The 68,074-nt window shown below is 43.3% G+C and overlaps 2 protein-coding genes across 2 annotated transcripts in view; both read right to left on the bottom strand.

Annotated features, from left to right (window-relative positions):
* KCNB1 (potassium voltage-gated channel subfamily B member 1) overlaps positions 1 to 11,177 on the bottom strand; it is a 209,066-nt gene extending 197,889 nt beyond the window's left edge. Inside the window, exon 1 of the mRNA XM_019539559.1 lies at positions 10,376 to 11,177. Within this exon, the coding sequence (XP_019395104.1) occupies positions 10,376 to 10,942 (567 nt within the window). The 5' untranslated portion in view covers positions 10,943 to 11,177. The remainder of the gene's footprint in view (positions 1 to 10,375) is intronic.
* A 20,710-nt stretch (positions 11,178 to 31,887) lies between these two features.
* On the bottom strand, positions 31,888 to 61,032 carry PTGIS (prostaglandin I2 synthase). The gene is made up of 10 exons (XM_019539558.1): positions 60,888 to 61,032; positions 58,492 to 58,615; positions 57,579 to 57,757; positions 48,976 to 49,110; positions 47,932 to 48,086; positions 45,577 to 45,758; positions 39,435 to 39,603; positions 38,362 to 38,543; positions 34,584 to 34,735; positions 31,888 to 33,743 (listed from the first exon to the last, which is right to left on the bottom strand). Exons 1-10 carry the CDS (start codon positions 60,971 to 60,973, stop codon positions 33,596 to 33,598), a joined length of 1,512 nt encoding a protein of 503 aa, XP_019395103.1. The 5' UTR covers positions 60,974 to 61,032; the 3' UTR covers positions 31,888 to 33,595.
* Positions 61,033 to 68,074: the final 7,042 nt, after the last annotated feature.

Here is a 68,074-nt window from a genome sequence, read left to right as displayed (position 1 = left end):
ATCCTATTCTTGTCCGCCCACCCTTGTAACTTGTCTAGGTCTGATTGTAGCCTGTTGCATCCTTCCAATGTGCCCACGTCCCCCCACATCTTAGTGTCATCAGCAAATTTGAACGGGGTGCTTTTTACCCCCTCATCCAAATCACTGTTGAACAGTGCGGGCCCGAGGACCAAGCCCTGCGGAACCCCACTGCCCACGTCCTTCCAGGTTGAGAAGGACCCGTCCCCCCACATCTTAGTGTCATCAGCAAATTTGAACAGGGTGCTTTTTACCCCCTCATCCAAATCACTGATGAAGATGTTGAACATATATAATTCTACAATTCATATCCATGTTTCAAAAGCCCTTGTAGAGAGGCTTACCTAAACTTTGCTCAGTTCTTCAATTTATTCTTTTAGGCAAATGATCCATTGTACCAAGTATCTTCACTATAGCGACCAAAACTTAATTTAGGAGTTAGAACTTTGAAACGTCTTCACTGATTAATACCCGGGAGAGAGATTGCATTAGTCTTTATTCTGTTTACCCAAAACAAATTTAAAAATCCAAGCAGTTAGTAAATGGGCCCCAGCAAATGGAATCAGATCAAATAAAACCAATGTGGATTTTGGACTAGAAATTCACTTTGGATTCACAGGTTTGATAGATTCAGTTTGTGATAACTAGAGCTGCATCTGTACTACAAAAGACCTTCCTTGAGCTTTTGAATGAATTGCAGATTTCCATCTGATTTCATACCACTTTGTGCTGGAATGAATGAGGGGGGAGCACTGTGCTTCACAAAAGGTTCTTCAAAAAGCATTCAGAAAACGACAAAGAGCATTTGCTATTTGTTCTTAGCTATTACTTTCTCTAGTGTCAAATTTGAGTTTCAGTCATCTAATCAAGAAGTAGAAGGCATTGACAAGCCCGTCATGTGACCTCTCATACCTGCTGAAGAGTTAATATCTGAAGTGGAAATTCACAGCCAATCACAGCCTGCAGACTGTGCACACTGAGAATCAACAAAGACCATTCACCAAGATCAGGGAAAAAACTTGTGAACAGATGGGAAAAGGGCTAAATCCGAAAATAAATCCTCACAATGCATCTAATGCTAGTATTTATTTTTCTACACACTGTTTCATATCTGGACAGCATAAGGAATCAGACCTTGAAAAAACCCCAGATGCAACACCACTGATTGTGTTCAAAATGTCAAGCCACACAGACTTCGGTTCCTAATTCATGTGAAAAAGGGTCTGTCCAAATGAAGAGTCTTACTGACTGTCGTGGAATGCTGTTCTTACTAAGAGACAGGACGACTTACTGAAAAGACCTTTTGCTAATGGTATCATTACCAGGCTTCATTTGCAGAATTTTAACATGAAATTATATAAAACAGATTAATTCAGAGTGAAGCTGTCCTCCAAGTGATTTAGGTTATTTTTTATTTTACTGTTTTTGCAGAAGACGCTATGGGGGAAATCAGCTAATAAAATATGATATGCTTTTAATTAAATGTCATTACCTTTCTTGTATAGATTAATGATTTAGTACTTGGTAAGAGAGACCTTTAGAATCAATTTAATTCCATCTAATTTACTACAGTGTAAAAATATTTCAGAAAAATGTAGCTGTTCCATAGAGCATAATACAGAATTAAACCCTATTGTAGATTTCCATAGGATAATTCTGAAAACTCTATCAGTATAGAAAGGATTTAATTCTATACTGAGAGCTACACATTTTGGGGGATAACTTATGTGAAATCCTATTCTCTCTCTATGCAGGCTTTCATTCTGTGCCGAGTTCTCCAGGATTTTGCCGTAAGGGTTGGGATTTTACAAATATGACTCCCTGTGTTACAGATGGGTTTAACTTTTTACCTCCACAATCCCAAATGAAGAATACTCAGAAAGTAGCCATTTAGTGTCATCTTGTAGTGCCTCCAGTATTGTCTCAGGATACTAGAGCACATATTAGGATAGTTTTGGTACCTGGAAAGCTTGGCAAAGTGAAGCAAACAGAATCATGTTAAGTGCAGTATGCTGTAGTGGTTAGAGCAGGAAGTCATGTCAGTTGTCTGGTGTTTCCTCCTGACTGCCACTGACTTGCTGAGTGACCCTGGGAAAACTATTTAGCTTCTATTAAGAGGGGGAATAATACTTATATTGTATCCCCGGGGTGTTTCAAGACTTAAGCAAGCCACCTTGTCAAAACACTTTGAGAGCTTCTCTCAGTAGGTGCAGGTATTACAATAAGAATATGTTCCCATTGAACTCAGAAGAGTTTTACCTTCAAAGGATTCAGAACAAAATCCTTCACTACTTCTGTGAAAAATTGGAAACTATCAGTCTATTAGTATTTCTATGCTAGTGCTTACTATGGGCCTGTAATAAGGAAACAGATTCAAAAGACCCTTGTACAGCAACTCCTGCCTCTCCTGAAGAGTCACTCTAGACTTCAGGTACTAAATCACTGCCTTAAGGCATGTTACTGCCAAGTCATGACCATTTACATCCAGCCTGATTTTAAGGAAGCAGGGAAAGCCAGAACAGAGGTCTTGGAGGGAAGCTGTAGAAGAGCCAAGCTGCAGGAGGACATTTAGGCTAAATTCTAGGTTATGCGATTGAACTGAGTAACTAAAGACACCAAACTATGCGAAGGGGCGAATTTGGATACTACCTCAGTGCTCTGTGGTCCCCTAAGGGTAAGGAAAGGACTCAGCCAATTTACCTGGTGACCAAGGTGAAGATGCTTGCAATGTTGAAGTCTTCTTAGGTGCATGCTGACAGACACTAGCTTCCTGAACCCTGGGGTAACAGTCCGCTGAGTTTAGAAGAAGTGAAGCAGGCCCTCACTTCTCTGGGTGAGACTAATATTAATGTGTTTGCCTCTTCTGTTACTGCCAGATACCTCCATAGAGTAAATCATATTGACTGTGTTTATTACAAGAACTAAGTGATCAGCAGGGAACATTTGGTGATCTAAATATTTTGCCATTAGAAATGACAAATAGCAATACTCACATTGTAGAAGTAACATTAAATTATTCTGCTACCTCTGGGGCTTTGTGGAAGAGAGAAATTCAAAGGGAATTTTGGCTGCCCTGATTAAAAGGGGCAAACAACAAAAAGAATTGATGACTAAGTGTCATGCTTACTCTGAAAATTAGGCTGAATTAAAATCAAAGATTTCATTTGAAAAAAAATCAAAAGGAAGCAGCTTTCAAACCATTTAAGGGTTCTACCACATGCTTTGCTTTTTAATGCAGCTACAACATGCATGTACCAATCCAGTAATAACACATTCTGCTGACCATAATTAGCAGTCAGTGTACACACTGCTTCTGTGCATGACAGCATGCCTAGACTCTTTGAAAACCAGACCCAGAGCTTTTTCCTCCCCTGCCCATGAACATCAGCAGCAAGAATCACCTGCACTGAGAATACAGAGAAAGGTAAAGTTTTCGTTCTGTAGAAAATGAGCACGTTTTGACATATCTTTTAATCCCAAACCAGAATGAAAAGTTGAAAGGCTGAAATTTTGTTAGAATGGAAATTAAACAAGAAAAAAAATCTGAAAACATAAAAGGATTTCATTTCAACCCAAAATACTTTCACTGAGTAAGTTCAGCATTTAACTAAATTTTCCCACTAATGTGCATTGCCTCATGTTATGAGACATCTAGCTCGAGAGCTCGAAAGCCCCCATTTCCCCACTATGGGCCAAGCTTTCTGCCCAGACTACAACTCCCATGATTCTCTGAGCCATGCAATTCCCTAATGCAGCACACACAGTAGGTGGTCAGAGGTAATTTCACATCGCATTGTGGGAGATGTCGTCCTCCATAGCGCTTGTCCTGTAGGAGAGAGCCTGGCAGCTTCTGTAACACACTGTGCCATTTAACTCTTATCAAGCTGATCCAAAAGCAAGTGCTGTGCAGCAGTTCAGCACAATGAAGTATTCAAATGTGGTTCAAACAGCCCTGAAACAAGATCCACTAGATTTCCAATGGAAAATGGAAACATTTCAGCAAAACTGAAATTATCCTAGAGCTAATTTTGATTTTACAGAAACTGCATTTTCTGTTGGGGGGGAGGGGGAGAGGGAGGGGGAATTCCCAAACATCTATGATCTTTTTCAGTTAGTAGCATAAATAGGGAGGAGTGAGTGGGATGCCAGCCTCAGCTGCCAACTTGGAGGAGATGCCAGAATTGCCCCCTGAGAGGTCTTTGCCATGGCAAAGAGGTCCCCCCCACCACAACAAACCTTGCATTAAAACTGCAGAATACTGGCTCTAATTCCATCCTTATAAAAGTAGCGTGACTCCACACAAGTCACCAGCCCTGAATTAGCCTAAGTAAGTTCAAGATACCATATCTTCCTGCATACAACATGCCCCCAAATAACACACGCCCTTTGTTTTTGGAAGGCAGAACATAGTGGGGGAAAGATTTTTCCAGAGTCTTGGCCAACTGTACCATGGGAAGTGAAAGACTAGGAAGTAATTGTGCTAGTTTCTTTTGGAAAAGTAGAATTCCAAAGTGGCAAGTACAGCTCAGACTATTATTATTAATAGTAATAAAATAAAATAAAATAAAAGGATTTGTAGAGGAGCCTCTTTAATCCCAAAGTAATGCATCCAAAGATTAACAGCATAGAGAAATGGGCAGCCAAGAAAGAAAAGCTGTTGTGCAGATGTAGAGGCATGCATAATAAGATTACTGAATTGAAGTTGCATGTTTTCAAGGATAAATGTGATAAAGCTGCAACAGCAGAGACATGGCAGAAACAGGAGACTGAATGGGAATTTGGCACACCAGAATTGAGGGATTATGGCAGTTATACTCCTAATAATGCAGGGAGGGATGGCAGCATAAAGAAGGCAGAAGGAGTGCACCTGCAGGAGGAAAAAAAGGGTACCGGGATTTCACTTGTTTGGCAAGATGAGGAGAAGCTTTTCAGGGACAGGTAATGTGGGTGATTTTGACATGCTGCTTTTGGTCCTCTGGACTGGAAGAAAAAGTATATAGGGTCTGCTCCTACTGGGAAGCTGTAAGATCAGAGTTTTTTCCCCAAGGGACAGTTTAATTTCTTCAATATGGAGCAGGATAAGAATCTGTGAAAACTAGAGGATTTTTCCCTTAAGAGGCAAGACAATAGTTTCCTTGCAGACTTGTCTGAAAGGCCTAGAAGTTTCAAGGCCACAATTCTAGTAAATGAGCCAAATATGCAAATTGAAGAGCTTAGCTGACTTCTTTTGTAATTTATTTTTACAGGAAAACTTGGCCCAAATGCAGCCTGGGGTTCCCAGGGAATCCCTGGTCATGAGCCAGCTTTACAGCTGACAGCAACACAAAGAGAGTTAATGCCTGGCCAGAGATCACTGGGGCCGGGTCTCTACTAGGAATGCCTAACTGGTATAGGACCACTAGTATATTCTTTGGGCATAGTGCTTCCAATGTGGCTCCAGTACTTCTGACCTCAGTGCTGGTTTAGAAGAACAAGCTTCTGTGAGCAAAACAAGCAATACTGGCCAATCAGCCCTTTTTACTGGTATAACCATCTACATGAGGGCCTTCTGCCAGCACAGCAGGCAAGAAAGCTACTAGTAGAACTGCTAGTATTGGTATGTCTTCCATGAATGAATGGCATGGTTGAGATTTAAGTCACCAAAGAACTTGCAGCCTCTGTTGATCCTGGCATTGCTGGAAGAAGAGTACAGACCTTCTACTTATGACAACTGGAAAGGATGCTTCGGAGGGAAGTGCAAGGGAAGCGTACCTGCAAAAAAAAGCTGTTTAAGAAAGGATCTTCACATTGTTGGGGTTTTTTTAATCTTAGTTAAATCCAAACAGAAGCAAGCGCAACAGAGGCCTATGTGGTTAAGCACAGAGCTATTGAGCAATCCAGTCACAAAGGAGAGAGCATTAAAAGTATTATATATGAACAAGCTCCAAGAAAGACTGCGACATGTATAAAAATAAAAAGAGAATGGATGGGTAATCACAGGAGCACAAGGTAGCACTGACTATAATTATGGTGAGTAATTCAGGTAGCAAAGGGTAAGACAGCCACAGTAGATGTAAGAAACTGATCTAGTAAAGGAGCCCATTAGAATTAGAGCTAGGTGATAGAAAGTAAATGGAAGGTTTTATTAAACAGACTTATTTATATGATGGAGAGCAGCCTATGGCTCTAGTCCTACAAGCTTTTGCAATGAGCAAATAATTTTATGCACATAAATATTTCCATAGAATACAATTGGGTTGACCATAGTTCAGTGGAACTACTACTGTATAAAAATAAACCCAGGGAAAATTCTTTGCATTATGCAGTAGTGGAGGTCAGGAGTGTAATTGTGTGCATGAAAGAATGGAAATAGGAATTATTATACATCTCTGTAGCACCTATCACTAAGGATCTGGGTGCTTTGAGTATGATAGTGTGAGGAAACCAGGCAGGAAAAGGGTTAAGAAAAAAAATCTGGCATATTCCTCAAGTCTTAAAAGAAATATCATCAACAGCAAGACAGTAATTTCTATTTTTTTAGAAGTTCTCCAGAGCAGGTCTTAAATATCTGAAGTCTCTCAGGGGACTGGATATTATGAAATCTGTTTAACAACACTATTCCTGTGTTTGAGGCACTAATGATGTGCTCAGCATGGCATGGGATATAAATAAGACACTATTTGCCCTAAGGAGGTTAGTCTAAAAGCCAGACAAATTAGGGGGGGAAAGTATATGGGGAAGCCCAGAAGAGGTGTTGTTTAGTGTGGGTATTTTTTTTTATTTCCTTCATTTCTGCCTCTCTCTCCTTTTTTTTTCTTTTAAATTCCCTTCCTCCCATGATATACATTGTATGATCCATCTCTGTCTATAATGACTGTGTTAGGTTAGAACTGGCTCCAGTTACCTAGCAGGTGTCCTACAATAACACTATTATACAGTAGTTGAGTTAAACATTGCTGAGAAAAATATTAGAATAGCCACAATGACATGGGAGATATTAAGGGTCGGAACAGTATACACTGAAAGTCTTTTTGCATCATTAGATGGTGAGACTAAGGCAAGATATTGAAGGTTGATGGCTTTAATCACTGGCTTATGTAAGAATAAGCATAACAGTCCTTTGCTGAATTTTTAAAACCCACTTAACAAGAGGAAGCAGCAAACACCCATATCTGTGACTTTTCTAGGAACGTCAGACTGGAAGGGACCTCCTGAACCATGCAATCATGCAACAGACATCTATCCAAAAGGGTTCACAGGAGGTCCACTCTGTCTCCTTCAGCATACTATAAATACAAAAGCACCCCAAAAAAACCTCTACACAGGAAGACATGAGGGTGCCGCTAGTGTGTTGGTGGCTGCAGTGGCAGGGCACGTGTTAAGTACAACATTCTCAGAGGGATCCTAGGAAGTAGACCATATGCCATGCTAAAGAGGAAAGCAAAAAATCAGGGGTCCTTGCCCAAGGGAAAATTCCTTCCTGACCTCCACTCTGGCAACCTGTTTAACCTTTAGGGCATGCACAAGGCCCCGTAGAATGGGCTGATCTTTACCTAGAAACATCTTTCCTGGGAAAGCCCAGAGGTAGCTTGCTTAACCTGTATAGCTAGGTCAGAAGAGTGACTTGCACGTCACAACCAATATGGACTTCTAAAAGAGTTCCCCCTGGCTTTGCCCTGCCTAAGCATAGTTCACCATCACTGGGGTCCTAGCACAGATGTTCCCAGTCCACCTTTAGCCATGCAAAACAGGCTAAGGCAGCCCTGGAGACAGTGGATGGGAAAAGAAAGAGATGAGGGTTCCACTGACCAAGGTAGAAATTTGGAAGTGCGTGAAAGATTTTGTCAAGTATTTCAGTCTGGACCGACTGTAAAAATAAAACATAGGTGTATAAGAAACCAGTTAGAGATGATTAACTGAACCTCAGCTTCAGGAGTTCATTTGTATTCCCTCTCCATAAGAGAGGTATGTATGCTGTGGAGAGTAAATAATGCTAGCAAACCAGAATCCTTTCGGTTCTAAGATGAAAACTGAATGAGGCTAAACTAGCAGGAAATTACCTAGAGGTTGCTAACTCCGACAGGACTCACAACAAGCCTGGCAGTAAGATCAACTTTAAAAAAACACAACTGATCACTGAGTGTAATTGTTTGGCCAAATAATGGGCCAGACCCCTTAAATCCTTAGCATAGTCAAGCTTCCAGTGATTTAGGTCAGGTCTTTGCCTGTGTAAATACTTCCTGATTGGGCCCAGTCAGTACAATGTATGGAATGAGCTCTCAAGGGAAAGTTAGCCACACAAACAATACACGATGTATGAGCTCAAGCACAGAGTTTAGTATGAAAGGGGAGGTATTCAGGAGCAGGGAAAGAAAGGAATAAAGTATAGGTTTACAAGGCTTTTCTCTGACTAGCAAACTAACAATTAATCATGCCCAGTTTCCTTGCTACAGTTAAAATGTCCAGAATCTGTATTTGAGAATTCCTGACATACTTGAAGACTGACATCTTACAGTACCATCTCTATCATTATAATAACTGAACCTCAAAGTGGTAGCTAACCTGGGAAAAACACTAATGCATTGGTAGTTCACTCTAACTTAGTTCAAGGTGAGCAATGGTGAATGCACTCATTCTGAGAATTTTCTCAGAAGACAAACCTGGAGTGGTTTTCACTGATAAATCACAAAAGGTACTTAGCCAGCAAGAGTGACCCCTGCTCATATACAGTAAATCACAAACATCAACAGTCTAATGGATTTTGATTTGGTGCCACAGCCAACTAAGCCTGAGGCCTGCGTTTCAGGATTCCAGAACTGTGCCAAAATATCCTTATAAATTATTAATGTGTTCAGCACACCGTCATCTGTGCCATTTAAAATCAAAAGACATTTGGTGGCTCCTTCTGCCATTAAAAAAAAAAGTAATAAGCCGTTCAAAGTAACACACCTTTCCTTTTCCCTTCCAAAGTAAATCATTAATCCATGTTTCCCTCTCCCCCTCAACACTGTAAAATGTCTTCCCTGAACTCTAAAAGATACTTTTGTTTCTACCTGCAGTGTTACAACGAAAAAAGCCCATTTTAGAAAGAATATAATCCATGCTGCAGGGACAATGCTGCAATTTGCATACAGGAACATATGATAAGATGATGACATAGACAGAAATAGCTCAGGCTTCCTTTTGTTTTATAGAAGTTTAGTGGAAGTATTGATCCCAGAATTTTCAAGTTTTCAATCCTTCCTGCTGCATTTTTCGACCTCCTAGTCTTCATTTTTGTCCCTACAGTTACCAGATCTCTGCACTTGGTTGCTGATGTTTCATCACCAACAGAAATGTTCAACTGCAAGGGTGCTCCTTAAGTGAAGCACCTAATTAGCTGTCAACTATGACACCAGTTTCTCAGCACTGTGATCTTTGAAAGTATACAAATACAAGTACTGAATTCAAAGTGTAACAAATTCAAACCCAGACTTCAACTACTGGACCATCAATAGTATTATACAGAGGCAGGAAGTGAAATATGCTGGAAGCAGGTAAAAGACAGTGCCAGATCATAGTTTTTAGAAGATCTGAAGAGTGAAAGTTTGCAAGAGACTCTCAGAAGTCATATTTTACCTTGAAATGTTAAGATAAGCCTTAGACGACAGATTTTATTAGTGCAGCATCACTACTTAAGACGAGGTAGTTAGAAATGATTTCTAATAACTGTACCCTGCGAGACTTGCTTTCATTTCTATTAGTTCAATTAAACCTACCATAACTCACAGTAAACTTCACGGAGAACATGAACATTTTGAGCCCCAGATGGACATCTGTTCATCTGGTCTTGTTGTAAGGCATTGTCATAGCAGCATGCACATTTTAAACTCAGGAAAAAATGGCAAAAGTTGGGTAAAACAAGCCATGTGAAGGTTAAATTAACATGGTTGCAATTCTGGTGTTCATCATTTCACGTACTCCAGCATTAGAATCCATTCAATCATTTTTTGCTCTTCCTCAGCTCTTGAATCTATTATTAAAATATATAGAGATGTGCGTGTGAGTGTGTGCATGCATGCATGTTCCTTACCCTGTTCCATATGAGCAACGTAGAAGTGTGTGGAGTACAGAGTAACATTTACACATGAAGTGGGGGATCAAACCCAGAGAGGGAGAAGAGCTAGGGACCCAATGAAGGCCACAAAGAACTGCTCTATCACTAATCAATTTTACATGGAAAGCCCCCAGACACTTGGGTGAGGGGCAGTAGTACCAGACTGAAAAATAGGTATGTCTGCACAGTGCCCCCCAGTTTGCTTGAGAGCCTCTTGCAGCTAACTACCTCTTCTACAACACCTGTGACCAGCAAAAACAGAACAGTGACTCAGAAGGTTACCTTGGCCGCTACTGAAGAGTTGGGTTTCTCTAGAAGATCCCAGAGTTTTTTCCTTTTGTCGGCGCAGCAGGTGTTATCAAACTCCTCTCCTTCCCTTTCCCTCAGTGTCTCAGCTTCTCTCTTCAGCTCCTCATTCATTTGCTCTTTCTTCTGGTGGTATCTTGCCTGGCAGCATGACTCCAGATAGATCTCATCGATCCCCCAATAGTCCAGTTCTTGGCTGAAGGACAAAGCGCACATCTCCTCCATCATGTGCAACTTGCCCGTGCGGTAGAAGTTCAAGATTGAAGTAAATGCCCCAGGGTGCCTGTCAAAGAAATACTCGTTCTCCTCCAGGTTATAGTCATCACATATTTCCATGAGGGATTCATGAGTGTTGCAGTCTCTGAGCTTACCCAGTCTGGTCCGTGGTAACCTGTCCAGGGTTCTCCATAAAACTTCATGTGCCAGACCCCCCACATTCAGCTTGACCCTGCGGGAGCAGGCCTTGCTCCGAACGATCTCCATGGGGTCTGGAGGCAAAGAGGTAGTAGACCGAGATCCATGCTTATTCATCCCCGCAGGCATTTCTGTCTCCCTAAGGCTCTACAGGGGCAGGTTTCGAGGGGCGGCTGGGCAGGGTGCTCACTCTTCAGAGCCGGGTCGCTTCACCTGTTCTCCTTCCCCTCCATGCTGAAGAGCTGCAAGAGAGAAACCAAGCCATGGGTCATTTTCCTGCTCCTGCTGCTGTGCGTGGGGCCGCGGGTGACCTACACAGTAAGCAGAGCCTCCTTCAGGCCGAGCCGGCGGCTTTATCCATTAATCAGACGAACAAATAGCTCGTGTAATCTGCTTTGCGCCCGGCTGCGGGAGAGCGTCGGGCGCTGTCCGGCCTCCTGGTGCTGAAGCGGGCCCGGCCCACGGGAGCCGCTCGCTGCCGGCCGCTCCCCGGCGGAGGGCCCCGGCGCTGTCCACGCCGGGGGTGCTGAACACGTGCTCGCGGGCCCTGGGCTCCGCGGAGCGGGGCCGCTGGCGCTGCCTTAGCCCGGGCTGGCCGGCTCCATGGCTGCTCCCATTGCAACGCGAGGGCTTCGCGATCTAGAGGCTTGAAGGGAGGGAGAAAGCAGCCTGTTAGGGAAGCGCGGGAGGGCAGGCTCCCCGAGGGGACGGGGCTGGCGTCCAGAGGTGCTAGATCCTCACGCCTCCCTTCCCTGCTCGATGCACACGGGCGCTGGCCTCTGCCCAGACCCCAAGAGCCAGGGCATGCCCAGTGCCACTGGCATGCTCGCTGGATGCGCACCCACGGGACTACGTGCTGCCGAAGACACCGTAGCAGGCAGCAGCCGCGGTTCACATCCGGAGCGCGGCTCCCCGGGCTGGAGGCGGCCTTGGCGCCACGATGGCCTCTCCCCTCCGGCCCGGACCGTTTTGCTTTGGCTGGAAAAGGGCTAAGACGCCGGGAGCCGGCGGGGGCGGGGGCAGACTGTGCGGGGCTTAGCACGGATCTGCCCCGCAGGGACCAGCCGAGCTGCACTCACCCCTTCTTAACCGTTACCTCCTTCTAAATGTAACGCCAAGACGTCAGGGCCGGCCAGGACTGACGCGGTGCCACGCCACTTGCCCCGTCCTGCACGAGATCGCCGGGAGAGCCGGCTGCGAGCAGGCCCCGGGGGGAAGCCCCCCCCATTCCCGCCCCCCGGGGCAGAGCAGCCGCTGCACTCAGGCAGCATCTCTCCTGCGGCTGCTTCTTGTCACTGGGGGGGGGGGCCGTGAAGTTCCCCGCGGGCATGGCTGCGGGGGATCGGCCGTGTTTCCGGGCACTTTCCCCGCGCGTTCAACACGTCCGGGCTCCTCTGGCTCCCGGGCCCATTGCCTTCCCCGCCGGCAGGACCGGCTCGCAGCGGGCCCCGGCACTGTTGCTTGCACAAGATGGCTTAGGATCCGGGCCGGCGCGCACGGGGAGCGGCTTACTCCGTGCCCGGCCCCGCGCCATCTGCGGGGAAGGGAGGGATCAAGATCTCCCCATGTAGGGACACCCCACCCCGCAGCTCGGGGCTGTGCCTGCGAGCAGACGCCGGAGCCGCCGCGATCGTGGCTGGAGCCCTGCCCTGCCCTGCCCTGCCCTGCCCTCCGGGAAGCCGAGGCCCCGCGGCTGGCTCCGCTACCTACCTCCCTCCTCCTCCGGGATCGCGGCGGACGCAGAGCCGGGCCCTCAGCGCCAAGCCGGGGGCCGCATCATGCATCGGCCGGCGGGGCGAGCGCCGGGGAGCCGCCGCCGTGCATCTCGCCGGTGAAGCCTTATGCGGAAAGCTCGCAATCAAATCCCAGGCTGTCCAAGACCCCCGGAGACAGGGGCGGGCGGAGGAGGAAGGGAAGCGAAGCCGACCCGGGCCCCGGCGCCTGGAAGCTGCACAATTTTCCCGGCGCCCTTTAGCAAGAAGCTCCCCGCGGCCTTCGTCAGCCCGGCTCGCTCCTCCGCCCCCGGCTACACGGGAGCACTGAGCCACAGCTGGTTTTTTCCTCCCCCCTCCCCCCGGCACGAAGGTGAGCTCCGGGACTTCCCTCGGCCGCCTTGTACCGGCGATCAACAAGTCTGGTGCGAAGCTCCAGCTTCCCCCTGCAATCCCGTCCCGGAGTTGTTGCAAGTTGGGGGCTGAAGAGAGGGGGCAGCTCCACCGTGAGCCGGGCTGCGGCACTGCAGGGGGAGTTCCCGGCGGGGGAGGGGACTGGCCTGGCAGGAGGAGCCTGGCAGCCTCTCTCTCTAGGCCTGTCCCCCCACCCCTCGACTCCCACGGAGCTACCCGCGCCAGGGAGGCGCTGTCACGCCGAGGAGCAGACGGCAGCGACTCGCGTGGCCTTTGCTCGTCTCCCAGCTGAGCCAGGAGCTGCAGGGCTAAGAGGGTTGTTGCACAGGCACCATCTAGATGATCTCCTTGCCTGGCATCTAGCCCTTTGCTGCAGTGGCACATGCAGTCAGGACTGCAGGATTTGCCCCCTGGTCCCTAGCCCCCTGCCTTTGTTCCATCCCCATCACTGCAATCGCTTGTGGATACTTAAAGATGAGAAGAGGAGGCAGATCCGAGGTGTAGATCAGGATTATAAGTGTCATTAAGTGCCACAAGGAGAAACAAGGCTTGGGACTTGGGGTCATAAGGAACAAACCAGCTAGCCAAACACTGAGTCTCTTTGCACCTCTCCATCAACCTTGCTTTGCTCATTGCTTGCTTCTTTTCTCACTCTGGGGCTGTACAGTGGCAATTAATACTGGAGGCTGAGGCTCTTAAGTGTGTGGGATGCTTGGTCAGTTCTGGGGCACTATATCAACAATCAAGGGATTCTTCATGCTAATCGTTGTCCCGGTTGCTACTATCCTTATTTCACCCTCCAGGCCAGGGTTCTCACCATCATTTAATACTCATATGTTAATCTATTGTCCTTGAACCTACAAAATCACCCTCACCTGGAATTCCCAGTGAAATCCAAGCCTGCACAAAGACACAATGCTTGCATGGTCAGGTTCTCGTATCTAAACATGTAATAGATAGTTCTTGTACAGGCAATACCATCAGTAGATCTCAAGCACTTAATTCAAGTAGGCATCATTATATTCATTTTACAGGTAAAGAAACTGAGGCACAGAGAACTGATTTGCCCAATGTTTACCAGCAGAGCTGGCAATAAAACTCGAAATTTAAAGAGCTCCAATCAGTGCTCTGTCCACTAGGCCACTCTTCCTTGGAGGTGGATGGGCTTGTCATTAAAGCACATGATCAGCAGTGGGAACATCTGGGTCCTATCCTTGCTTCCACAAATCATTTCCTGGCTGTCCCTCCACTTCCTTATATAAGGCATAACAACATTTAAGTACTGTTCAGTGGATTTTGAGGCTACATGTACTAACATTATCTAACTTGGTAAAGTGCTTTACCTGAGCAGGTGCTGAATGAAATCTAATGGCTGTTTGTTTGCAGTAGTGTCTTAGGTGCATCATCTTACAGTCCAACAGGGGAAACAAGAAAACAAGTAACCCAATACAAGACAATGAATCAGTTGACAGATAAATCACTAAGAAAGAGACAAGTCTGGTTTTACTCACCAGAGCATTTGTAACCTATGTTGATCTCGTTACAGTTCCAATAGCATTCACATACTACTGCACCAGACTGAAGACTAGTTAGTTAGAACAGCCCACTGTAATGATGAGAGGGCCACAATGTAATAGCCCAAGAGCAAGTTGGCAACACAGTGGTGCTTGTTCACATTAAACCACCAATTCCAGCTCCAGTGAATAGCCAAAACAACTTCTTGTCTACAAACTGCAAGACTGGGCCTTCAGTAAAGAAAAGATCAGCAATGGATTGCACCTTAAATGAGCAAGCCATCTATTCTTCTAGTACACACCTACTCTTTGAAGTAAATGAGTTTTTATTTCTCTGACTTTGATTCTCCCAAAACTTCTCTCTATTTCAGCACAGAGTTTGTCAGCAAGGGGCAGTATAGGCATGAGAACGAAACGATGCAATACATGATGTACCTTCTGGCAAGGTTATCTAACCCAATAGCACATTGTCTCTTCAGATAATCTCTCACATTTGATATCTTCATGCCCCAGGCTTCTCAAATCTTCATTTGTGGCTTTGTGTAAATGTGATTCCTTTTATTTAATAAAAGATCTAATCTTTTTATCTAATTTTTTATTGGATAAATGATATTACATTACCCAAAGAACCTTGTCTGCCTATGGCCTTAGACCAACACAGCTACAACCAACAACCCTCATTTGTGGCTTATTTTCAAGACCTCTGGAGTCATCCAAACACTTGAATACAGTGAGTGGCAGATCTTGTTCCTTTCCAAGTGGTTACGGAGTTATTGATAAGCAAATACTTTAAACCTCAAGTACTTCAGAGGAAAACATATGGCTCAATATATTTTCCTGGGCTCACTAACTACATTTACATATCTATATATCTGGATTTCACCTCACATGCTGCCAAGGAGAGTGAAGCAGCCTCTTCAGCATTTATCCAAGGGCTATAAACACAAGAGTTAAACATCCTGAGGTGAACTGTGAGAATGCCCTGTCACTCATCCATGCCCGAGAGTGCTGCTACAGAATTAAAAACAAACCCATAAAATACTGGGCTCACTTCCAAAAACCCTTCCTCACCAATGACTGACCTTCCATCTGGCCACTCTTCTTTGATTAAAGTCTTATCATACTGGTTTCAATTGCAGCTGCAGCCTTATGCTGCCCCACAGCCTGCAGAGCAATTGATCATGGACCTTTACATCTCCCCCTCAGGGAACAAATGAAGAACTTGGGTTAGATGGCCTACTGCACTGGATCTTTTCATGTAAGGCACAGAGCAGGAGAAAGACTTAGGACTGGAGCGGGGAACAGAGGGCAACAGATGGGAGAAGGATCAGCCATAGGGCAATTTCACTTGTCTGAAGAATAATCTCAGATGTAAAAAGGAGATGGGTGGTTACAAGAAGAATGCTATAAGGAAGAGAAGCTGCTGCAGAGAATCATGTTTATAACAGCATGGGGTAATGCCTATTCAACAAGGACTGAAGGACAGGTAATGACAGAGAAATTCTTCTGAAAGTCCAGGATCTAGTCAGTCTGGATAAAGCTGGAGTTTATTTGAACCTTTATGAAGTTTTTTCCAGCACAAACTTCCAGCATCATCACATGCTGGGGTGGGGGGAGTCTGTACATCAACACTGACACTATAATCCTCAATTTCAGGCAAAAGACTGCACTTTCCTTATGAATGGTGCAGTTCAGGAGAAGGTGCACTGTTGCAGAGCTTCATTCTATTCATTTGGAAAGGTCTTCACTGGACTTACTGTTGGTTATTTATCACGGTTGGCTCCCTTAGTCTGATTCAATTCTTAACGAAGTTCTCTCTCAAATTACCAGAAAGCACATTAAAAGCTGTCCCGCTTGACTCTAGCTTTACACATTGCACTGAAGGAGTCTTCCCTCGCATACATTAAATAGCATTTCAGCACTTACTGACCGTACACAAACATTACTGTCTCTCTTCCTAAGAATGATTCCATCAGCCCCAATGTTCTCAGTGTGGTTAATGAAGATGAATCTAGAGAACTGATAGCTCTTAAGTGTTGCAGAAACACTGGTATATTCCCTATGGTGGTTGCATGTGTAAATCTACATTACCTACAGCCACATTAGTCTTGATAATGTTGGATTTGAGACAGAATATAAATACTTACAGAAGGAAAAAACACTTTAAACCCATCTTCCATGATGAAGCACAGAGAAAGAGAGGAAATTGCAAGGCATATGGCCCATGGGGCCACATTCTACACTGGCTAAAGCCAAAAGCCATGTCCGTCCCTTGCTTGACCAGCGGGTTACATTTTATTCTCACTACTCCACACCCTTAAGAGCATCCTAGATCCTATTATCTAATACTCACCTTTAAATTTTACTGTTTACAGTATTGTGTGGTCATGAATGAGTAGGCTGAAATATACAAGGCCTTTAACACTAGACCCTGCACCTGTGAAGCAAATTGCATATCAGGAACAAAAGAATCAATAAAGTTGCTCCATCTTTGCACCAGCGTAACTGAGAGCAGGGACTGCTAGCCAGGATAGGACAGTGCAGTGCCATGTAGCAGTATGAGAACTAGACTAGTCTTTTAAGAAAAAGGGCATCTTAGACTGTCAGGGGATCATGCTTAGATAGTGTTACTGCTTCCAATAGGCAAGATAGTTCATGCAGAGATAGCTCAGACCAGTCTGTACAGCATTGCCTTGTACACACTTATAGGGTTTACCATGGTCCATTAGAACTAGAACCTTTTCCTGATGATAAGCAACCTGGCACTGTCTGGTTCTACAGGCATATAAGCAGTTATGAGCCAGGTCAAGAGTCACAGATTCACACAAGTTTAGGGCCTGAAGGGACCTTGTGAGATCATTAACCTCCATATTAACCAATCCCTTGTTACCACAGTCCGAACCTGCAGGACCTCTGTTCCTCAGCCAACATGAAGGCAGTAACTTGAGCTTCAAAGGAAAACAAAAATCCATCAACCCCACTCCCAGCAAGGCACTTTGCCAACTGTTCAGGGCTCATAGGAAAAAAATATAATTTATTTCCTGACCAGTTTATGCTGTGAAAGCTGAGACTGACTTTCCCTCATCTTAGCAAGCAAGGTTACAAGCATTAGACTTGACCCTGACTGGTGAGGAGCATCTGCAACTGCCTATCAGTGTAAACAGGACTTTCAGTTTCCCATCACTTCCCCTGTTGCTATTGATCTTCAGGTGATGATGCAGTGTCCAGTTCTGTTTGATCTCCAGCTGTGGCATTTCAGCCTACAGGTATCTCTGCTGTAGCTTCAGTCTAAATCTTGTGGAGCAAAGTAGATGTCCCTAAACTAGCTTTAAGCTAGCTAGCCTGGTATCTACTGGTATGAGGATAGGATGTGCCAAGTGTGTGTCAAAACCAGAGGTGGATTAAGTTTCAATGGGTCCCTGCGCTCAGCCCTCCCCCACCTGCACCCGCAGCTGCAGGCTCCGTCCCTAGCCGGCACAGCAGGAGCAGCAACCAGAGCAGGACATGCTGCCCTCCAGGCCCAGGGCACTAGCTGTGGCTGCCCCCACCTGCCGGTTACACAGGACCCCACACAACATCAGCCCATGGCCAGGTGGCACCGGGGGTGCAAAGCCACTGCCTACCAGGCACATGTAGCATGGACCAAGCTCCCTCACCCTGTTGCAGCTTAGTCTGACCGCAGTGGCACCCAGCAAATTGCAGCAGATTGCAGCCCTGCTGAGCTGGGACCTGGCTGCACTGCAGCCGCCCCATCGCCAGCAGGTTCTGGCAAGGCATTGTGCCCGGCTCTGCTCCTTACCGCCAGCAGCTCCAGCTGTTCCCAGGGCTCCAGTGCAGTTGTGCCCTGCACCCCACCCAGTACCCTGCAGCCATGGCCTGCCATGTTGCGCACAGCCGCTCATCCACGCCAAGCTGCTCCCTTTCCCCTGTGCCCACCCTACAGGCATCCAGGAACCACTGTTTGGCAGGGGCTTCTGGGCCCAGGCCCAGCTGGCCCATGTGGTAATCCACCTATAGTCAAAACTCATGTCTCTCTCTGCCTGATGGCAGCTACTGGGCACTGCAAGGGCCAGGCTTTTGGTACTTGTGCTAGTCATGAGAAAAATAGAAGTGAGGTTCAGTGGAATGCCCTCATTAGCCACAGCACTTGCTGACTGCTGCAGTATGCAAAGCAACCATCCTCCATCCGCATACCAGGGTCAAGGTGGCAAATATTTTCAATCTGGGGAATAGCCCAAACAATGAACATAGGGGTATGGTTGGGGTCATTGTATACATCAGTATGGACATAGCCAACACTGAATGCATGTTAATCTGCTGCTATTCAGCAATATGAGAGCAGAAGTGCCCTTACAGGGGTAGGCACATACTTCCCGAAGCTGTTCCAGTGCTGGGAAAAGGACAGGTAGGTCAGGTTACTTTCAGGCTGCTGCTCCTGAGAAGAAAAGAGTACTCGGGAGGGTAAGGGGGAAGCAGAGGAAGAATAGTATTTTTAAAGGCTGTCACTACTGCAAAGTAAGTGAAGATGAATTGGAGCAGGATTAACAGCATTTATGAATCTCAAATGCTACTAATGCATGTTTGATACTAGGGCAAACTCAGAAGACAAAGACTGCTTTTCATTGCACACTTATGATGGTGTTTTGTTCAACAAAAGCAGAGTGAAGCCACATCACAGTACTGCAAATACCAAGTATAACATGGAAACAGCCCATGTCCTCTTCAAAGTATTTAAACCCTATTAAAATCTAAGGAAGTTAGGTGTCTGTTAACTGTGCTGAGGATTTGGCCAGCTACATAAAGAAATACATTTCTCTCTCTGTAGGGTGGAATCACATTCTTTAAAATACAGTATAGAAATTAATAATTGCGAGCTATTTCTATATGAGCTTTCTGGCTTAAGCACTTTTGATACCATCATTGTGGGATCAAGGGCCCAACGAAGAAGAAAGAGACTCCCACTCTCCCCCTCTGATCTAGCTCAAAATAATTCATCAGGAGCAGCTTATTTCATCCCTACCCACCTAGGTAGGCATAATCTGCTCCACACCCCCATCCAACTCTTTCCTGGGGAGTGGTTACTCAAAAAACTGCTAAATGATTAAGCTATTTGTAAGAAAATATCTACAGCTGGGAGTGGAAACATGCAGGTACAGAAATGGGGTAGCCACTGATTTTAGGCAACATTAGCAAACTTCAGTTGTTTGCTATGGAATATAAATAGTAAAGGAGTTATTACAAGATACAGATTGTGGAGCCAACTATGTTTGTGGGAAGCACTGCATTATGCATAATTCTGATTCAGAGGCTGTGAATGATATTTCTGGGTTGGAAGAACCCCTGCTCGCCTACCAGGCTTTAGAAAACCTGTAGCCCTACAGCAGGTGTTGTGAGACCAGTTCTGGTGACTGACTGGCATAACTGCTGAGAAAGAGCAAATCATTCCAACTTGAATGATGTGGGGGGCAGAAATAAACACTCCCAGTTCAGATGAGAGAGATCTGCTTGAAAGTTCCAGGATAGGATCTTTTACGGAAGGCTTTAGACAGCCAAGCCCTACACTGGTAGAGCTAGCAACCTGCTAGAGAGTTCCAGCCTGTTTATCTGTACATATTCCATACTAGTGGATATAAAATGAAACTCTGTTGCAACTAATCTGAGCATTTTAAGTCTCTGGGCGTTGCTGCACTGTGCAACAAGGCTAGACAGAACTTCCCTGTGATACCAGGAAACCAAATTTGTTTAGATCCTCCTCCCCACAGAAGCTGCCATTTGAACACAAGGATAACTGGATAAATACGTTAGGGTAGGTAAGCAGTATAGAGGTTATGATGACATACAGTAGAGCAGTTCTGAATCCATCCAGCAAAAAATAGACCCAGGAAGGGCCTCAAAGGCCAAAGAATACACCTCTGCCTCTGCCCAGAACAGGACTGGCCCTGTCTAAAGTATCTAAGACAAGTGTTTCTCTAACATGCTCTTAAAAACTTCCAGTGATGGAGATCCCGCAGCCTCTCTTTGCACTCTGTTCCAGTGCTTAAGTGTCCTCCTCAATAGAAAATTCTTCCCAATTTCTAACCCAATTCTCCCTTGTTGCAATTTAAGCCCCTACTCCTGTGGTCAGAGAGAACAACTGATCACCATCCTTTCCGTAACAACCCTTTTTGTATTTAACCTTTTGTTATCCACTCCCTCTCCCTCAGCCTATAACTAAATAATTTCAGTTCTTCCAATCTTCAGATACCATGTTTTCTAATGCTCCAATCATTTCTGTTGCTTTCCTCTGGACCCTACAGACATCACCATTACTTATGTCCTCCACCCCTTCAGCAATGCACAGCAGGGAGGTAATAACTATAAACCTTATTTTGCTTAAGGGACACAGCCACTCTACAGAGATTCAGAGGTGGCTACTCACCAAGGGAGAATGAAACACAGTACTTTAAACTGCTCGGTCATCTTGACCTAATTGGATGCACTACAATTGAATATGAAGCACTCTCAGTCAAGCAATATTGAGGACAACCAGATGTGAAGTACTAAGCCCGTTGCCATCCACTTGTCACTTACCATGAAACAGCTATTTACATACACATCAATACACATAACTGCACAGTCTATCCAGGGAACCAGCTTCATGGACTGCAAGGGTAGAATCTGAAGTGATGCTATTACAGCTAGCAAGTTCCTCACCATTTAAAAGAAAAAGAACTAGAACCTAGTCTGCATTCATGTTCACACATTTAAGAAAACGTTCATTAACTAAGGAAGCTTGAATAATCCGTGTCAATTTTACTCTGAAGTCTGTCTGCTCTATGTGTGCTCTTCAGGTAGGAACTGACTGGCTTCCTGTCTAGTTCTTAAGCTTGTCAGACAGGCGGCAATAAAAAGGGACTCCTTATTTTCCAGAGTTCCAGCTTTATACACAGCACCACTGGGGCGGGGGAGGGTAGATTGGGAGTGAGCATATGCACCAGAGTCAGACTTTCATCATATCACCTCAATCTTATCTCCCAGCTGGGACCCTTCTTTCTTGCATCACATTCCTGTTTCTTGACTGCCACTAACTCATCCTCTGATCTGAAGCTCCTCTTCCCAGCTCCCTCGTCATGGCTTCTTAATTGATATGGGGCAGGGGCAGAGACTTACAGATAATATGAAACACACAACTAGTCCCATACAACAAGCACCACAATAAATCCCAGAGTAGGAGCCGATCCTGGCAAACCCACCACTTTAACCAGGCTTGAACTGTTCCTTTCAGGCTATTGACAGAAATAAGATCCTGTCCTTTCTTATGATGCTCTCCAAGGTCTTTGTAAACATTTATTCATTTCAAAAGCAATTCCCGTGAGGGAGGTACTATTTGCCCCTTTTCCAGATAAGGAAACTGAAGCAAGGGAAGGTTAAATGACCTCCCCAAAGTTGCAAAGGGAATAACCAAACTGGTTATAAATCTCAGGAGGCTTCTTTTAGAAGTGATTCTACTACTATTATATAACCTTGTTATATGCTCGTCCCGATACCTGGGGACTGTATATTTCAGCCATTACCAGCATAAATAAAAGATGCTTTTATGGGATTAGTTACTGATGCACATATTTTTAGTGAGGATAAATTAGCTACTGTTTCTATGCATTTCAGTTTAACTTCTGTCTAAATATACGTTACACCTAAACAACATGAAATATAATGGCTTGGAAGAGTAAAGACCACTGGTGACATTGTACCCTCGCTTATCTGTCCATCCTGTACTCCTTTACTTGCCTTCTCATATTAATAAATGGCCCTGTTAATTTTCCCTGCCTTTAATGTAGTTTAATAACAAAAGTTACAGCTGTTTTGCAGTTTGTAATGTTGTAAGTCAACCACTGCAAAGTAATAAATGAAAAAAAAAAGTAATTTTAAGTAAATATTTAATGAAATTAGCTGTAAGTTCCTGAAGAAATGCTATCCAGGGGCATGTCCATATGTGCCTAGATTAACTGGATGCAGAGAAAGCACAGTAGCAACCCTGCAAAAGGCATTTGTCAGTAATTAGTTACCCTCATGCCAAGCCATGCTCTCCAAGGCAATAAGAAATCCTTGCTCTGACATTGTCCAACAGAAGACAGACAGTAAACAACTCCAGCACCCATTTTGCAGATTGAAGATTTTCCAGGAGCCATGAATTGGAACTATTGCCATCACCTCTGTACAGCTGTTCTGCGGCTGAGCTACAAAGAAACCTCCAGAATCCCCATGTCATAAAGAGACTCATTTTGAAATGCTGTAGAAAGGCCAGGAATAGATTAAGGCAGACCATTGGGACATCCTGCTCCAGGCCTTGAGTATGGATTTGAGACCATGGAACTCCAAACATCCGCTGTCTAGGGGTTGGGAGCAAAAGGGGTCTGATTCTCCCTATGGAGCATGTTTTGGTCAGTGGTAGACTCACTCTGCTAGAGAACAAACACAAGATCCTAAGAGCTGGTGGTAACCTGGCACTGATTAGCTCTCTCTGGCATAGTAGGAATAATGCAGGAGGGAGGCCAGGGACTTTTGGTACCTTTAAATCCCATTTGGGTTTTGGATCCAATTTCCTGCAAACTGCAGTAACAAGGCTGGCTCATTGCTCCCAGATCAAGTTCTGGGCTGTAGTGAGCCTTCATAGCCGATGACTTGAACACATCCCGTTTGCTATCACACTTGAATGTACTAGACACCCTTTTCAATTCTTTTTTATTATTACTTTGTCCTGTGGTGGTACTTATGAACCCTATTCACGGACTAAGTCCCCAATTTTCCGTACATAGAAACAGAAGACAAAGAGATGATCCCCTGGTATGGAAACATGCCAGCTATATATATACCAAAAACCAAGCCAAAAGGCAGATCATGTATAAAGTGTTTGATGTGTCCATTGTTGGGCTGAGAGAGATTAAGGGATTATAAGGTTTAGTGAAAAGATTAATCCACTGAAGCCACTTGTATTGAATTATTTCATTGTTGCTAGCACTTGTGGCCATGGACTGAACATTGCAGCCACAGAGTAAGTCTTATCACCTAGGTTCAAGTGCTCACTGGGATACTGGAGAGGAGGCTCACAATAAACCGAGTTGTCACACATCACTGATTTTATTGGCTAGGCAAACCCAGCATTGTGTGCATGCAAGAAGGCTCTTTAATGGCTTTGTTATTTTGAAACAGTGACCCCACAGTAAAAAAGCTGGCAAGTAAAATGCATTACCCAACAGGAGCTCCCAAGCCAGGAGAGGCTAGGCATGCTGAAGGAGCTGCATTTAACTCCTGGATGGGAAAAGAGCATTTTGATTTGCTACAGGCTGACTGTGGCAAGAGGAACACAGATGGTTGCTGGCGGAGCCAGTTACACACTTCCTTTACCAGACGGTTGCTAGTCTCTCTCTCAAGGCGACTGTCACCTTTCACCTGTCAGGAACTTGATGGGGATTGTCTTTACAGCAAGTCACCACCACTCTTTCAGCATTTCCCAGGAACCCACTGAGTAAAGATTCCCTTCTTCCCTAGAGGCGAGTGTGCTACTTTCTTGATTGAATTCACATAACGTTCCTTCACCAATTGCGTATATTTTATTAAAGCCATTTTTATTCATAGTTGGGAGGATTGGAAGGGATCTAAGCAGATCATCAAGTCTGACCCCTTGCCATGGGCAGGAAGGGATGCTGGGGTCAAATGACACTAGCTAGGTGGCTGTCTAGCCTCCTTAGGCTTAAGAAGATTATTTTAAAGAAGCCTATCTAATTCTGTTTATTTTCAATGTCTTTCTATTTCCCCCTAAAATGCCTGTAGCGGTCAGGTTGAGGACTTAAACCCCCCCCCACAAAAACTATCCTTCCTAAGGTTGTCAGGGTTTAAGCCACTTCACATGGGACAACAACATTCCCCGTGAATGCTAATGCTCTCTTTTACAATGTGGAAGAATTGGCTGATGGCAGAGCTCTTGTTCATCTGAATACATGTCACTGACAATCCAGAAGAACTGGATTGTAAGTTGGATATAGTCTTTTGAAATGAAAACATTGCCATAGTCTGCCTGAGATCCACTCATGCAAGATACTGATCACACTCCTTTAGGGGTAATTGAGGATGCTCAGAACTTCACAGGAGTTCTTCCAGTGCCCAATTCCAGGGTGCCCCCATAACAGACTTCAAAACTATTGAGTTTGGCACTTAGCCTTCTTCTGAGAACAGCTAGGCAAGCGAATGGGCTCTGAGACAGCCAGCATGATCTAGGCACTGCCACCGAGAGCCAGCTGACAGGAAATGCTGAGGACAGGGGTGACTTAAATCCCACCAGTGTCTGAACTTAAGTGGTTCCTTCAGGACTGCAGGTAAGTACCTCCATCCACTAAATCCACAGCTTGGAATGCTTTTGTGAAAGTAGGCACCCATGACCTCTCAAAGAACTATAGCTCATACTAGTCTTGTGAAGCACAGCCAAGGGCAGGTACAGGCAGCCCTGTTTTATATAATAGCCTAAGGGCTCAGGAAATGAGACCCAGATTTGATTCCCTGTTCAGTCTGAGCAAACTCAAATTGACATTCCCCTCCTCTTAAGAGAAAGCCCTAACCACTAGGATCTATGTTATTTTAAGTATGTAAGTATGTGCAGGGGGAAGGCATTCTCTAACTCCTGTTGAAACTCTGCCACTCTGAAGTAAAGGGTGCTCTGGACTCTCTAGCCCTGAGAAGAGCAGGTACAAAAAGGACCATGGTTTTCTAGCTTGGTGACTAAAGTATTCACCTGGGAAAGGGGAGTCGGTAGTTTCTGTTCCTATTCCCAATGTGGCTTATGCATTTTACATTAAACTATCAGTTGGTAACATTCAGAAGCAGCCCTTGAAAAAAAAGGGCTGGAACACAGGACCTCCTTCCTTAGGTTATTGCCCTAATCACACTCTGGCCCTGGAATCAAGCTGCACCCTCTGAAGAAAAGCAGCCTACAATTGGGAGGGAGACTATCCCCACCCAATGGGAACTGAACGTGGGCAAGTTGTGAGAATGCCTATTAGACTGAGATCCTTGTGGGGATTTAGATGGAGGAATGCCTAGTTTCTTTACCCAGTCATATTTAAGCATGAGCTCAGTGTCCAGCTGGACAGTTGTAGAACAGCATCTCTGTGCATGCCTAGATGTCCAGGGAACCATGAAGTCAAGCAAGTGAGATGCCTATGGAGATAGGCACATCCAAGGTCAGACAGTGATTGAGCAAGGCTTTCAATATAGTAATTAAAGTGATTCCGAAATCCCAATTTTAGGGCCCTATGTTTCCTTTTGAACCAGGCTCAATTATCTTTAATCAATTTGGATTGTTGAATTCCAGTGCAAGTGATTGTATGAAATGACTTGAGAAACAGTGTTAAATCTCCATCTCCATGGCATTGATAGGACAGGTATACACTTAAACCATTTTTAAGAGGAAGGGGACTTACTGCTCAAGAGCACATCAGCTGATTCTGTGCAATTTTTAAATCTAATTTGCAGTAAATGAAGCTCAACCACAGTAAACTTGCCCCTGCATGAAAGAGGGTAAGTAAGTTACTGTAGTTTGGCTTCACTTACCATGGACTAAAAGGAGACAGACAGACAAAACAATGCGATGCATATGATTCAATACAAGTCATCCAGGGTGTATTTACATGCAAGGGTTTCACCTGTTCACACCTTATATTTCCAACTGTAAAATATGTTGCGAAATCATTTTCCCTGTTGGAAGTAATATAGGTGATGTGGAGTCAAGCATTTCAGGAAATCTTTTCTTTTTGAACAGGAGCAATTATAGTGCAAATTCCTCAGCTAAATGCATCAGTCCACTACTTCTGTTAGACGATTTCATAGACATTAGGGCTGGAAGGGACCTTGGAAGATCACCGAGTCCAGTCCCCTGCCCCAGAGGCAGGAAGTCAGCTGGGGTCAAAGGATCCCAGCAAAATAGATGTCCAAATGGTTCTTAAAACAATCCAGAGTAGGTGCTTGCACCACCCCTGAAAGCAGTCTGTTCCAGGCCTTGGGGACTCAGAAAGTAGAAAAGATTTTCCTTATGTCCAGCCTGAAAGAGTCTTGGAGGAGTTTGTGACTGTTTGACCTTGTCATCGCTTGGGGCGCTCTGGTGAATAGGTGTTCCCCCAGATCCTGATGTATACCTCTTATATACTTATAGGCAGCCACCAGGTCCCCCCTGAGCCTGTGTTTTTCAAGGCTGAAGAGTCCCATGGCTCTCAGCCTCGCTTCATAGGGCCTGTTCTCCTGCCCTCTGATCATACGCATGCCTCTCCTCTGGACTCTGTCATATATATATATATAATTGATTGAATAATCAAAAACAAAGAGAAACTCTTAATGGATCACTATCAAAATGGCATGACATCTCAAGTGAGGTTCAGCAGGAATCTTTGTTGAATAGTGTTGTCCAATATTTATATTAATGACCTGATGCAGGGATAATTAGTTAAATGTGTAGATGGCTCAAAACTGGAAGAGGTTTCAAACACTTTGGAGGATAGAGTTAAAATTGAAACTGCAGAACTAGTCTACAAACAAAAAGAAATTCAACAAAGTCAAATGCAGGGTATAACCCTCCCCCCCAAAGTTATTGCAAAAGCTCCTACTGAGTGCATGATCTTTGCATCAAGCCCTAAGCAGTCAGCACAATACCTGCAGTATTCTATTTTCATATACCAGCTTTAAATTCAGAGGGATCTTCATCAAAGCTCAGATGCATTCTGGCCATACGCATGAAAGCTCAGAGGAAGGCAGCAGCATTACAAAGTGTTCTGTGCTTGAAACAAGGAGCAAAGGTCTCCCTACATTTAATCTTAGCTCCACCACAACTTCCCATGAGGCCTTGGTCAGGTAACTTCCTCTCTGTGCTCCACTTTCTCTGATATTTGAAGTAATCCATGAATCTTTGGTTCATTAGGATTTGTTACCAGATGAAAAGCAGCCCAAAGACACATGACACTGTTCAACAAAAGTATTACTATTTTTTTCCCCTCTGGTGGTATGGAGTCTACCAACCTCATACAGCATGCATTCTGACATGGTAAATAAACCACAGTCAAAATTCAGAAGTATATTTCCTACTTTGAAAACATACATTTTTGCCTTCCTTCCCCACTTTTTAGGGAGGAAGGCAGGCAAAAATGTATATATATATTTTCAAAGTAGGAAAAAGCCCAGGGTTTAAAATATACCGGGGGGGTGGGGGGGGGAGAGAGAGAATCATTTTAACTAATGAGGCAAGGGTTAAATAAACATAATTAAAAAAGGTAAGACCCTTTACACAAATTGGCAAGCCTCCACTGTTAGCAGTTATTCCATTAGTTTCAGGCCAGCTACTCTTAGGAATAACTGCTTGCTACTGGGAACACAGCCCACAAATCAAATGATATGGGATAAAAGACAAAAATAAAACTTCAAAAAGCAACCACATGGGCCAAATTCAAACAGTCTTATCTAGAGTTTCTAGCACTGCAGTTCACTGATGTCACCAGGACCACTTTTGGAGGAAAAGTGCTATCCATCAGAAGAAAGAATTTGACTTGTTTTGTTACCTCTGGCCAGGCTAGTCTATAGTAGCTAGCGATGAAGTTCAATAATGAAGTGAGGATTCACTGCACAGGTGTTATTAATTGGGACTTAATCCCAATCACCAGGGGGAGTACTTGTGCCACAGCTGTTTTCCCTGGCTCACCAGCTTTTTTTTCCCCTTTTTTCTTTCCCATTCCCATTCAGGATGTAAACTCTCCAGAACAAAGCTCTATTCTCTTGATGTTTGTACAGTGCCCCGGCACAATGGGACTCCAATCCTAATTGCCACAACCTAAACAAAGCAACTGAACAAAGAAAAATTCAGAAGGAGCTACTATTATGAATACTTTTTCAAGAAATTGGCATCTGTCTGCTTCTTATCTTCCCTGCACATTAAATATTGACAATAAAGCAGGTTGTCATAAAGAAAGAGTCACATTTAGGAGGCCCTAAATTTATGTATTTCCCTCAAATAGACTGGGAATATTGTTTCTAACAAACCCAGTGGCTCCTGATACACCTTTCTGTAAGGGGCAGCCATTTGTATAACTTACTATTGTCCTCTAAAGTACTTTAGAGGCCTTCACCCTGTGAGACTTGCCCAGGTTTTTGCACCATGTCTTAATAGAATTTGCAATAAAGCAAGTTGTTTGGCCATAAGCTAGCCATCTGGCTCTGTAGGTTTGTGTGACTTTTTTAAAAGTGAATAAGTCAACCTTTTAGATGCCTTGCTAATAAAGGATCACAGCAATAGAAGTCCCTAATAAAATCTTTCACAACACATAGCATAGTTCTTTTTCCCACGCCCAGCTACTGTTAACCTGTGCTAATAGCAGTTTTCTTTCCCTTCCCTACCAGCTCAGTTGTGCTAAATGGAGAGAGTCAGGGGAAAAGCAAAATTCCCTCTATTCCTTTCCATTTTTCTCTCTGGAAGAGGGTTAATAACTGCTCTCCTTCACTTTTCCACTCCCCCACTTAATACTCCAATACTTCCCTGCACAGCCATGAAACGTAAATCACAATCCAGCTCTTAATAACAAGGGGGGAAGGTAACCCTCTCCCATTTAAGTGCTCTGACTAATTTAATGCACAGCAGCTTGCCCGTCTTGCAAATTACCATCATTTAGGTTGGGGGGGTTTTCTACTAAAAAAAAGATGGTTTAGTTGAGTGTGAAAATCTAAAGCTAATGTTAATGAAATGCATCTGTTCATCATCACATCACATCTGCTCTGAGGAGCTCTGCGTGCCTCAGCCCTGCACTAAGTGCCCTTACGAACAATCTCTCACAGTTTGCAAAAATAACCTTTCAGAGGCAGGGTAAGGCCTGTTCAGCATAATTTGTTCCTAGAAACAAGATTTAGGCTGGCCTAACAGCTGTAATCCTCTTTAGTATTAGGGTGGAACAGAAGTATCATTTCAATGGATTTTTTTAAGCTTCATTATATAATTATCATTTATTTATAAATCAACCAATTATGATGTATATAGGGGAGGGGGGTTCCTGAAGAAAAGCACATGGTATAATGTTTGTTAGTGCTGGGGGTATTAGACGTGGTTGCACCCTTTTGCCAAAGATCAGTTCTTTGCCACGCACCCATTATGATTTGCCCTCTTCTCTTCCAAATACGAAAGAGCTTCAAAAAGCTTGTGTCATATTGCAAGCTCATTCTACCTTCTCTCATCTGTTAGCCTATATTTCAGAGCACAAGCTTACACTCAGAGATGAACACACAATCAGAATCTTAACTCTTTCTAGTTAAAGTGGCAAAAATTAATAAGTTGAAGTTATTTATTGCTTGATGCTACAAGTTGCTGAGCAATTTTTTTAGCTCTCATGATCTTCAATGGATTGGTGGGTTGTGACTACTAAGCACTTTGCGAAAGTCACTCTACACCTCTCATGACTGAGCCATTGATGTTGATTGCAAAGGACATACATTTTTTTTTAAATATCTTGCTTTCTTTTTATGCCTGTGATTCACCTCTTTTTCACAATGTGATATTTTTCAGTAGGACATTCCAATAATTTGAAGTAGCATTCATTTAAAAAATGAAAAAAATTATTCTCTTTGCCTACAGCAGTGATAGCTAGCCTTTGCCCCACAAACCAGATGGACAGCGCTCAGTGAGTCTGTGGGCCACTTGGTGGGCCTGATCTGGTGCATGGGGCAGGGTCCTGATCTAGCCATTCCAGGGGAGTGAGTAAAGCCAAAAATGCTGGTCTCAGGTATCCCTGGCCTTTGGGATGGGTAGAAAGGAGGGTCTTAGTGTTACAGACAATAGCTTAGGGCTTAGAGATCTGTGTTCAGTTCCTGACTCACTATTACTTTTGTGTGTGATCTTTTTGTGACTTTAATCTTTGCAGGACACCAGTTCCCATTTGTTAAATGGGGATAATGGCATTGCTACACTTTGTTTGGCTATTGCAAGATAATTTCATCATCTTGGCAGTGCTTAGGCATTAGGATAATGAGGAGCATATAAAGGATCCAGCAAGAGCTGCCACCTGGTCTAGTGCAGCTCAGACTCTTAGTTCTCCCTGTAAGCTGTCCATATAGCATATTCACTGATATGCCAAAAGCTCTCATGGTACCAGGTGGGAGTTGGTCCATGTTCTGGCCCTGCATCACTGTAGACATACTGCAGTTGGCAGCATACACTAACTGCATACTGTTTCTCCAGTACAATAGTAAAGAATACCTAATCATCTGTTCCCTCCCAATGCAACTGGCCATCTTCAGTCATTCTTCCTAGGCTGCAAACATGACTTTGCTGTACCCACCCAGTATGTCCAGAAACCCCTACAAACACTTCCACTGATGTTGCTTTAAAGGTGAAGAACAACATTCAGCATCCTCTTGGTCTCACTGCTGAAGGTGCACAACTGAAGTTGCTGTGGCTTCACACAAAGCCAAGAACATATCAGGTACTGTAGTTAGGCCCTAAACTAGTGGTTTATAACCTGGTACCCAAGTACCCCAAATGTACCCTTTTGTACATTTATTTGTGGTCCTGTTTCACTTTTTAGAAGTACATATGCCACAGCTCCCTTGTAGCAGGCTGTGGTTACAAGGGGTGCCAGTCCTGGGATATAGGGTTCAGCACAGATCTCTTTCTTATAAAAAATCTAAAGTATACTAATAACTTTTTGGAAAAAATAACAGAACTATTGAAATGCCTTTCCCAGCTGTACCTTAAATGCTTATTTCTTCAGTTACCAGAAGTAAGTAGAAATGTGCATTTAAAGAAATTGCCATAGAGAGGCAAAGGGCAGTAGCTAATAGGGCTATTACCAGACTAGTTATGAAAGATGGGAGATGGAATGTATATTGCAAATACAGATCAGTCTAAAGAAAAGCATCCCAACTATGATAATGTGTTATTTTAGTTGAAGTGGTAAATAGCCCCAAGACACACAGAAGCAGAGTGTTTTAAATAAGCCTCTATTGTAAAAGTGAGATTTTAAGGCTATTTTTTGTTTCAAAGCAATAAAAAACAAGAGTGGCATTTTGTAATGAAAAGTTTGGTTTCAACTTCAGTCACAATGACTTGAGGGGAACACTTAGTTTTAAATAATATGTGAACATGTAAATTATAAACTGTATCCTAATGCACTGCATATGTGTAAATGGGCTGAATCAAGCTAGCATAGGATACTGTCATTCTGGCATTTTCAAACCTTGAATGCAAGGCACTGTGACTTTAACATTCTTGTACCACAGTTTCTTTGTCTAACTAAAAGACTACCTTGAACATGCTGTGTGGATCGTGTGCCTTCCTGGAGAGGTGTGTAAACATCTCTCTTCCTCCTGGTAAAATACACAAATCAATAATATCTGGTTTCTGAACTGAAAAATTTTATCACTGGCACAACATTCTGAAACCAGTCAAACAATGTCCATGTATTTTTATTTAACAAACAAAATTTAATCAAGTTTAATTTAAAATCAACCCAAAGAAAGGTTTCTTCTTTATTCTTTTACACAAATATTTTGGGAGAGGAACAGATGCAAATTAAGCAGATCCTATTTAGAAAATATCCCACAAATTCTATCATTATGCTCCAAATGTTCAAGACTGTAATTTGAGACTGAAGCTTCTAGTTGCTTAAATCACAAGTACTCTAACCCAGGCATCTTCTACTGGAATATGGATAACAGAACACGGCCAAATTCTCCGGTATGGGGCAGCAGCTTTGCACCAATGTGACAGAATGCAGCACAACCAACACCCACAGTGGGGAATCCTTTGTTGGCGCTGAGCCACTGTATAGACTCCTATATCAGCCCTCTCCCAAATCTCTCTTGCTTCTCCCTGCTGCCAGCATAAATGGAAGAAAGGCAGCACGGAACAACAGTCTCTTGACAGCCTCAGTATCCACCAGCCTAAAGGCTGTTCTCATTGTATGCCTGATGGCCTAGCTACATACAATAACTGCAGAACTGGAGAGCTAAATGTAATGACACCTTTCAATACCCTCCCACTACTCTTCTCCTACCTACCTTCTAGGCCCTCCATCATCTGGGCTATAAATCTAGAATCTGGAATAGCTCTTTTCCTCCAGCAGCTCAGTTGATCAGTTAAAGTACCTTCTATTTAGTGATGCTGAGTCACTCAAAAGTATCTTCCTCTAGTTCTCTCTCATTATGTGGCTGTCAAGGAATACCAACCCTCTGCATGGACACCAGGGCTCAGCTACTCAGGAATAAAATCTAGGTCTCTGTAAACTTGAGCTCATATTTCTGCTGCCTATATTTAGTCACCCAGTACCCAAGGATTTGAATGAATGTACCAAGTTAATTGAGAGTTACACACTATAGAGTCTGACAGCTAGATTTTCCCTTAAAATTTGCTAAAAGTTCACTAAGAGTATCTAGTGTTTAATTACTAAAAATACTTTGCGGAGTGTTGTAGCTCTATTAGCTACAATCATGTGGCATTAAAGCTGTAGCCTCACAGCTACAAAGCCAGCAAAATGGAAGGTGCTAAATTTTATGTCATCATCCTAGTTCAGGGGTGGGCAATTATTTTGGCTAGCAGGCCACTTAATGAGTTTTGGTGAGCTGTTGAGGGCTGGGGGTGGTGGGAAGATGCCAACTGATCCTATCTGGCCCACCAGCCATTGCTGAGACCCTTAGGAGGAAGGGCTACACCCTGTTCTACTCATTCTGTTGCAGTCAGGACCAGGCTGGGCCATACAGTGTGCAGACTACCCCATCTCCCAGCATCCATTCCCCTAACCCAGCTTCATGTTGGTGCTGTGTACTTGTGTCACTGCAGCCTCCGGCACCTGGGCCCGCATGGGAAGTCTGCAAGCTGCGCTGTCTGGCTCAGCCCCAGCTGCAGTGAAGAGATGCTGGGCACAGCCCTCCCGCCTCAGGCTCCCCGTGGCAGCCAGTGGGCCACATAGGATCATTTGGTTGGCTGGATATGGCCCACAGGCTGTATTTTACCCACCCTTGTCCTAGTTGCTACTATCCCCCCAGTCAAGTCTAAAGCTGAGATATAGAATTGGTTCAGTGGTAAGACAAAAGATACAGTTAAACACAGATGAGAACAACCGGATGACAGAAGAGAAGCCATTGCTCTTTCATGAAGCTTTCAACTTGTATCGAACCATGATATCACCTTCTGGCTGTAATATTCCAAAGCCATATCTTTCCTTGTCAAACTCTGGGATCCCTGAATTGGAATGTTTCAGTTCCACGTCAAAACAGGATAACAGGAGGAAAACAAACCTTAAAAAAAGATTAAATGGTCAGATCAGCATCAGAGTATCCTTTGGTTTCTGTTCTAGAGGTCACAGTCTAAACTGCTTTTCAAGGCAGGATGATGTCTGGCTAAATAATCCCAGAAAAACTGTTCATCTAACACATCAAAGCCTCCAATGAAAGGAATTTTGTAACTTCTCTAGGCTGTATGATCCAGTGCCAAATTCTAACTGTGCAGTCTGATATAGTTCATGCCAAATGTGTCTCAGGCTGAAGTTTTTGGAAAACTTCAGGAAAAATGGTTCAAGCTGCTACTGAGAATCAGAGTAGGGAAAAATAGCACGTAATCCTGTGATTCAAGATTACATCACAAAGCCTGAGGGGACTGAATTAAAGTTGTACAGACAGTCTTATTTCTGGGATTTCCTAATTTTTGGATGCCTGACTCTGCAAACCTAACTAGTTTTTTTCATGCATTTTGTATGTGTAATGTAGATATATGAAATTGCAGCAATGACTATACAGCAGTCATGAGCTTGGGAGCATTTTCACTATGGCACTATGTGACATAAATAACCTATTTACATAGTCTGGAGATCTGTCATCTTAGATGTTAAAAATACTACTTAAGTTAAAAATTAATTTCTAAAACAGTTTTGACTTACTGAAGGGTAGACACCAATTTTATGAATGGGTCTCAACATATTAACACAAACAAAATTCTACAGTCCGCAGGTAAATATTGCATGTGGTGATTTTTAATGCAAAACAAATTTTAATTTTCTATAATCTTCTAGGAGTTTATCATCATTAAAATTACAAATGGCCACGATAAAAACCATACTGTAGGCATTCTATGTTACTTACTGTTTGATGCTATTAATTGCATGGAACTTTCCAATACATGTATTAATTCCTGCTCCCCATGGCAAGTTATAATGTTTGAGTCTAGTCCCTCTTTTATAGAACTCTTTTTTCTCTGTGCCATCTGGATTGAGGAATCTGTCATATTTGAATTTCTGAAAAAGAATAAAGCAAATCCCCACCTACTGGTTATTGGACATGTTGCTAGAGCAGGTAGCTGTTTTTTAACACAGAAATGATTATTTGCTGTATATCTGTATTCTCCTGATATTAGCTAAACTTCTAGTTTAGAAAGAACATTGCAGACTCCTTATGTGCCTGTACGAAGATATTCTGAAGGGAGGTGGAGCCCAAAGTGTACACTATGGACATACTTCCTGAACAAGGATTGGAGAATATGGGTCAACATGGTTATATGCCATGGGAAAGAACAGAGAGGAATTTCTCTCATCTAGGGAGTCTTTTAGGAGGTTGAGGGGGCTCTCGTATTTTAAGGAAGCCTGCTATAGACAACAAAGGAAAAAGGAGAAGGGGTGTTGGCATGGAAGGTTACTATTATGAATCTTTAACCTCAAAATGTGTGCTCTCTGCCTTCAGCAATACAGTTTTAAGAGGCTATATTAACACAGTAAGAAATGGTTTGCTTTGTTTTCTCTCTTAATAAGTTAGACTCTGTATATCTTTGAATATAACGCAATTTGACCATTAATATTGAAGGGAACTAACATCAACTGTCCATCCATGAAGCCTCTGGAGGCCTGTTTTCCTAGTTAGTCTACTAAGTTGGCACAGCCAGGACATAAATTGGAGCTCCAAGGGACTTGAGCCTTCTTCCCTAAAAACAGCAAAATTTCATGACAGCATGTAGGAGAAGCCAAGACCCTAGGAACGTGGTTGCCTATCAAATAGACATACTCAAGAGTGTCCTCCATGCACCAGAAGAGAGTTAGCCATTATGAACCATGCAAAGAAACAGACAGCCATCAGTGACCTCATCCAATAGTGAATATGAGGCTCTGTTTCCTACAGCAAGCACGCATTCCCCACTTCTTGCATTTGAAGTCATGCACATATCTGTCCTGCTCCAATGGTTGATTGCCTGCAGACAACTGTGAATACTGAGTATTTTCTAGGTCATTGGATAAAATACATATAGGGTGTATCTACACAAGATGCTTACTGCACAATAGCCTAATAACACTGCATGGTAGCCACCCGTAGTGCATTGTGCTTTAGTACTTCCAAAGGTAACTTCCATAGTACTTCCCTAACAACATTGCTGTAGATGCGCCCATACATTCATAGAGTTTAAGGCCAGGAGAGATCAGTTTAATCATTTATTCTATACAACACAGAGCACAGATCCTCTCCCACTAATTTCTTACATCAAGTCAATACAGGAAATCTTCACCTGATATAAACATTGGCTCCTGTTGACACTGGCTCCAACGGGACTGTGACAGCATTCACCAGCTGAGGATTTGCACTCTGGTTGAGCTAAACATCGCTTTTAAATACTTGCCTGGCATTCATTTATTATATTTCTAACTTGGATTTGTCTAGTTCAACTTTGAACCACTGGATTTCACTGCAGCCTTCAGAGCTACCCACAATCGCAAATCTCTTCCTCCTGGAGGCACTTGTAAGCTCTGATCAAGTACAAAGCAACAACAAATCTGTGCAACCTGGGAAACATTCTTCAGCACCACCCACTTCATCAAAAGAAAAGCAGTTTCATTTTAGAATAAGGAAGGAACTATTGGTTAATGGGCCTAAACATTAAAAAAAACCATGCACAACTAACAGCTTGCCTTGCATAGTGCTGAGACGTCTTTGAACTGACAGTTCTGCAGACTGAAATCTTCAGTTTATCCACAAAACAAAAACTGCACTACAGCAACAGAGCAAATTTCCCTCCACTGCTCTAGCAAATGTACCTGTGCTGTCTATAAAGGAGACAGGCTTTGTTCGGTGCAGACAGTATATTTAATTTGTTTGTAGATGCAGGTGGCTCTACCAAACAACCAGTAAACTAACTCCACTGATATTTTTCATCAACTCCTTCCTTGGCATAATGGCCTTGGGTACACTCTTGCCTGCAATAATCTTAACCTCAGATTTCAATAAGCATGACCTCAAGATATCAAGATTTGTCCATTACCTACCCCAACTTTGAATCTCTTCTAGTTGTAAAACTATAGCACTAGGAACTGCACAATTTGTCAAAGAGCCAGTTATGACAAAAGGTGTTGAGTTGTTGTTGTCATCAAGAAAGGAGTTGTGACTAGTGTGAAAAATGAGTCAATTTTCTCTCTTTTTGCTTGAGGATTTTTTTCTTTTAAAACTAACCTGTTATCAGGTTTTGCTGAGTTAAACTAACATTTAGATTCTGCATAAACCATCTCTGACTGGAGCACAGTAATTTAACCAGTTATTACTGAGTCTCTTGGCTTATAAACTGAATTTATCAGAATTTACGTTATTTCAAGGCTGGTATCATTTCTGGCATTTTGGCCCGTGGCAGGTTCCATGGAGAGGAAGCAAAACCAGCTTGTTTCTTTGTTACAAAATTAGCAGGGGGGACTACAGGGGTAACAGATGTTTCTATATTTAAGCACTATATCAAGTTGTTATAGCAACTGAAAAATGGAATTCCAGTCACCATAACAAGTTAGTGTTCCTCCTCACATACCATTGTTTCCACATTTTCATGTTTAGAGCTCAAGTTTGCATATGTTCCCAGCTTTTCCCAAAACACTGATTCTGGAGGACAAAAAGAGAAAAAGCGCCTCTCGTTAGAAAAGTGTTCCTTGAAAAATATCACTTAACAAGGAGAAGCAGATGAAAGGAACATGGGATAAAATGTTCTCATAAATCAAAGCTGTGTTTACTAAAAGAGAATCCACAAAATCCTTCACACTGCTCCAAACATTGGATGCTAATTCCAGCTGGGGGAAACCATGTGCTGTTAATATCTGGTGGCCACTCGGTGACCAGCTGCTTAGCCCCACTGCACAGAAGACACAGGAACCACTATAGCAGATGCAGCTCGCTGGCTGCCACAGCAGAGAGGCTACTGCCTCAACAGCTCATGGGGAGTGAACTCCCTAGGCTTCATCATGCCTATTAGTGGGCCTTAGGATGTCAACCCTAAGTCACATTTGCAGGATATAAAGTCAGCCTACTGCTGCCAATGCTACATTTGTCCCATTTGACTGGTAGATCATGGATTTCTATCTATTTAGCTCTCTTCACAGTAACCCAGGCTATAGATTTGTCCAGACAAAACCTCACATGAAAATTTGAAGATTCATAGCTTGCTTCTGGTTATATAAAAAAATTCCAAGTTTCCAAACTTATGGTTGTTTGAAGAGTCCACCTAATTTAAGCAATCTATATGCTCACTTAATATTTTGTTTTAATTCTTAAGTGTCTAACATGAAGGTAGTGTTCTCTCTTTTCCTGATATGAGTGCACCTCTTGGATAAATATTCATGCAGGTGTCTGGAGCCTTTCATGGGAACAGACTAGAAGGGACCAGCTGTGTGGGGTCAAGTCCAGTCCCCTGCCATCATCATCAACCAGATTATACCAGGACAAGCTTGAAGCAGCATCAGCTGTAACTGGCATGTGAAAGAAGCCAAATCTAGGTTCAAGAATAGTTAATACAGTATCATATTTTCTATTCAATAGTTTTAAATAAACCAGCACAGTATGCACTATGAGGAGGAAGAGCAAGGAAGGGTGTCATGAGAATTAAGACTCAGAAAGAAAACATTACCTCAGGGTCTTCATAGATATCTGCATCCATCTGGGGGCTTACATATGGAAAAAGGCAGAGCCTATCTCCCTTTCTCAGACTGTACTCCCTGCCATCTGCCAATCTCAGAGATGCATCTTCAAGGACTTCTCTGGTGATAAAAGGGGCTGCTGTCAAACGCAGGGTTTCTTTCAATACACTGTCTGCGCAAAAGGAAAACCAAGCAGAGAATTACTGCATCCAGTGAACAGAAGTGAGCAATCTGCAAACTGTTCACTTTGCACTGGTGCATAATGGATGTAACTGTTCCCTTCCAGACAAAGTAAATTGCTAAGCAGAGTTCTACCATGTAACATGCTATCAAATGGTATTTACACCTTGGAGGGCTTCACATTTCCTGCGTTTCCAGGCACCCTGGACTAGGAGAGACAATGCAAGCTGTAGCCATGTCTTCAAGGATTTTCCCTGATATTCTCCTCCAAGAATGAGTGAAAGGGGCAAGTAATTTGTTACTGAAGAGTGAGATTTCTAATGACAGGTCAACTGCATAGGTCAACTGCATATGATCAAACTTAAAAAAAAATCCTTTTCATCATATTCAAAATCCAAGTTCAGCTATGTAGCAGTCCCAGACAATACACGTTATGGCACAGGAGAAAATAGTCCAATTGCCATAACTGTGTGTTGTGCCAGCCTTGATTCTGACCCCCTGCCTCTGGAAACCCCAGCTTCACTCTAGGAAGCCAACAGTTTCTCATGATGTACACAATGCACAGGAAGTTCGCAATTGCTGGGTGCTGCCAGGGCAGAGAGTCCCCTCAGGTACAGAACTCCCAGGCCCGGTTGTGCATGGGAGCCCAGACAGCTGATGTGTAGAGAGAGCTCATGAGTAAACACAGTTGTTGCCCAGGCAAATTAGGGGTGTGACTGGAGGTACATTTTGCATGTACAATCATTGCCTTAAAAAAACCTCATAGATAGGAAAAAAAACTACGTTACCAAAGATTTTTAACTGTTATGTACAGTTATGTGATGGTAAGTGCTGTAAGTCAAATGCTGTAGTCCATCGACATCCACAAAAGAAGAGCACTAACCAAAAACAGGGGTGTTGTCCAGCATCTCTTGGCTAATGCCATGCATCTGTTTCACTGTTTGTCCTCTGTGTCCAAGTACTTTTTCAAATTCACCTTGAACTGCTGCCATGGCTGCAGGATGGTTTAGAAGAAATAGGAGAAGCCAGAAAACCGCAGGGCCTGCATTCCCCTAAAAATAAAGCACCCAAAAGGAATCAGAGTTATTAAAATTGTAAAGCAGGTGAATTTGAACCAACAGGACTTCCATTATATTGCAAAAGGCAAAAGTCAATGTCAATTCAATTTTCATTACAAATTCCTTTCAGTCAATAAATGAAAAGTTTAGGCTGGCAGCTCAGTCTATTAACACAAAACCGTTCTTGAAGGACTGACTTTAAAGGACAATAAATATCTTTCAGGCATCCTGTGCATTATTAATGGTAGTATTCCCAGAACTAAGTGGCAGAAACTTGAAAGATCTGACAACTCTGCCGTTAACAAGGGCAAGAAAAGAAGAAGCCTAGAAAGCTAAGAAAAGAAGTTTGGCAGGTCTTCTGCCGTCATCTAGGAAGCTCACTCAAGCAGGAACAGAAAGCTGAGGCACACAATGTAGAAATCCAGTGCTAGTTTCAAAACAACGGCACACTTTTGCAAACAGTAACAGGCAAACCTTAATCAATAATGTTTAAGTTACTTCATAGAAAAAAATTGCATACTACTTTTATGAGCATGCAATCCATGTGGGAAAAATTTACCTCCACCTGGGAAAATTCTGTGATGAAGATCCTGTCTCATCAGTAGTAATACTATAGTATATACAGTATACCGAAATGGCTCACTTCAGCCCTCTACAGAGAGTCTGCCCAAAGCTTACACACCAGTTAAACTCTAATCACACAAGCTCTTTTGGTTAGAGTTACTGCCATTGCCAGTCTGGTGCATACCTCAGTAAGTTTTACTGGATATAAATCCACCTGATTCAAAAAAGTTGTCATTAGAAGAGGACTGTGATTTGGTCAGATACTATTTTTATTTGCCAACCCTTAAACTACCAGCATACACAAATTATATTACCTGCCAAACACGTTATAAGCATGCAGCCCTCTCCAGCACAGCCAACTTATGTGGCTGAACCATGAATTTTACAATACTGAGTGCTTATCTTCGAATGCCAGATCTTGGAGTCACGTGGTTAAATAAAACAGCTTACACTTTCTAAAAGTAAGTATCTAGTTTTCATGGCAAATAAAAAGGACTAAAAATTCCCATGATTTTAAAAACAAACTCACAATTTAGTGGCTGGATGATTTTTGAATGCTTAAGGTTCGTAATACTGCTTTTTCTGTCCCCTAGATTGTAAAGTACACATTTCTTGGGGTAAAGAATGGCTTTTTGTTGTGTTTGTCCAGCACAGGCATCTTAGCCTATGACTTATCTTTCTATGCAATACCACAATACAAACAATAATAATAATAACAATATAGCCACTGTTAAGTGAGAGCTCATTTGTAGTGACATAATAGTCCCAGAGTATGGGAGGAAATGTGCCCCCATGTCAAACTAGTAGAGAGAAATATTTGATGGGCCAGCACTGTATATTTTTGTTCTTGTTAAAAAAAAAAATTGTGATGATTAAGTAAAAAGCAAAGGTGCATTTCTGTCAATACAGAGTGCCTCTACAGTACATTAAATCTAAGTAATTTAAAGGGTAAAGTGTATCACATAAATAATTCATTCCCTTTTTGGTAAGCATGATACCATTTTTGCTGCCTAAATTTTCAAGGAGGGTTGCTTTTTAATTAAAATACAGGCATTTATAAATGCACATGAACATTTAATTATTCATGTTGGAACTAAACAGAATTAGACACACATTAGAAAGAATAAAGTATCTTTCATCCTCCTGTAGATTACATTCCAGAAAACTACAGTAGCTGTGAATGACCTAAGTTTGCCTTGTGATGAAAGAGGGTTTCAGTCCACTGCACAGTGCAGTGTCATTGGAGGAAGATTCATTTGCTGGTGTCAGACCAAAAAAGAACAAAGCACTGAAAAATCAAGTCAATGTTGAACCTTTTGCAGTTCCTGTCTTAATGCAAATGCCTTTGCAGCAATTATATATACTACTGAGGCAGATAATAACAGTTCAAATATATTTCAAAAGGTTACAAGCAACTGTTCTCTTCCTAACACACTGGCAATACCACCACAGAGGGTCCTCACCCCAACCGCCCTGATGTCAATGGGCTTCTCTCCACAGGCTCCATCGGGGTTGGGATGTGGCTCTAATGGGTATAATATCAGTGTACTAGGCAGTGAAACTGAATATTGCAAAGTAAAGAAAACCAGAATTACCTATTTGTGCTTTTGAAGATTTCACCCCTCAAGCTGTTTTTCTTAAAGACTGAGCCCTGCTTTATCTCTCAGATAAACTATGCAGTTCAGAATGAAAACCTAGGCTTCTTTCAGGATAAATATTATATTTACTCGAATATAAGCTGAACCTAAATATAAGATACTTACAGCACAGTAAATTTAAGCCAGTATAAATGCACATGTAGACACTCCCACGATGCATTTTTTTTTATTTGTAAATATATTGCATTATTTCTACCAAAACTGTTCTGTGGCCACTATGTCTCACTGACAGTCCAAGTCACATCACTGGCATTATATCATACACTTTCCCAACACAATATCTGCACTGCACACCTGTGTTCCCATGCAACCATCACCCTCAGCCTTGCCTTCTCACAAAGACATGCAATCTTTCCATATACCCTTAACTTATCCCATGCCCCCTCTATACATGATATTAGTCCAAAGCCACAAGGTTCACAATTTGCCATGTATTTCACTGGGCTGGGCCCAGCAGAGTCAATAGTGTTCCAAGTTATAGTAACCCTGTAGATTGGCACTGATCAGTATCTGTGTACATTCCAGATATCCCCCACAAAGGATCCATGTGCTAGTTAACCACACACTCACAACTGGAACTGGATGGTCTTGTCATGAGTCCTGGGATCCTCCAAAAATTTATATGCAGGTGAAGTGTAGGACAACCCGGCCCACCTCCACCTCGATTAGGGTGGGGGCCACACTAGTCATATACAACAGGCCAAAGAGAGGATAACAGAGGGATTCTGAGTGAATTGTTCGGGGCCCTGTTTGGTGATATTTGCCAGACATTTAAGACTGGTGAAGAAACAGAAATCATTTGAAACAGGAAAGATACAACTCAGCTGTGGGAGTGAAGAGGAAGTTGAAATGTATCCAATGTAGTGGTTCACCATGACTTGAAAGAGCCAGCACTGAGAAGGACAGAACACAATAGGCATTACATCTTATCAAGACAGCCTGCATTGGCCTATGCCTTTTGGCTAGATCAAGCACTTCTGGCCCCCAAAGGGAGAATGTAAAGGCTAATTATAGTCTTCCTGGTACCAGCCTGGCATTGTAGTACCTCCATGCTCGATGCTGCTTCCTGTGGAGGGTACCATCTGCACATTTTTTTAAGGGGCAATTGGGGGAAGGTTTCCATCAGCATCTTGGCCTTTTGGCTAAGATAAAGCATTTTTGGCTGGAAGGAGAGGGTGTCAGGGCTGACTCTGGCCCCCCTGCGGCCAGCCTGATATTCCAGTACCTCCAAGCCCAATGCTAGGTCTCTGTGCAGAGAACACCTACCTGCCTTTTTTTTCCAAAAAGGTCCCTCAAAAGAAAGAGGTTCCCATCAGTATGTTTGTCTAATATTGGCCACGTGTTTTATAGTCATGCTCACTGTTGGTTGTATTTAATCAACTTCATAGTTAGCTTCTCTTACAGAGCCCATGCTGCTTTTGGCAACAGTTTAATGATAAATGACGTGTTTAATGAGATTTCCTTGTATGCAAATGTAAGATGATAGGCTTTAGGAAAAGCTTGGTCAGTATTAAGCAATAAAGCTGCAATAACCAGAAATAAAAGAGAAGCAATGTTGTAATGGATTTTTGTAGCCACAGATTATCCAATATACAAATATAGAGCCTGATCCAAGGAGGCTTTCATGGACTTCAATGGGTTTTTGATGATACCCCATACAATAAACCAGTTCAATAAGCTGAGATAGTTGAGGACTGTATATACCATAGAATATTAACAACATCTAGTTCTTATATAGTGCTTTTCCACAGTAAAAACAAAGCAGGGCTACAGACAGAAGAGGTGACTCACTGAAGGGCCAGGTCAGTGACAGAGCCAGGAACAGAACCCAGTGGGCAAGTCTACATGTGCAAGTAATGCACATTAAACAGAGCCCCCGCATATATCTGAACATGCACCTGTCAGAAGCAAATTTGCTCCTGACAGAAGCAGTTCAGTCTGGGGCTGATGCCCCACGCAGCAGCTAGGGGGAGCTCCAGCTTTGGGCTGGCAGAGAGCACAGAGGCTGGTCTCGATCTCCACAGGGCTGGGAATTACCAGTCAGCTGCCTCCCAGCCCCATGGAGTTGAAGACTGCCTCAATCTCCACAGGACTGGGAGGCAATGTCCTCCAAAGCTGGGACAATTCACCCCACCGTATGGCCCCCTGCTGCGTAGGCTGACCAGGAGCAATTTGCTCCCAGTCAGCATCTACACATGCACTTTGATACATTAGTTTAATGTGCTGATTTCTAGTACCTGTACCTACAAGTACTAGAAAATGGCACATTAGACTAATCTACCAGGCAGTAATTGCTGCACATGTATAGATGGTGATGCTGTATTGCACATTAGATTAGTCTACTGCACAGTAAAGCATCTCATGTACACCCAGTCTGATTAAGTCCCAGGCCAGTACTCTCACTTACTGCTTACAGACAATGGGTCTGACCCTCCACTTTCCATCAATTTTGCACCACTATAATTGCACTGATGTCAACATTTTTAAAAAAAACAGTCTCTTATTTTGAATGCTCAGCTTAAAGAAAACATTAGTCCAGTGCCTGTAAAATTAGATGACTGCTTTCAAGTACTTACCTGTGCCTGTTTTGATATAACTTCTTGTTAAGAACAGTGAGAGTTTTACTCATCATTCTTCCATTTGTTTTGAAGCCAGGCTCCTATCTATAGGGTTTTTTTGCTTATGTCACAGACAAGAAACTGACTTTCTAGAAGGCCTGAAACTACAGCTGTTTAGAAAATGTCTCTGCTCAGGATGTCAAATGTGATAAAATGCAAACTGAAAACACCTGGAGACAGACTGTCATCTGTGATCTGTGCCAGAGACTACATGTTACTTCTCCTGGGAGAGTAGCACCTTGGGCAAGGACATAAATGCTTTCAAAAGTAAGTCAAACACCACCCCCCAGTGGTAATTACATTTGTGTATCTGACTAGTTAGGTGCATAAGAAAAGGTTTACATATATAGCCAAGGGGAACCTTTGCTCCTACATGTGAACAATGACTAGAGTTGCCAACTCTGAAAATTTTGTTGTGCATTTCACAATATTTGACTGATTTCTAGAAGTTCCAGCTTCAGGATGCAGTGCATTATGTAAGAACTTCCACTTTCCCTTTAAGAGAAGCAAATTTCCTAGCCTTATGCCCGAAGAGAAAAACTTGAAAATGTGACCTCTAAAGGCTCAAATCAGGTACCCAACATTATATTATTATTTGTTCATTATTTTACAACAATCTTTTGATTTCAGAACTGTGACTCAACATTTTGGGATATTTGGGCTATGGTTGTGAGTATTGGGTATGTACATACATACGTACACATTTTGAATGCTATTGCTTACACATAGCGAGAGACAGCAGCTCAGCTACTTAAAACTGACATAGCTCTACTGGCTTCAAATTTATACCAAGTGAGGAACTACTCCAACAAATTCACTTTCACAGAATGACCTATGACTGATTTGTATCGCTTGTCTCAGTTCACACCAATTATAATATCCAAAAATCCTTTAAAAAAACCAAGAAAATTCAAAGTTTTTGCATTGCTTTCTTGCATTGTTATGTTAAGTCAATGTTATTTTTCCCATGCTGGTACAAATTGTTTCTTATTTTCCAATAGTATCATAATTTCTCCAGTGGATTCAGGATATATTGATTCTATATTGATTCTAATGGAGCTCTGCTTTTTCCACCCTCCTCTCTTGCCAAAAGATTTCTCTCACCAAAAGACCCAATGCAGTTTTACCTGTGTGACCCAGAGTTGCAGCAGCATGGCTCTGGACTGCATATCCTCATCTACTCCAAGTTCCTCTAGGTGCTTCTTGTAGCTCTCTAGCCAAGAGCTTTTGTTTGCTTTGCAATTCAGTCTTTCTACTGACAGAAGTTTCCAGAGACGCTCCTTGATTCTGGCTACTTCCTTCTGTTCCACTTCACACAAAAAGCAGAAATTTGGTTACTCAATATGGGAGAGAACGAGAGAGAAAAAAACTGCCACTGATTTGTTTTAGCAGCTCTTGGCTTAATATGTGAACTACAGAGCAAAGTGAAGATGTAACCATAGACAGGTAAACATACCCATCCTGGTTCAAACCCAACCAATACCCAACTAGTACATAGTCTGAAGATACAGGACTGCAGGCTTCAGCCTACACTATAAACCCAAATGCATCCCCAGGACATCTTGTATTTATTTGCCCTCTGGTTGTTAGCTTCTGCTGAAGCCCAAGCCACCACATTTGCCTATTCTGTCATCCTGTGCTAGAGAGATCCTGTACTAACAGGGTCTGTGTCTCTGGGCTACAGTCACACCTTCATACCCTGAGTGATAAGAACACAGAAAACTTAAAGCTTTCCCAATGGTGCCATCTACTGCCCATAAGTGCTCTGCCAGATCTGGTCCAATGTAAACACTAGGACGGTCATGCTCAGAGATCACTTACAAACCATATGCTCAATGTCTCTGTACTTTCCAGAGCAATGCTCCTCCCCTTTGTCCTAAACAGTGAGTCTCCATAACTGTGGTAGAGGTTACAAGCAAATTCTCAGAAGGCAACAAAGAAGGAAGAATTAGACCCCTCTGTCGTCAGACATACTGTAGCCCATGGGTTATGCCAAAAAATTCTCATTTTTGTCCTTGCCTCTATTGGGAAAGTAAATTATATTCAGAAACACAGTCAATCAGCATGGTAATAAGCAATGCTCCCTCTAAGGAGTAGCAGTCCATGAGCACAGCGCTTCAGTCTGTTAGTGCGCCACTTCAGTCCTGCCTCCCCCTCTCCGTGCAGCATGAGACACTTACCAAAGTTAAACTCCTCACTCCTCACCCAGGGCAGGCAGCAAGGGCTGGGGCCTGGGGGTGAGGGACCTGGTGCAGGCTCCACCAGCTCCGGAGAACTGCTTCACTCCCCCACATCACCTCGGGGAGCGAGGAGTCACGTAGTGTCAGGGTTGGGAAGTGGAGCAGTTCACCTGAAGCTGGCAGAGCCTCATCTCAGGGCAGGCAGCAGCTTCTCCCTGAGATGAGGCAAAGCAGGGATGGAGGCTGGTGTGGGCTGTGCTGGCTCCAGGGAATTGCTCCACACCCCAGCCCTGAGCCCACATGTCTCCTCACTCCCTGAGGCCACACGGGGGAGCAGAGCAGTTCCCCGGAGCCAGCGGGGCCCACACCAGGCCCCAGCCCCCATCCCCACACCCGCAAGGAGCTTACCTTCAGTAAGTGTCCCATGCTGCAGCCCAGCTCCTCTCCCGGCACGTGTGCAGTCTTAAAAAGTTTGTGCATGGCAAAACTTTTACTTGTGCATGGCCACGCACGCGCGCACCTTAGAGGGAACCTTGCAATAAGCCCCATACAGTCATACTCAATACACTTCCTATTTGGAAAGCAAGCATTGACCACATCCAGCTAATACATTTCTTGACAAACCCTTGACATTTCTTGACAAATCTGATATAACCATGCTGATATTCCAGTGAGCCTGGCACTCACTTGTCCAGCGGGCAGCCCTAGTAAGCAGTTTTCATGAAAGAGACCTGTGGAGACTTTTGCCCCTTTCTACAGAGGCCAGGATACAGAGATACAGCACAGCTCTTTCTGACCATGACATGTGACACACCATGCCATGTTACAGGATTCAAAGCCTTTTCCCTTCTCCCATCCCATGTTCCACAGCAGCCAATACAGGGTCAGGGCAGATTCCTTCAGGTGGCACACAAGGGATGCACAACAGTCAAGTCCCCAGGTAGCCTGCAAGCAATGCAAGAAGGGCCTCAGCTAAAGTTGGCTTTACAATTGCCATGGCAGAATGGGGGTAGAAACCGGTGTCTGGGGTACAGAGGATCTAAACCATTCAGAGATTTATTTTAAAGACAATCGTCTTTATATGTCATCGGAAAATCAACCAAAAGCCAGTAAAAAAAAAAAAAGAAATCAAACCACAAGCCAAAACCTCAGAGATACATACAAAGGGAATATTATTTTAAATTAATTTATGTGTGCAGTTGCAAGAGCTGTGCCAATAAGTTAGCTGTACCATGGCATGGGTTAACATGCTCCACTACCTGGCCCTATAAGAATGACTCTCTCTCCCCACTACATACTAACCTGTGGTTAGCATAGAGCGGGCTGCTCTCATCAAAAACCGATCCAATTTATAGAATTCATTGTAGACTTCAGAAGAATGGGCTCGGTCTTTATCTTGAGAAGAAGGATCATCATAGTTTTCTTCTTCGTTGCCATACAGTGTCAGATATCCAGCCCTGTTTAGGAGAAAGAAGGACAATACATTTGTTTCAAAAAAGATAAAACAAATGAAAACCTGGCCAATACAAAGCTTGTATTGGCCTGCATTTCACTTAACAGGTTTAGTATTTTAATCTTAATATGTCATTAAAAAATTCTTTACCATATATTGTAAAACTTATGTAGGTCATGTGCAACAAAAAATATTTCTTAATATAGAGAATAATAGTACAGTATAAGTGAAGTTCTGATATTTTATTTTACATCGGTTTTGCTTTGTTTTTCACAGATTTGTCATGTACACAGGTACAAATCCAGCTCCTGCTTTTGCATACAGGTTACTTCTACAAAGTCTATACATCTTAAAAGAACACTATCAAAGTGCCCATGTCAAGTGCTGAGAAGTAAGGAATGAATAAGTTTATGATACAATCTTTCATTGTAGAATTATATGGTATTTTTTTCCGCATTTGGTGCACAGAATGGATGGTGCTCACCATGAGCAGCTGTTTAATATTTGCTTTAGTCTTGTTGTACAAGGTAAATTATTTAGGTCAAGGGCCCGTCTCAAACTTAGGTAGCCAATTGGGCTTGCAGGGTTAAGGCTTATTGGGTTCTGCCACCAATAGAACAGAATAGAGTGATCTGGCTTGCATCACCTTACCCATTACTGACTACTCCACTTACAAGTCTGAAAAATTTGGTACCCATTTATATCTTGGTTATCTCAGGGATGTCTGTCAGGATGAATCTAGAGTGAGACTCAAACTCAAGCCTCTGGAGCTATAGTGAGACACAAACAGATCTTCTCCCAGGCCCCGTAGCATTTTACATGCTGCAGTAAAGAAATAAATAATGGAGCTTAGTGTGATATTCCAAGGCGAGGGACTTTAATAAAAATTTCACCTGAGCATCGTACTGTAAGAGAGATGGAACAAGCCTCCTTCTTTCCATTGCTGATTCTGGTCAGAAAACAGAAGAGTCTTGAGGTTGAAGAACATTGCTTTTGTGAGGGATGAAAGGTTCTTGTTCTGCAGAGTCCTGCAGAGAAACAAGTTTGCAAAAAAGCCTTCATGTATAATTCTTATGATCAGTGTTTAGCAAGAGTCAAGTCCCACCTACATCACAGGCCCTATCACTCTGGTATCTGAACCTAGTCCACAAGCCCTACTCAGATAAATGTACTCTGTGGAATGGGGAACCTGGGCAAAATCTTTCCCACTGCAGTCCAGCATGCCCTTCAAGGCAACTCCTAGAGCAGCAATGGCAGTAGTAACATGCAAGCCCTGATCTGGATTCTGTTCTGTCCCAGGGTAGAAGGGCAGCTATAAAGATCAAAGCTAGGTTGGAAGTTCCCCAGATTTTAGGTACATTTGGATTTGTTTTTTGAGTGGAGGTAGAAGCTACTGAGAGAGATTCAAATGCTGAACAGTGAGGCTACATCCCCACAAGTGGGAACATGTGCTTTATAGCACCTCAAAAGTTTGAGGCACTGCAAAACACACACAGTCCACATGAATTGGTTCTCCGCATTGCATATTTGCAGCACAGAAGCAAAATTAGATAACGGGAAATCTCGTTACCTAAAAAGCACAGAGAAAAAAAGTGGCGTGGTACATGTGGCAGCAACATGCACCGCCCAAAGCCAGAGCCAGAGTCATTCTCCAGCTGGCAGCCAGGCTCCACATGCCCAGATAGCTACTGCTACAGTCTCAGGAGATCCCCAGAACCACAGGTAAGGCTGCTGGGGCCAGCCAAAGGGCTGACCCCATCCTCCCCTACCCCACCTGGGGCAATTTGCCATGCACCGGAGCATGCATGCATGCGCATCTGTGCAGAGGTGTTTCCTGGGGATAACCAACTATCTGGTCCCAGGGAAACACACCTGCATGCTCATGGGGATGCTCCCTGAGATGTTATCTCTGTGGATTTATTTTGTGTCATTACTATCGTTCCTGTTTCAGCTGGGAGGTGGGGGGTGCGGGCTCTACAGAACACAGTTGACAGCCCAGAGGCTACAAAATTCACGGACACAATTGAAGTGCTCATGGTACAAGTCTGTCAGATTCCAGTGAACCTGTGAATTCTGCTAAATACCTTGTCACAAGAACATGAAACAGGAAAAATGACAGTCCAGTGAGTTGGACTTTACTGACTCTTGAATTATCAAGAGAATTTAGATAGCAATTTGCCATCCTTGGAGGTTTTTAAGACCTGGATAGACAAAGCCTTGGCTGGGATGATCTATTTGGGGGTGGTCCTGCTTTGAGCAGGGGGTTGGATTAGATGTAACCTCCTGAGGTCTCTTCCAACCCTAATGTTTTTTGATTCTATGAAAAATGACTTAGCCAGGGAAAGGTCAGTTTGCACATGCATTCACATTTGAGGCAACCCAGAGGTCAGATGAAAAATTTGATTGCAATGGTCTAAAATTTGCCATGGAGGCAAAGGGATTTCCACTAATGAGCTTCCAGTAGCCTGGAGTCTGGGCACTGCATTATGCTACCAACCTTGTTCCTTAAAAAGAACACTCCTTCTGTGACAGCTGTTTTTGTGTCACTGAAATGGTTTCCAAGGGACTGATTAGGTGTCATTTTCCTTGATGTATTCTGTCCACTTGGGACTTCCTCACACAAAACTGACACACAGGACTGAAAGAATACTGCAGCTCCAATCCTTTCAGGTGAAGCTGTGCTAACCTTTGGTGGCTGATTCAGTGCAATGTGCTACTCTTATTAACCCACCAGAGGAACACAGATGACCCTGTGAACCTTCTATTCTAGAAATCAGAATTAACATAATAAACTTTCTTAATACGCTAAAATAAACATAAGAGCATAGTAGAGAGCGGGGGTACCATAAAAACTCAGAGCTCTCAAGCTATGTGCAAATGTAATGGTACATAATAAAAAATCTGAAGTGAGGCTCTATAATAGGGGCAGACAATTATTTTGGTTGGAGGCTGCTTAACGAGTTTTGGTGAGCCTTGATGGGTGCCCTGCCCCGTGGTAACCATCTTGGGACCAGAAGTCCTACCTCTAACCCCTGATCTCTGCCACCAGAAGTCTCTCCCCTTACCCAGAAGTACTCCTTTTGGGAGGAAGGGTGATGCTATCTTGAAACTGAAAAAAACCAAACCATATACTAAAAAATAAAACATCTGCTACAACTTACTCTAATTTTACTTTAAAATATTTTGGCCTGATTTATGTGTGCTTGCATAGTATATCTAGTGGCAATTGCATAATAGCTGAAAATACAGTCCTTTTCTTGTATATTGTGTGTGGATGGCAAGGGGGTGTATGTGGGGAGATGTGGTTGGGATGTGAGCGTGTGTATGGTGGGATGTGGGTATGGTGGGTGGACATGGATGAGTGTGGGGTATGTGGTTGGGGTGGGGGCTGTGGGGTTATAGTGCATGGGGTAGGAGAGACAGAGACAGGGCCAGGCCACCAACTCGCGTGTGGTTCTTGTGGACTGCACACAAGTCTCACCCAATGCAGCCAGGCAGATCCCACACTTAGGCTTCAGGCTTCTGCCACCCCACCCTGGGTTCCCACCAGCCCCAAGACACTGGCACAGGCTCTGTGCTCCTGCTCGCCACCACCACTCCCCCACTGCTTCCTACTTTCCCTTCCACATGCCCACCTACCACTGCTGCTGCTGCTTCCCAGCTGCTGCTCCTCCAGCCCACTGCTGCTGCTTCCTGCCACCATCCCTGCTGCTGCTCCCCCCACCTGCCACCCACCACCACTTCCGACCCATCCCTTCCCCACCCAACTGCTGCTCTGGCTTCAGCCCACCCTGGCCAGCACTACGCATTCCTGGCTGCATGGCCGGGATCATATGGCATGGCACGGAACCAGCCCAGCCAGGCACAGGCCCTGCAGTATGGGTGGGTCACAGTGGTTTCTGCTCCCTGCTCCCTCCTGGCTAGGCCCTGCTGACTCCATGTCACATGGCACAGCATGAATCCAGCCCAGCCTGGGTCCTGCAGCGTGGGCTGATTGCAGTGGTTTCCCTCCTCCCCCATCCACTCTTACCTGACTTTACACTTGGACAGAGGGAGGGCAGGGAACAGCCAAAGGGTCACCAGGTTAGAAGCCGCAGAGGCTTCTGGTTGAGGGCTGGGAGCAGGGTGGGGCTGGCCTGGGTGGGCCTTTCTGCTCAGCCACTGGGTTCTGCCACCAGCTTCTCCTGGGTCCTGTTCCCACTGGCCCCTCATCATCTTTGACAGGCAGCCAAGTGCAGATAATAATTCATTCTCTAAATTTTTTAGGGACCCCACAGGCTGGACAGGATGACCTGGCAGGATGGATCTGCCCCATGCGCCACATTTTGCCAACCCCTGCTCTATAAGGTAAAACCAGCACCTCTAAACAATTGTTGCTCCATCAGTTTTTATACCTATATATTAGAGCAATGCTTTTCAACCTTTTTAGACTCAAGGTACCCCTTTGAAAATGCCAGCTCTTAGTTTTCACTTTTTTAACTACAGAAAAATAATAGAGCAGTTTTTCTGTTGCAAAGACCTCAGAAAGACAACAACTATGGACTTGTACTTGAAATCTCTGGGTTTATCATGTGAATCATGTTTGCAAAACTAACAGTGTTAAAATTACATGGCACCCCATGGCACCCTTGAAAGGATCTCAAGACACTTCAGGTTGTCATGGCAACCTGATTGAGAATAACTAGAGGGTTATGTCTGACTAAGGACTGCTTCCCCAAACAACTTACATCTATCTTTAACAAAGCTTAAAACTTCTGTTGGCAAGAAAACAGTCAGAAGGGGTCACTCAACTCTTCTCAATTTCAAAGGAGCAAATTTAAATAAACTAAGGGAACTCATGAAGTCAACTGAACTGAGAACATGAATGTGAAGGAGGTCTGGAATTTTTTAAAGTTAAAGATTGAAAAAATATCTCAAGCAAGAAGGAAAAAAAATGTAGGAAAGATGCCAGATCTAGCTGGATGACTAACTGCCCTTAAAAGGATATCTGGAACCAGCAAAGAATGGAAGTAGTACTGATAAGCAAAGAAAATACTGGTTTCAGATTATATCTTTGAGGTCAAGACCGGAGTAAAATGAAAACTGCTAATGAACAAAGCTAAATTATACCTTGGAAAGGTTATTAAAACAAATAGGTAAAAAACCCCATCAGATCTGTAAACCAAAAAAGAACATGGGAAAAATAGGGCCATTATGTATTTTGGGTGAGGCTGAGATGAAAAATAATTTGCTGTGGTCCAAAATCTAAATGAATACTTCGCCTCAGTTTCCAATGAAGGAAATCAAGTTGAACAAAGGCAAGGCCAGAACAGCTAATGGGAAATAGAAATTCCCACTACTGAGATGGAGGCAAAACTCAGAGAGCTTAATTCACTCACACTGGAGGAAGAGGGACCAGGTAAATCTCTGTCCCAGAATTCTAGAATTCTTGGGGGTGGAAGGGAAAAGGAAGGAAACCTGGCACAATGAAAACGCTGGTCAAGTAATAAGTACTTAATAAAAGGCTATAAAATTAAGAATGGAACCAAAACATTAGAAAGTAGTAAATATAGAATATATTTTTAAAAATGAGAAAAAAGTGATCTGGAAGACCATCAGCCTATTTGTCAGATCTTAATACTACGCAAGGATTTAGAGCTAATTTTAAGATAAAAAGGAAAATTTTAAGGTAAAAGGAAAAATAGGGTTTACTAAACAGATTGTGCCAGATTAAGATGGATTTTTTTCTATTATAAGGTGAATGATTTTCTATACAAAAGAAAAGTAGTAGATCTCATCTCTCTGGACTTTCATAAAGCATTTGATATTGTGCCACATAGTAAGTGTGTAAATGAAAGAAATTGAAGTAAATGAAAAAAAGGATTAAGTAAATGAAAAAAATTAGTACAAGAATTGTAAAACAAATAAAGATTGGTTAAAGAGGGAAGATTCTGGAGAAAGGGGAAGGAAGTATCACCCTAGAAGAAGGTTACCGGTCTTGAGACTGTTCTTATTTAATGCCTTCATTAAGGACCTTAGGGCTAGGGACACACATTACACATAAATCAGCTTAGGTGATCAGAAACTGGTTTAAACCTGTAACAGAACAGACATTCAGTGCACATAAACCAGTTTGAAAATGGCTGAAACCAGTTTGAGATAAACCTGGCTGAATGTAGTATCAGACTTAACTGAGTTGGGTCAAACCAGTTTATGCTATGTCTGTCCCAGGTCCCTTCCTTGTTTAAGTTAAATCAGAGTCCTCCAGCATCCCAGTTGTTCTGCAACCCTGGGTGGTGCTCTACTCTCTCCTCCAGCCCAGCAGGGCTTCCCCACCCCTCTGCTCCCTGGCTGCAGCTCCAGCAGAGACTGCACATCGAGAGCATCTGCCTAGCTTCCTCCTGCTCCTCCCTTCCCATTCATCACTTCTTGCTCAAGCAGAGATTCCCCACTCCCCTCTGCCTTATACAGACACCTCTCAGAATTAACTAGCATACCACATGCGGGATACTAGAGGTCTGTGAAGCAGACCATATTCGATTGCCCTGTTCAGGGGACAGTGATTTGATTCATTGATTCAGATCATTGTGCTGATTTGATTCAGCTGAATCTGAAGATTTGATTCTGATTCAGAGAATCAGTGATTTGGCCATAGATACAGCTTTCTATGTTTTTTCTATATACCTCAAGGTACCAGGTGCGGCTCAGGAGCACTGAGATGGTGGGGCAGATGGAGCATGTGGGGAGTAGGGGTAAGAGGTCCCGCACGTGCTCTGCAGCAGACCCCGAAGTGGACCAGAAATGCTTCTGGTCCACTTCCAGGTCTGTCGCCAAGTGCGCCAGGAACCACCCCGCACTCCTGTAGAACGCTCCATACCCCCCACACCATCTCAGCATTCACGAGCTGCCTGGTACCTTGAGGTATGTAGAAAAAACACAGAAAGCTGTGTCTATGTCTGAATCGTCGAATCTCTCTGAATGGATTCAGAGGCTTCTGATTACATTCAGAGAGATTAATGGATCTCCTGATTCAATTCAGATTCAGAGATTTGGCCACTGAATCAGGACGAATCTCCTCTGAATCGAATCAGTGACTGAAGCTTCACACAACTCTACTGGCTACCATCTGTGCTGTGGGAGACAAGACAAAGGCAGACAGGCCAGTGTCATCTTAGGGCTTTTTGGAACTAATCAACAGGTCAGCTGATAATGTCCCTCTGTTCCTTTCTTGGAAAAAGTTGTTCAAGAAGAGCTTGAACTAACGAGAGAGTCTGCTGTTTTGTCTGATGGGCTGATAAATGCTAAACAACTCTCTGTGTAATTCCCTGCTGTGTAACTCAATGCTCTATTATCAACAGCAAGGGGGGAGGGACCTCTCCCTAATCAGAGCATCCTGCAGGGGCCTGATCAAGCCAACCCCCTCAGCTCAGCACTAGGGAAAGGAAGGGAAGGGAGGGCTGTACTAGTGGCCCCTGGCTTCTAGCCTGAGCCACTGCAGGCATGTGCCTGCATTTCTTCAGTCCAGAGGGGATGTTTATACAGTTACAAACTGGTTCTGCGTAGTCAAGTTAGACTAGCCTGCAAATACTGAATCAATTCAGGCTTAGACTTTTTGAATGTCTGTCCCTAACCTAGCAGAAGAGGTAGGGCTGGGCTGATGAAATTTGCTGAAGAGACAAAGTTAGGATTCTGTCTTCAAAGAGGAAGATCACGATGTCATGGAGAAAGAAGTGAATCATCATTAAAAGAAATAAAGTACTAGAAGTGGAATGAAATTCAAAGGGTTGTTGGTCGTAGCTATGTTGGTCTAAGGACATAGGCAGACAAGCTTCTGATAAAATTCAAATACATTCAGAGACCAACAAGATGAATTTTTTACAAGAGCTGGGACTTTAACCATTGAAAATGTTTAAGAAGAGGAAGAAGCAGGGTATATGAATTGATCTTTAGATTTCTAGGAGCCACCAACAGGATGGGCCAGGAAAAAGGCAAGTATGAACACCTTTCCTATGTTCAACGTAAAACCTTTTTTTTTCCAGCTGCTTGTGTCTCAGTGTAATGGAACTACCGGCAAAGCAGGGATGCCCCCAAAAGTTCAAACCACAGCCTGTCCCATTTTCATGAGGCCACTGGAGTATAAACATGATCTTTCCCTGTTTTCACTCACACTGCCAGGGACCCATCAAATATGCTTTTTTCAAGGGGCTTTGTTTACTGATGTGAACTACGTGGCCGGCATATTTATGTTCAGTCAGATTGTTTTCCCCTCTTTTATTTAAAGGTTTTAAACATGCCTTACTGCCATCACACAACTCTTAAAAGATCTGACGTAAAAAAGTGATCCCAAAGCAGACTAAACAAAGCCCCAAGATCTGAGCTGCTTAATTTCTCTTTCCTATGAACCGTAATTTTTCCAAGGTGATTACTACAGACATCTGAATAGCATTCATTGGGAGCACAGTATTGTAAAAGCCATCCCAAGTATTTCAGATTCTTAAAGTCCAAATTTTGCCCTGCCTGTCCCGAGAGGGCTGAGACCTTTTGACGCGTCTCCTAGGGAGGTTCAGGTACTGAATTGAGTAATGAAGCTTACTTAATCCTGCTCAGAGTAGCAGCAAAACTGCACTCTCTTTGTTGCTGGGTAACTCTTTAACTGGATGAGGGCCAACTTCTAGATTCTTTAGGATGTGGTAACAAAGTAAGGGCCATTCACTCCTAGCATTCTTGAGCACTATGGGGAGATCATCCCATTGCTTGTGAAGAGGACTACTTGGAGCTCCCTGTATCCTCTCCTTCCAAACTCACCTCGTGTATCCACATGCTCTGTGACAACACTGACCAGGAGTGAGACCAAAGGGTCAACTCCAGCTGCCTGACTGAAAATGATCCTCTTTCTACAATATTTCAGGTTCATTTTCATATATATTTTGGAAGACTCTTAGCCAACTTATCCACATTTCACCCCGATGATGAATTTTTCCTGAAGTCCCTTCAGTTCCTTACGACCCTTCTAGTTCTTCACCAAAGTCCCTTCAGTTTTTCTAGACAATTCAGCTGCTTAAGTGCCCAAACCTAAATACAGCATGCTTTCCCCAGCAATATACAGAGCCACTATCAGCTCCTTACTCTACCAAGAGTCACCTTTACCTCTCTTTTGCAGCCAAAAGAATTGCACTTTTAAAAGAAATAGCCAATAATCATGTAAATGTTTTGAATGTTAACTAATAGATGGGTTAAGATCTATCCATCTTCACAGGTACAAATATTCCTTTAAAATTTAGGGAGCAGGCACTGAGGTTAGTTGGCTTGCTGTCATTTCAACCTTACAGAACAACTCACTGGAAGACTAGAGACAATTCAGGTCTTTTCTTCCATGTTGTTTTGTACTTTCATTTTAGTTACCAGATCCCAGAAATACCATCTCTACGGCATCATTGCATGGCTTTCTCATGAGATGATCATTTCACAAAAGGAACTGATATATACTAGCAAAAATTTCCCTCCATATCATACTTACAATCTCAGAATGGCCTTTTCATCATTAGGTTCAAAATTTGGCAGTTTGACATCAAACATTCGCTCCATTAAGATACGGGCATATTTGCCAAAATCTAGCTTAGAGTTTGATTCCCACAGCACTGCATCATAGGAGCAAGGGTCCAACAAGATGGTGATGAATTTTCCAGCAACCCGAATCTAAAGAATTAAAAAAAAAAAAAAAAAATCAGAATGCAAAAAAGCACAAAAAGTAATAATGCAAAGTTTTCAGATGAAGTTTATGATTCTTAGGACCTAAAATTCTATGCTTATAAAAAACACTTGTTGTGACAGGCACCAAAAACTGAACCCTTTACTCAGGGCATTGCCTCAGAATATTAAAGCATAAAAGATCAGGCCTTCAAACGATGTTAATAAAATTTTCATTCAGGTTATAAGAGGATTATCTTCAGAAGTAGCAGGAAGAAACTTTTCCCCTCCTTCCCAACATTAGAACATTATAAAAGCATTTGCCTGCATTTGATGCAGTGGGTTTTGGCCACTCTAAGAAATTGGATGGACTGAAGGCCTCCATAGCCTAATCAGCTACAGGAATAAAATAAAACAAAATAAAACACAATGTAGCTCTGAAAACTCATATTGCTCTGTCAAAGAAACTTCATATTAAAACCTTACTAAAAATCAAGCTATTTTTGCCTTGCTTAGTTTAAAAGCAGCCTCAGCCTGCTGTGGTGCAGATGAGAAACAGGCCAGGACAATAATGGAGAGGTTTGTAGAAATCACTACTTTTGATGGTAAAGAATTAAAAGCAGCTACTCAGACATCTGTCTGAATGACTTACCGGAGTAGCTGCACTATATACATCCCAGCCTAATGGTTACCTGGCAGAATTCAAGTCATGCTGGCATACACGATTCATAACCAATACTTACGGTGAAAATATCTCCATGCTTTTGTTTCATTTTAGACAGAAACTTGGCAGGATCTTTCCCAAATTCCATGGCATGTCCAAACCAAGGAATATGACCTTTGTCAAGTGGAGGATCACTTGGTAGCCTGGAAGAAAGATCAGCATAAGCTCTTAAAGATAATAGTTTAACAAGCCTTGGGACTTGCTTCCTGCTTGCCAGCACGCTATGACTGTCTGAGACATCACCAACTGCACCTTGCTTTGCTTCCTCACTTACTCACATGAAAATAATATTGCACAAAACGCGCCCCCCCCCCGGGCGTAAACTACAATCATGGGTATTGCCACATGAATTGTTTATAGTCAGCCAGAAATTTAGACCACTACATTGCTTTATAAAGGGGCAAGAATTAAGCAGGATTTCAAAGGAAACTCCATTTTTAATTCAGCTCTTGAAGGCAACCAGTGTAACCAGTGGCTACATATCATAAATGTTCATGACAAAGATACTGACTGAATGTATTTAAAGGAAAGAAAGGCAATGGATATAGAAAAGTGCATTAAAATAATCCTGTGAGTCTTGCAAACAGACTGACATTGTAGGGAGTATGACTAGAATTCTTTTGCACCAGTAACTCCCTATATTACACTCAAGTATATCAATAACATGGACATGCCAAGTTTGGCAAGGGTAAAAGCATTAAGGGTGGAGAGATGCTATTTCCCTTATTTGTGCTGTTTTTTCCATTCTCCAATTATTTTTAGGACATATATTATTTAGATTATTTGCTGTTGAGACACCCAGCCTGCAACCCGAGATTTTAATTTAACAGCCTCACTTTAAGGCCTGGGTCAAATTCCCACTTATATTACACCGTGCAAAAGTCTGGCACAAAACCCAGATTCCCACCACTACAACCAAGATCACAAACTAGCCTAAATACAGTGGGGAAAAATAACATGCCTAGAAACATTTCCAAAACATTAAATAACATTTGAAGGAGAAGGGAGAGCTGGGTCTATTTATATCAAAATTTCAGATGGGTCCTGTTGGCGCTTCAGAGCCATGCTCCGAATTCTTTCAGCACAATACTATTTTACACAAACCCAATTCATCTTCCTGCTTTTTGATTTTGGCTGATTTCTGCTGAACCCCTCCTAAACAGCATTTTCCTCTTGCCTGAGAAGAGGGCTCCCGGCCTAGAAATGGGGCAACTTTATTGTGTTCAACGTTTTGCAAATTATTTGACCTCCTGTAGTTCTGTACACAGAGCCAACTTTGCAAAAGTGTTCAGCATCATTTAAACCCATGGCTTCTTCCCTACCAAGAATATTTTTTTTTTAATTAAGAATAAAATGAGGCCCTTCCACAGGCAAATAGTCTCTGTGATACAGCTATCACTTGAACTGCAAAACCTGCCCAAGAGGCGATGTTCTTGGGCAGCTGCTCCAACACTTGGTACTGGCACAGCTACACTGCTACTGTACTAGAAAATCTTATTTAAAGCTAGGTGAAGAACGACTCAACTACATCAGTGATGACCAAGCAGGGTGTCAGGGCTACAGGGAGATCCTTTGAAGAGAGCCCCAGGAAGCGTGAGGAGATCATCGACTTCCAGAGAAGTGGGGCTGGCAGGGACCTCCAGAGGTCACCTAGCCCAACCCCCTGCCTGAGGCAGGATCATCCTGACCCAAACCATCCCATACTCTCCACACCCAGTGGGTCCCAAACTCTGACAGCTTGCGCACCTCCAAGTTAAAACGATACAACTACCATCAACATGCTTTTCAGTTCAACCTTAAGTACCACCAGCAAATTTTTGTCATATAAAGTAATTATAATCAAGCTGTTAAAGCGTACCACTGACAGGCAGCCTGCGTACCATTGGCGGTACCTGGACCACAGATTGGGAACCGCTGATCTGAACTTTCCATCAGGCCTCCCACCTGAACCTGCTGCAGGTAAAGCAGGTAAAGGCAGGCTGAGGCCCAAGGAGATGGGCAGCTTGGCCTCTCCCTCCTCCCCTGCAAGGAGGTAAGCCCTGCAGGACCCAAATTAGTTTTGAGGAGGTAGGGTGCCATCCATTCACAACAGCTAGGGCGGGGGCTGGAGAGGGACCAGCGGCGCCTGGAGTCCGAAGGGGCCGGGGCTCCCGGCTCCGCACGGCAGGTGTCATCCCAGCCTGGCAGCCACCACAAGGCGGCACTAGGGGCACCGGCTCCTGTGTTGCTTTTGCAACCTGGCTCCCGCGGACAGGATCGGCCCCTGCCCGCGGCTCCCCTCAGGCACAACCCAAGCGGGCCCCAAAGCGCAGCGGAGGGCCCAAGGCCCGGGCGCCGGCGCCAGGCAGGGAGCAGGGGAGCAGCAGGGGGCGCAGCGCGCCGGCGTCGCGGGGCAGGTGAAGGCGGGTCACTCACCGCGTTCTCCGCCAGCGCCGCCACAGCAGCAGCGGCAGCAGCAGGAGGGAGATGCCCAGCAACGGGGTCCAGAGAGCAAAAGACATCGCGGCTCTGCCCTCCCCGACGGCCGAGAGCCTTTAATGCCTCTCCCGGCGGTGTCTCCTCCCGCTCCCACCGGCCCCGGCCCCCGCGCCGCCCCTCAGGGCTGGTGGGAGCGGGCGCGCGGACGAGACGCCCGGCCCTGCTCGCCCCCGCCCAGAGCGTCGGCCAGGCCCGGCTCCCGCCGCATTGCCCGGGCTCACCAGCAGGTCCCGGCCTGCCCCTCCCCGCAGCCTCACTCGGGTCTCCCAAAGCCTGAGGCAGAAGCTTCCCTCTTCCTGTATTGTGAGCACCCGTGAGACCTCGAGAAGAACACCGCGCTGTCGTGCTGCTGAAATGTTGCAAAGCCCCTGTTCCTCCTTCTGCACGAGGATGGCAACCGGCCTCTCGTCCAGCAAATCTCCTGAGCCATGCCAGTTCGGCGCAACGTCTGTCATATTCTGGACAGCTGAAAACCTGCCCTGAACAGAAGCGTGCCAGCAAAGAACGATTGGATTTGTACAGGGAGGAAATAACCAGAAACCTGGCTGAAATAATTAAATATTGTTTTCAAAGACAACTAATATTTCCTCCATCTGTTAGGTAACGAGAGTCCGCTGTTGTTTCCAAATCCTGTGCTAGCTCCTGCCCCGGCCATACGCAGCACAAAGGGCAACGCTTCAGATCAGAAGCAGGAAAAATAAAAAATTGAAAGGGGGCTATTTTTAGGTTATTTTAGATATTCCTGCATGAGACTAAAAGATGAGTTCCCACTAATGTCAGTGAACTCAAGCAGCAAACCGAGGCTATTTTGGGTTTACTTCAAGACCCAGACTTTTGTCAGGGCTGAAATTGTGAAGTGAAATTCAAAGCAAGGGAGCAGTTTAATAGAGAGGACATTTGTCCATTTTTGTCACCTGTAATCAGCCTGTTAGAATTAAGGATCTTTTAGTCAGTTGTTTTTGCACAATGCTTTAAAAGTAAGTAGTAATAGTCATGCAGATATATTGATTTCATGTATTATTGTATTACTGCTGGGACTTGGCGCTTGGATGCTAGTACTTTACACATAATCACATTTTGCTTTATTGGGATGCGCCTGTGCCAAAACAGTTACACAAGAGATGCCTCCTCCCTGCTGTTTGACTTGAACTGAGTACTGGCCACTGGGTGCACCTATGCACCCGCTTTACTGCAGTCCACCAATTAGCTTTGTGTCGCTGTCTACAAGCGTACCTGGAATCTGGCCACCTGGATGTATACACTGAAAATACCACAGACAAGTCTTTCTAAAATATATCCTTTTCCCAACACATTCACTTTGCTTTGGTACAGAGACAAGCATAGTGTCAATATGACAGGCGTTCTTGCAAATATTGTTCCTCGTGAATATAGATGCCCTTGTAGATATTTTTGCTCACAAGTCTGATCACCAACAATCTAAGATTATGTATAGACAATGAAACAACAACTAGTTTCCTGGACCACTCTAGTACAGGACAGTAAGCACGGTGCACCAAGTGAATTGCTCATATATCTGCACCTAAGGATGGAGTGTCTGAATATGGTTTGGAAACGTACCAAAAGCACAATTCTGACTTGATGCTATATCTCAGGAGGTTGTACTGTTCATTTTTAAAAGGAAGTCTCTATTCCTCCTTGTTTGGCAGCAACCACATATCCTTTCTAACAGGAAAACTGGAGTACTATGAAGTATTAAGAAAAAATACCTGATCTGAAATATAGCCCAGTTTTATTGGGCCTTTTGACAGAACATGGGAAGTTATCCTGGTAGACAGTGGAGCAGCTTGTTTCGACAGAAAACAAAACAATGTAAAAACTTCTACAGCTCCGCTGAAGTCTCTCCTCTTTTTACTTTTCTTAATTTTCACTCAGTTTTAATCTTATTTGCCTTTTTATCTCCTTGGGTACATATTTTAAGTTTTGAAATCTATGTTCCTTATAATTAGGGGCTACTTAAATCACAGTTTCTCAGTTTTCATGGAAACAACCAAAAATGGCAATTCCACAATCACCGTGAAAAATGGCATTTCCTGTGATTTTTTTGCAGAATCGCCCCCAAAATATAAAAGTTTACCAAAATGCAAAGGAAGTGTGGCAGTCCCAACAGCCACAGAGCGCGTGATTTGAGAAAGAACGACTGAGAGGCTGAGCTGGTGACACAGACACAGTGAAGGTGCCAGTCAGGAAAGCAAAAGGTTTTAGTGCTGTCTTTTAAGAAGCCAGATGCAACGCTGCATCCTGAAGATGATAAATGAAAAGAAATCCAAAAAAGCTAAATACAGTTCAGGATTGTGTAAGGCAGTTCCCTGTAGGAACTTTGCATGCAGATAATGGTAAACTGTTTTGTTCGTTATGCAATGTGTGGAGGAAAATCATTAATCGGCATTCGGAGGAAAAAGCTGCTGCAGAGACCGAAGAAGAGCAAGGAACAAGCGACTGTGTCTTTGACCTTTAAAAGACCCACTGAAAGCAGTTTGACAAGAAGAGAGGCTACATTCGTGTTAGTGGAAGCATTCACGACTGCCAACATTCCTCTGGTGAAAATTGATAACCCTCAATTAAGGGACTACTTGAACAAACACGTGTCAAATTCTGACAATTTCCCATGTGCAAACAAGCTTCTCCATTATCTGCCAGAAGTAACTGCTTCACATGTTCAGTCTACAAAATCTGTATCAGCAGAATATGAATCAGTCTTGATTGAGGTAGACAAAGCAACAGATGCCCAAGATAATGATGTTCTGCACATTTTAGTTGTACCTGGGAGCCGGACAGACTGCAACCTGCCTTTTTTTTCAGACAGAGCCAGTTCATCTTGCATCTGTCCGTTTTTCTACTGTTGCACAAGCTGTAATGAAAGCTGTTGTAAACTACAGCTTAGAATGTAGCAAGGTCTCAGCATTTCTGTCTGATAACGAGCAAAGCTTTCTCTGATGTGCTCCACAGAATGATGCCCAATGCAATTCATAGTCATTTGCAATGCGCACATCCTTTCTTTACTAAGTGACATCTGAGGCACGCATTTTCCTGATGCGGATAGCCTGCTTTTCTCTTTTAAAAAAGCATTCAAACATTGTCCAGGCTGTAAGTTTTGATACAGAGAGTCCATCGCCGATCAAAGTGGGGATCTACATACATCTGTGTCACTTCCACTAGAGCCAGTACTGACAAGGTGGAATTGGTGGTTTAATTCAGTTTGTTAACATGCAAAAAATATGAAGCGCTACCAGCAATTTGTGTACTGGGAACTTGAAATCACACCCCACTCACTGCATGCTTAAATCTGCAGCCTCTTAAGACAGGGAGATATTGAAGATTAAGTTTGTGGCTGAAAATGTGATCCAGTTCTTGGAGCTTCTAACATGATTTGAAAGTCAATGGACTTTGATTCCCCAACCACACAACAAGCTGATGGATTTGATAAATTGAGTCGAAAACATGGCATCATAACAACTTTCAAACTGCCAACATGAAAACCAGCAGAGACAAGACCTGTTCCAGGCAATAGCTTCAAAGTTGAATCAGTACTACAGGTATGATTAGTTACTACCACTGCAGTTTAAACAACCAGTTGCCTCCTTTTTTAGTGCTGTTTCCATTTTTAATCCTAATCAAGTGCCTTTTCTGAGTTTTGACCCTCATCTACTGAAATCAATCCCTAGATGGCAGAAGGAGCATGACCAAGAGCATGCTGTTTATATGAACTTTGTCAAAGAGTGCCAGATGCCTTTGACTATGTCTGTGACTGTGGTTTTGGAGTCTGTTTCTGATCAGTTTCTGCATCTCCACAACTTAGCAAAATGCTGCCTTACAATACCAACCAATTCAGTGGATGGAGAATGTGCAATCTCAATACATGGACAAGTGTTCACACTGCAGAGACAGACGATGTCAAGTGCAACCGCCAGTGGATGCTGCATGCAAATAAACAACCTTGATCGAAAGAATTCATGTTAGTTGTTGAACATATTTAACAACTAACATGAATTCTTTCAATCAAGGTAGTTTACTTGCAAGCTTTCAGGAACACTCATCTTTCCTTGGGCCCAGGAGAATGCAGAGAGAAAGGGTGAGTGTGCCCAAAAGCTTGCAAATAAAGAATTTTTTTTAGCAAATATCTAGTTGGTCTAATAAAAGATATCACTTCTGCCATGAGTTCTGATTCCTTTTGCCAGTAGACCAATATGGCTACAACCTGTACCCCTTCTAGAAAGGTTAGCATTATTTAGGGGTGTGGGTCATATTCAATTAATTCATGAAGTGGGCCATATTCAATTTAGATTCAGCCTGATTCGGGAGACAGTAATTCGATTCACTGATTCGGATCACTGTCCCAATTCGATTAGGCTGAATCCGAAGATTCAATTCTGATTTGAGAATCAGCAATATGGCCATAGACACAGCTTTATATGTTTTTTCTACATACCTTGAGGTACCAAGATTGACTCGTGAATGCTGAGATGGTGGGGCGGATGGAGTGCCTCACAGGACCAAGCAGGTCGGCCACCGAATACTCGGCAGTGGACCCGAAAGTGGATCGGAAGTTGTTCTGTTCTGTTTCCAGCTCTGCTGCTGAGTGCCTGGGGGACCCCCCCCCGGCTCAGGAATTGGCCGCAATGGGACGCCCAGGTGCCCTCCCACACCCAGGAGGCACCAATCACAAAGCCGGGGGCAGGTCTTCTGCACACTTCAGGAGGAACCAGAAGTGGACCAGAAGTGCTTTTGGTCTACTTCTGGGTCCACTGCCGAGTGCACTGGGGACCCTCCCCTCCCACCCTGTGCTCCGGTGGGATGCTCCATCCACCCCACCACCTCAGCATTCACGAGCCACCTTCTACCTTGAGGTATGTAGAAAAAACTCATAAAGCTGTGTCTATGTCCAAATTGTTAAATCTCTCCGAATCAAATGGGAGGCTTCTGATTCAATTTGGAGATATTAATGGGTCTCCTGATTCAATTCAGATTCAGAGATTTAGCCGCCAAATTGGGCCGAATTTTTCCTGGATCAAATCAGCAACCGAAGCTTCACACAGCCCTATTATTTAGTACTACTAAACTTTCTGTAGAAAGCTAATAACAAATTATGATTATATTAGTTACAATTAATATTGTGTATAAACTTATGTTCTTAATATATGTCGGTTTAGATTTAAATTTAATACTTCGATGTATGTAATGAGGTAATTTATTTGATATTTCTGCAGAGTTTGGTATTTAATTATGTCATTGTTTTTTGCCTCTTGGCCAATCAGCAGCAAAGGAGGGTCTCTGTGGAAAGACTGTGAAATTGGCTCCATAGGCAGCAAGCAGCCCGTGAAAATCCCTTTGTCTCACTGCAGTTTAGCTAGGTCCCTTATATGCTAGTGAGACATCTTTAGGAATGGCTTGTACATTTGTGTCTTTAGCAGAGGGAAGTTTAGGTGTAAAAATGCAATGTCAAAAGTTACAGTACTCATTATCTAGCTTTGCAAAATGCTTTTTAAACCTGTTCTTAATCTCAAGCAAGCAGCTCCATAGTAAATACATATTTACACAGATCACCATGTCCGACCCCCTGCCTCTTTCCTGCCAGGGGCAGGGGGTTGGACACAATGATCCTATGCGGTCCCTTCCGACTCTACAATCTATGAACCTATGAATGGTTTAGGATAAAAATCAAATTAAAATTGCACTCAGCTTTACCTTCTAGCCCCTCTCCAAACACAGTGTTCCACTATTCAGAGCTTAATGCAGGAAACAATTAATAGCTCTTCATAGCAGTATTTTGATATTTTTCTAATGAAAGCCATTTTCAGCAAAAAGAGCTATACTTTGCAGGGCTGCAAGTACTTACCAAAAATGCTTGCCTGGAATAAGAATCCACTTTTTCATATACAGCCTTGAATATACAGCATTTTTTCTTAACTTGGGTGTTTTTCCTGTGGAGTGTTATAAACAAATTCAAGCACCACAAATATTTACAATTCCACTTTAAAATGACAAGCCAAAACTGGATCTGTGATTTCTTCACTTTTTGGCCTACCAAAAAAGGTCAACCAGAGGAGAAAATGTTTAGATTATTCCAAATGGAAAAGATGACACTGGAAACTCTGGCAGATCCATTTACGAAGCATCCAGTTATTGTGGATACCTCTAGATGCAGAGGACTAGGAAAGTTTTATTGCTGTGGGATTTTGAGAGAAAGGAGAAGTGATTTCCTCTTCTGTTATGTGTCAGTAGTGTTAGTTCCAGTGTGACATACTCAGGTAAAAAAAAAGCCCTAATTAAATCAGATCAATCTGTGCTCAGATTAAGCAGATGTATGAATGTCAAATCCCTACAATGAAAACCTGCTCAGTAAATCCAGAGATAATATCACTGGGTTGGATCTGAAATCTTATGGACACTTTCTGCCCCGTAAGTAATTCCTGTTGCCAAATGCCAAACATCTCCTAAATTGTATTAATCTCTTCAGATTGAGGGCTTGATCTGAGTATTAGTTATTAGATATTACGAGATTTTAAGAGACTAATAAAGCATAAATACTTTAATTTGCCAAACAATGTGCTGACAAATGCATGCCCAGGACTTTCTTTTTGTTTCTCAGAAATGTGTCTTTTTCATCTCTTTGATTGGGTTTATTATGGGAGATTTGCTGGAAGACAAGGGTAGCAATCTTTGCGGGAATGTGTGAATCAAACATAAGGGAAGTTCCCAATCACAGACTTTGAGAGTTTTGTTTCAAGGCTCAATTTCTGCCTGGTTGTTTAGATTAGAAATTCAATGTCCATACAACAGAGCTGGCCACAGCATAGGAAAAATTCTTCATAAAGTTAATCACCAGCTAACAGGAAAACACATCTGTGAATAGTATGATTAATGTTGTATAATGGTTAATTAATGGAAAATAGCCACACAATTTATCTGAAACATACTGAAAAGTTTCAGAGCAATTGCTCTACCAAAAGCTATTTCATACCGATTATAGCATCTGAACCGGGTTTATACATAATCTTTCAAATCAGAACTCACAATAGTATGCAGGTTTGAATTACGGGGGATCTTGGGTGGGCTGAGCCACCCCATGAGAGACGAGAGCCCTTTCTCCCCCCTCCCCACCCCAG

This window comes from Crocodylus porosus, unplaced genomic scaffold (assembly GCF_001723895.1).
Source record: "Crocodylus porosus isolate Cpor-Errol unplaced genomic scaffold, CroPor_comp1, whole genome shotgun sequence".
NCBI classification, from domain to species: Eukaryota; Metazoa; Chordata; order Crocodylia; family Crocodylidae; genus Crocodylus; species Crocodylus porosus.
Note: the sequence above shows the minus strand (reverse complement) of the source record. Positions and strands in the feature narration are given on the sequence as shown.

Excerpts from the sequence above, each read along its gene's own strand:
- PTGIS (XM_019539558.1), bottom strand. The coding sequence starts at position 60,973 with ATGTCTTTTGCTCTCTGGACCCCGTTGCTGGGCATCTCCCTCCTGCTG. Across the intron at positions 57,758-58,491 it reads AGCATGGAGATATTTTCACC|ATTCGGGTTGCTGGAAAATT; the intron begins GTAAGTATTGGT and ends TTAATTCTTTAG. Across the intron at positions 39,604-45,576 it reads TGCAACTCTGGGTCACACAG|GGGAATGCAGGCCCTGCGGT; the intron begins GTAAAACTGCAT and ends CTTTATTTTTAG.